At 42.7% G+C, this 71,617-nt stretch overlaps 3 protein-coding genes across 5 annotated transcripts; 2 read left to right on the top strand and 1 right to left on the bottom strand.

Moving 5' to 3' along the window:
• Positions 1-2,871: 2,871 nt before the first annotated feature.
• Positions 2,872-15,020, top strand: LOC117724588 (uncharacterized). Of its 3 annotated transcripts, none has more exons than XM_076917138.1 (5): positions 2,872-3,243; positions 5,477-5,590; positions 11,413-11,539; positions 11,740-11,800; positions 12,935-15,020. In XM_076917138.1, exons 2-5 carry the CDS (start codon positions 5,576-5,578, stop codon positions 13,986-13,988), a joined length of 1,257 nt encoding a protein of 418 aa, XP_076773253.1. In that variant the 5' UTR covers positions 2,872-3,243; positions 5,477-5,575; the 3' UTR covers positions 13,989-15,020. The 3 variants fall into 3 exon arrangements, with proteins under 3 accessions (XP_076773253.1, XP_076773252.1, XP_076773254.1); XM_076917137.1 differs by having other exon boundaries at positions 2,872-3,162; XM_076917139.1 differs by lacking the exon at positions 5,477-5,590 and having other exon boundaries at positions 2,872-3,162.
• A 1,248-nt stretch (positions 15,021-16,268) lies between these two features.
• Positions 16,269-34,626, top strand: LOC143435315 (uncharacterized). The gene is made up of 5 exons (XM_076917225.1): positions 16,269-16,318; positions 18,567-18,780; positions 26,505-26,631; positions 26,831-26,891; positions 28,207-34,626. Exons 1-5 carry the CDS (start codon positions 16,269-16,271, stop codon positions 28,994-28,996), a joined length of 1,242 nt encoding a protein of 413 aa, XP_076773340.1. The 3' UTR covers positions 28,997-34,626.
• Positions 34,627-51,850: 17,224 nt separating this feature from the next.
• Positions 51,851-54,020, bottom strand: LOC117724724 (uncharacterized). The gene has a single exon (XM_076916928.1). It carries the CDS (start codon positions 53,269-53,271, stop codon positions 52,144-52,146), a length of 1,128 nt encoding a protein of 375 aa, XP_076773043.1. The 5' UTR covers positions 53,272-54,020; the 3' UTR covers positions 51,851-52,143.
• Positions 54,021-71,617: the final 17,597 nt, after the last annotated feature.

Raw genomic sequence — 71,617 nt, forward strand, 5'->3', positions numbered from 1 at the left:
TTCTGAGTTCGAGGCCAGCCTGGTCTACCGAGTGAGTTCCAGGTAGCCAGTGCTATACAGAGAAATCCTGTCTCAAAAAAAAAAAAAAAAAAAACAAAAAAACAAAAAAACAAAAAAACAAAAAAAAAAAGATATGAAATAGATAGCTTGTAGGCCTGATATTTAGTCTTTGTGTAATAGGGATAATATTGACTCAGTGGGACCATCAAGAATAATGGTACTCACCTTAACCTTAACCCTGAGCCTAACCCTATCCTAACCCTCACCTCTGAATTTCCTAACCTCCTAAACCTCATTCTAAAAACCCTTATCCTAATCCTAACCATGACTGTCTAATCCCCTAACCCTAACTCAAATCCAGCTTGCTGTGGGGCATGTTTCTTAATTACAACTTTTGACATGAGAAACCATTTATTAATATTGCTCTTTTGAGATGTTCAGATCCACCTTTAATCTGGGCTACAGATTCTTTTGAAAGCCTACATATATAAAGGAAATTGAACAGGGTGGTGTTTTTGTTTTTTGTACTTGCCCTACTTTTTTGTTTTACAAAAGAAAGGTGATTTGTTTGTTTATTTGTGTTTTAAAACTGGTATTAGTAAGCCCTTATCTCTTCAGAATTCTGGTATTCACTGAATATCAGCTGTAATATCCTGTAGCATGAAATCAACCAGTCCTTGTTTTTCTAATTTCCCTTGTACAACAGCCTTTATTGTGGCATTATATTAAATTATATTAAATCCCCTTTGTACATATATAGATTCATTCTCTCTATGATTTGAGATATGTTTATCTACAGAACCTGTACTAATACAACTGTTGTTTTTCTCCACTTTTCCACTAATGAAGATGTGCTGCCTACCAATAGTGCTCAACTGTGTTTCCCTTAAGTTTCTGGCTTTTCTTTAGGGTTGATTCATACCTGTCATCTGGTGAAAGGGAACTGCAGTTTCCCTGAGCCCAGCATGAAGCCACAAAACAAGACTCTTGTTTCCTAAAATCTGACTTTAATGTTAATGGTATTAGCATTCAGTTTAAAACTCTACCTTATGGTTATCTGGTGACAGCCAGCTATGCTCCTTCCCATAGCTACCTTTCTATAAAGACAGATGGAATATGTTCTTTTGGTCTGTGGGAAGCTGTGGGGGAAGGGGATATCTCAGCAGGCTCATGCCTCCTGCTGAGATATTTCTTCCTCAGAGGGACCATGCCTGATGCTGAGACAGCTCTTCCCCAGGAGCAACCCACAACAAGACAGTATAGTATAAAATATAGTTTATTTAGGACATGGAGAGGGTAGTTAAAAGGGTAGTAGAGGTAGAGAAAGGCAGTGAGAGGAAGAGAGTAGAGAAGTAGAGGCCAGGCATAAGCATGTGGGTGGGGGGGAAGGGAAGAGCCCAAGTGGGCAAGAGAAAGAGAGAACAAGAAAGCAAGAGATCAAAAGAGAGGAAGGGGCAAGCAGCCACCTTTACAGGGGCTCAGGCCTACCTAGCTGTTGCCAGGTAATTGTGGGGAGGAGCATACCTGGCTGTTGCCAGATAACTGGGGTGGAGTTTAGACAGAATGCTAAGAAATAACCAGGGTATCCTTCCACTTGTGGTTCAAATTGATACCTCCACTGCACACTGAGTACTGGGCTATGGGAGCTGTTCACCTTGATTACAGGAAGAAGAAGCAAGTGCTGTGAGGAAAGCTCAGGTAAGGTCTGGAGTCAGGTACCTGGAAGGTGCAGGATCATTGTTCTCAGAGGGGAGGAGCAGGCAGCTGAACAGCCAGAGCTGGAATGGTGGGTTCTTCCCCAGGGCTGGGTGGAGTGAGATTCCTCTTTGAAGACAGAAGCAAAAGCTAATGGAGTGCAAACCACTCCTGAGCTCTGGAAAAGGTCTGACCCTGGTCTTTAACCTTGAGGAGTGATAAGACTCACTGGCCAATCAAGGATTCCAGGCAGACCTGCCAATCAGACAAGGAGGCAGGTTCTTCCCAGCGTTATTTTGCAAGTTTGCTATGCCTGTGCAGGCTTGAATGGTCATCTGTGCCATTCTCTGAGCTCTGCTGTGGGTGCTGTGTGGAGACCTCAGGGAAGCTCTGAAATCTAGTCATGGTGAGCACAGGATCACTGCCCACAATGGGTAGGAGCAGGCGGCTGAGCAGTGGGAGCTGGGGTGCTGGGTCCTCTCTGGGGCTGCATGGGAAGCATCAGCCAGATGTGACCACCTGTGAGATCCCTGGTGATGCTCTTCATGTGTTAGATCAGGAGGTGACCTCTGAGTAACTTCACTATCGTGACTGATTCTGAATCTGCACAAAACATTTGGACCACTTGCTTTCTTATAGAAATAAGGGTGGTTTCTCTGACTCTGCAGCACATGTGTCCAAACCATTTTGTCTTTTATAGTATACATTAAGAAGACAGGCATAGCTGGGCAGTGGTGGCACAAGCCTTTAATCCCGGCACTTGGAAGGGAGAGGCAGGGGGATGACAGTGATGGAATAATGATCAATAATCATGCTAATCAATAATCAATACTAATCAATGACCAATAATCAATACTAATCAATAACCAAAAGTGATCAATTATCATGGTAATTAATAATCAATAACCAGCAGGCAATGCTGATCACTAATCAATAACCAATGCTAATCAATAGCCATAATGATCAATAATTGATGGCACACGCCTTTAATACCAACACTTGGCAGGCAGAGGCAGGCAGATTTCTGAGTTCAAGGCCAGCTTGGTATACAGAGTGAGGATAGCCAGGGCTATGCAGAAATGACGGCCGGCCCGAGACTACATTTCCCATCAGGACGCATGCCAAGATGGCGACTGGCCTTCAAACTACATATCCCATGATGCCTCGAGGAAAAGTAAGATGGCAGCCGGCCAGAGACTACATTTCTCGTGAAGGCGTGGGCCTGGCTCATGTTCGTGGTGTTTGGAAATTCCCGCCAGAGCCGATTGACTTCACCGAGAGATGAGAGACTGCCTGGAGACCTCTCTGCCGCCTCTGCTGCCGCCGCTGCTGCCACCATCACTACAATCTGAGAGGAGCACTGCGCTCCCGGTGGCATCGGAGGTCTCCTTCTGACGTCACAGACCGCGCGATCCGATCGCCTGCTGCCTGGCCACCACAGACCGGGGAGATGACTGGAGCCTCCAGGTACCACGGTGGGCGGGTGGAAGCCGAGGCCCCGGGTTGCCCATGAATCTGAGGCAGGGGCATGACTGGAGCTGCTTACAGGTACTGGCTGGCAGACCTATGGACACACCCCCAGATTTGTATAAAGGAGAACTGTACCATGTTGGGCATTATTATTGAAAGACCTCCAGAAGGGGAGACCCTCACTCTAGTCTTGGGAGATGGAGGCCAGCAAACAGAAAGAGGCTTTATTTCAGGAATCAGCCAGGCTGAGGTCGAGACTCATAATGAGGGGTGTCGACCTCGAGGCCAGGGGGAGAAGGGAATTTAAATGAAAAAAAAAAAAAAAAAAACCAACAACAAAAAAAAAAAAACAAGGGGTTGAGGGGGAAACCAAGGAAGGATATCATAATAATAGTGGACAGTCCCAGCCCATCATTCAGTCGGCATGTGGGAAACATCTTGTACATGTTTTTCTCAGGAATTGAATCTTGCCCAACCATCTACTTTGTGGTCAGCCAGTTCCTGGAACCTGGAGCTAGTGAACCGGCTGGCCTACATTCTTGGTTCAGCTCTAGAGGGTCATAAAAACTTTCCATACCCTTTATAAATTTTTATATCTTTCAATTGTCACCTGGTCATTGTTTTCATGAGGACACAAAGGTCACCAGTATGTTTGAAACTGACCATCAATGGACTGTGATTACTATTCTGGGCTTTCATTTTAAGATCTAAAATAAAATACTTAAGTAGAGGTGCGGTGGTACATGCCTTAAATCCCAGGAGATGAGCTTCAAGCAGATCTCTGATTCAAGTCATCCTGGTACAGAACAAGTTTTAGGTAAAGAAAAGCTTAGATACACGCAAAGTGTTACACACATATTACCCAGCATTCATGAGACAGAGCCATGTAGATCTGAGTTCAAGGTTCATCTACAGAGCAAGTTCAAGGACAGCTGAGCTTAGCCTGTGAAGTTGTTGAAAAATAGAAAGCTAGTGATGGTGTAATAGAAGGGGCCATGTTCCAGCCCACGCAAGCAGAGGAACTCAGCAGCTTTGTCCATGTGGCTCTGGGAGGAAAGAATAGAAGGGACGACTGAGACTATTGATGTTGGTTGGCTGTAGTTAAAAATTAGTGGGGATGAAGAAGAAACCAGCACCACTGAGGTGACATCTTCTCGGAAGTGTTTTCTGAGAGGACAAAGAAGTTGTATTCCAGAGGTTGCCAAGGTTGTCCCTTGTGGTGCACCTGGGGTTGATCATGTGTGTGAAACACCCAGGTGGTATTGGTTTCAAAGGCATAAATGAACCTGTCATGCAGAGCAGCTAAGGCTTGGCACAGTAAAGGGAATGTATGAGAGGAACGCAGTGAATCCTAGTTGCAGGGGAAGAACCCAGCATATTGAAGATGTCAGTCCCATGAGATGAGCAGAGAGAACAGCAGCAGCAGTAAAGTGGAGTGAAGCAGAACCTAGTGTAGTATAGAGGGAAGAGCTGGTGACGGGACCCAATCTCTTGTGTGGATCCCAAATACTGGAACAAGAAGCTGTAATATTGAAATCACCTTTGAATCCCTAATATTTTGAGATTGCAGATCTCTGGGGTACCTGCTCAGGAAAACAGTTCCAGACAGTGCAGTAACAGATAGTGAGGTAGGTCTTTGGATGAAGTACGTTTACGACTGCCATGCATGGCTTGTAGTTGAACAGGAGCATCTTTCAATAATAAGGACCTCAGGCACAAAGATGAGTTTGTAAAGCCCAATCAATTCTGTTTCTGAGAGTGCACAAAGTCCACTTCAGGAAACATCCTATGACAAAGCCCCATTGTCAACAGCCAGTCAAGGTACAACTGCAGGGTTAAGCTTCATATAGATAAATAATACACCTTACAGAGAAAAATTTAGTCTACCCATCATGGTTGTCAGATGATTTTGCCCCTTTCATTGGTTCCTGCAGATTATGCCAGACATGCAGCTTTTAAAACATTAAGTTGCTGACCTGCATGTTAATGTCCCAATCTTGCTGTAGCTGCAATAAATACCCAGCACCCCTAGACTTGGTCTCTCAGATTCAATCTCATGTGAGGCTGACTGGTGAGAATCCTTATTACAGAGCTCATAATAAAGACCTCCATGGGTTTGCATTGCAATGGGCTCCTTGTTGGTTGTTGGGGTCTCTCTGACTTGGACATAACATCTTAGTGCATTGACTGGAACTCCAAGACCCTCAGGACTCCCAACTAAAGGATTGAAAGGCCAGTGTTTAAGATGCACCACTGTTTCTATGTCAGTGGCTTGTCTGCCAGATTTGTGTCTGTGTGCCTTGGTTTTCAGGTTTTTCTTGAGGATATGTGGAGGGAGATGACTAAATTGAACGTGGAATTTTGCTGCGGTGGATACGCTGGAGAGTCATAGCCCTGAAGTGCTTCAAAGATGTTCCAGCGCCTGGTATAGTGGATGGTGTTTTTCTGGTCTTAATTTCTGGGAAGGTTAGAGCAGAGCAGACTTGGAACCCTGACAGGGCTCACAGCTACCTGCCTGTCTTCATATTCTCCTCTGTCCAACTGGAGGAATCTGCTGGGTAGCCTTTACCGCCCCCCTTGTGGCTGTCTATTTTGTGTGTGGAACTTTGTCATTCTCTCCCTGAGGAAATGAGACAGATTCCACCCTAATCGATTTAGTTACCAGCCCCACACCTTGGGTTAAATCCTTCTTAACAACAGGACCTAGACCTCATTGACTAGTCCATGACAGAGAGTGTTGCGGCCCAAGCAAAATGTTGAGGCCCGGGCTGCCCTGTGTTTGGAGGCCACTGTATCCCGGTCCGCAGGTCGGGGTTCAGCAAGAGAGAGAGTGAGGATGGACTCGAAGAATGGAGACCAGACAGAGTGTGTTTCAATCCCGTTTATTCTTTAGTCTCTCTTCCTCTAAGTGTCTGCTTCTCTGTCTCCTCTGTCTGATTCTCTGATCTCTGTCTGATTCTCTCCATCTGCCTCTGCCTTTTATATGTCTCACTTCTAAGCCATGTCTTTTGGTCACACCTTTAATCATGCCCTTAGGTCTTGTCTCTAAATCTGATCTCTAGGTCACACTCTTAAGTTACACACCTTTAATCTCACACATCCAAGGTATCTAAACCAAGATTATCAGAGTGTGCTCAGCTGTTGTAGACTATTGTAATCCAAGTCTCATGTCAGGGTATATTGCTCAAGATGGCTGCAAAGCTGATAGCCACTTTCTTCTAAAAGTCGGCCCCCAACAAGAGAGCTCTTCGAGACAGCATCCAGGGCAAAGTCAGTCTCTGCTTATCTTGTTTTACAGGGTAGAAAGACAAAGACCTCATTTCCCACCTCCTGAACTACCCTCTGCCCAGTTCATATGTGACTCTATAGTTTTGAACTTGAAGCTACCATGAGATGGAAGGTCATTCTTCATCGATTCTAACAAATTTAGCATATCTTTCTTGGACCAGAGATCCTGTCCTTTGTGGTAATCATTTCTGGGTCTGTGAGACAATCTGCTTTTCTGTCCACCTTCCAGCTGTTTTAGCCACATCTTTGGTAGCACTGGCCTGGGAACCCAGGGTTAAAGACGCTCACCCCAGGTCAGCACAGCCTCTGAGCTCCCCATTCCAGTGTATCCTTCCCTGATCTGAGCCAGGTGCCCTCCCTATTTTGTCCTTGCTCAGCCACAACTCCAAGTTCCTCATGGGGTGGCAGGAGCTTCTGTATTGATATGGTTAAATCATTGGCTTTGGATTTTTACAACTTCCTCATTTATTATTGTATCTGTGTCATACTTGTTTTCGGTTCTCAGCGTTTCAGAGCTACAGTCATGTGAAGGCACATGATCAAGGGCGTGCCCTCATCAGAATGGCTGGTTGCTATGTCTGTGAGAGATAGTGTTGATGATTAATTAGGAAGGATCTTCCACTGAGGGTGGCAATATCCCTACGCAAGTGGTACTGGGCTGGATGAGAGAGCTATCTGAGCTTGAGACAGTGAACAAGCAAGAGAGCAAGCCAAGAGACAGTGTTTGTCCATGTTTTTTGCTTTCAGTTTCTAATCTAAGCTCCCAAAATGATGGACTGTGATCTGACAGAACCATGTACTACAACCATTTATTACCTGAGATGCTTTTGCTCAGAGCATTCAGTCACAGCACCAGGGTAGCAAGTTAGAACAAGAGCAACAACAAAATGGTATCAAAATGTGATTATGCTGCTGGACAGACTCTATTTTCTCTTTTGAAGAAATGTGGAGAATATCAGAAACTAAGATGGCAAAAGTCATAGAAAGCTGTACATGGATCTTAACTGGTTGTTCTCATAGGACATGGAAGCTTGGGGTGTTGACAGTAGTGCAGCCAAAGGTAGTTGCGGTCATGCTAATTCCATGGAAAATAGACTCTGTGAAAACTTTAGTTAGAGGTCATTTGTGTGATATTTTGGCCAATTTTTTTTTTTACTTGGTTTATGCCCTCAGATATTGAGTAGGTCAAAATTTAAAAGTATGATGCTGATGAGTATATTTTTATTTTATTTATATGTATTGTTTGTTCTTCCCATTTATTTATATATTCAATTATATCTTAATTACTATCCATTCCCCATTTCATCTTCTACAGTATCTCATCCCTGACACCTATGGTGGGTGGCTCAGTCTCTGAGAGTCTCCTAGGGTCCCGGTTAGTTAACTCTGACGGTCTTCTCATGCACTTCCTGTTCCTTCAGAGGCCATCAATCAATTTCCCAAGTCTTCTACAAGACTCCTTGAGCTCTCTCCAATGTTAGGCTGTGGGTCTCTGCATCTGTTTCAGTCAGGTGCTAGATGGAGACTCTCAGAGGACAATTATGCTAAACTACTGTCTGCAAGTATAACAAAGTATGTTCACTAATGTCAGGGACTAGTGCTTCCCTTTGGGATGGGTCTCAAGTTGGACAGGGTATAATTTTGTCATTCTCTCAGTCTCTACTCCATCTTTGTGCCTGAATTTCTTATAGACAAGACCAATTTTAGGTGGCATAGTTTTTGGTTTAGTTGGTGTCCTTAACTCTGCACTGGGGATCCTGCCTGGCTGCAGGATGTGGCCTCTTCAGGGTTCATATCTCACTGCTATGCGTCTCAGCTAAAATCACCCCCATAGACTCCTTGGTGCCCTCCAATTTGTGGTCTCTGGCACATCTATAGATGCCTCCACCCTTCCACCCCTGCCAGCTGCAGATTTCAATTCAATATTCTGTCCCTCTGGCCCTCTCTTGTCTCTCACCACACCTGTTCCTGACCCTCCTTTCCGTTTCTTATCTGCTCTCCCATGGAGTTCTCTCTCTTCCATCTGCTTCCTATGACTGTTTCATTCCCACTTCTGAGTGAGAGTCAACCATGCTCGTTTGGGCCTCCCTTCTTATTTTGTTTCTTTGGGTCTATAGAGTGTAGTGTGGGTTTCCTGTATTTTATAATTATTACTCACTTGTGAGTACATACATGCATGTGCTTTTAGGTTTGGGTTACCTCATTTGGGATTATAGCTTCTAGTTGTATTCATTTGCCTACCAAATTCATGATGTCCTTGTATTTAATAGCAAAATAATATTTCATGTTTAAAAATAAACCACATTTTCTATATCCATATTTTGGTTGAGGGACATGTGGATTCTTCCAGTTTCAAGCTGTTATAAATAAGATGGCTATGAACTTTTTGAAGTTCCTACTCTAGATCTGCCTGCACAGAATTCCTCTCTCCAATATCCTCAGTTTCTCCTTTAAGAAGGTGTTGAGCCCCTGGGTATCTCCACACCATGGTGCATCTAGTTTCTGCTGGGTTAAGTGCATCCTCTCCCCCTGTGTTGGGGACCGCACTAGTCCCACGTTGGGGAGGCTAAAAAATGTCTCGGCCTGAGCAAAATGTTGAGGCCCGGGCCAACCCACGTTTGGGCGGCCACTGTATCCCGGCCCAAGCTGCTGCTCCGGTCTGCGGGTCGGGGTTCCAGCAAGATCGAGGGTGACGGGAGATTCTAATGTCTGAGATTCGTCTCTGATGATCCCTCTATAGTCTCTGATCTCCGTCTATATTCTCTGATCTCTGGTTCTGTCTTCTATAGTCTGACTAATGTCTTCTATCGTCTCAATTCTGATCTGTTCTGTCTCTGCCTTTTATATGTCTTACTTCTAAGCCACGCCTCTAAGTTACACCTTTAATCATGCCCTTAGGTCTTGTCTCTAACTTTGATCTCTATACTTCTAAGTCACTATTAAGTCACACACCTTTAATCTCACACACCTTTAATCTCAAGGTATCTAAACCAAGATTATTGGAGTGTTCTCAGCTGTTGTAGGCTATTGTAATTTAAATCTCATGTCAGGGTATATGGCTCAGGATGGCTGCAAAGCTGATAGCCGCTTTCTGCTAAAAGTCGGCCCCCAACACCCTGAGGCCAGACCTGGCAGCCCACTTAAGGAAACAGATTCCAGAAATAGGCAGCATCTTTAGGTACAGCCCCTGCTACAATTGTTGAAGGACCCTCATGAAGACTGAACTGCATATCTGCTACATATGTTTGAGGGACGTTAGTCCAGACTGTGTGTGCTATTTAATTTGTGGATCAGTCTGTGAGTGTCCTCAAGGGTCCAGGTCAGTTGAGACTGTTGGTCTTTTTGTGGAGAAGTTCCTATCCACTTCAGGGCCATCAATCCTTCCCCCAACTCTTTCATAACAGTCTCCAAGGACCATTCAACATTTGACTGTTTTTTCACATCTATTTCAATCAGCTGCTGGGTGGAGCCTCTTAATGGACAATTATGCAGGGCTCCTGTGTGGGAGCATAACAGAATATCTCTAATAATGTCATGGATTGTGCTTGTCCATAAGGTGGGTCTCCAGATGGGCAAGTTTTCATTAACAATTCCCTCAGTCTCTGCTCCAGCTTTACTCCTGCATTTCTTTTAGTCAGGACATATTATGTTCTGTGTCTACTGTGTTGTGGTTGAAACTGATTCTTCCACTTTCTTCTCACACTCTCATACATTCCCCATTTGTTCTCAGTCCCTAAATCACGTAAGATACAGTATAAACATTTGCTATTCACTGCTAAGCTATTTTGCAAGCCTGGTAGTTTTATATTTTTAACTTTATATATTTTGTTTTTTGTTTTCAAGACAAAATTTTTCTGTGAACCCATTCCTGTGCTGATAGTAGATACAGAAACTACAGAAGCCACCTGACATGTTTTTTGTAAAATAAACACATGCTTTTTTTGCAGCTCTTCATTCACATCTTTAATTTTAAAATTTGGTGACATATATTTCTCTGGATGGCATATATTCATGATATCAATACTGCCTGAGGCTTCAGATTCATTGGATTCCAGGTGTATGTCATTCTGCCTAACTCTTGTGTTTGTTCTGAAATTTTTGAATAAATAAGAGTATTATGCCTGTGTGCATGAATATGAATATCACGTGTGCCTCATCTTTACTGTTGTCAGAAGATGGCCTCAGAACTCCTGATTTTGAAGAAATGGGTAGTTGTTGATCCCCATGTAAATACTAGAAATTGACTACCATTATGTGGAAGACAAGCAGGAGCTTTCCACTCCTGAGCTATCTTTCCTGTCCTATGTTCCTTATTTCTGATCAGCATATACATTACTAATATTTTCATCTGTCCATTTTTAACTGTTTAAACATGCATTCCCTTCTAGTAAAATTTATTAATGTTGCTGTTTAAACTGGTTCACTTCATGTTTTGCAAGATGAATACAGAACTGCAGTGAATGTATAATCTTAACAGGCACTTCAGTAAAGAGCTGTGAGTTCAATCATTTTTGATTCCTGGTTTATTTTTGTAGCAGAGTGAGGTTCTAAACATGGAACTTTTGCTGTCCTGAAACTCAGTGACATACACCTGCCTGTACTTGTGTGATTAAAGACATGAGCCAATACACACAGTTTTCCTATCATTTCTGTAGTTAGTAATTGTTCATATAGCTTTTCAGATGTTTGCTCAGTACAGTTGGTCTGTTTACCCCTGCATATCTCTCTCAGTTGCAATTTTTGTTGCAAGGCTAAATCCTATTCAAAGGGATCAGAAGCAACACAGGTGAAATTATAATTCAATTTCCTTTTAAAATGATTTAGATTATAACTTATGTTTCAGGAAGTAAGTGGAGGAAGCACCAGAATTACATTATTACGTTGGCTAGAAAGTATCCATTTATTTACAGTGGTGTCATGATCATGCTTTCTGTTGTACACATGTGTGTGATATTTTAGGATGCAGTGACTCACGATGATGTGCATGTGAACTTCACTGCAGAAGAGTGGAATTTGCTGGATCCTTCCCAGAAGAATCTCTACAAAGATGTGATGCTGGAGACCTACTGGAACCTCACTGCTATAGGTAATACTGTGAATTTTGTTTTGCTTTCCAAAATAATGGAACAAGTGATTCTTGGTTATTGATGATCCTCTGTTATTTCAATTGAGAACAAGAAAGATTGAGCTGAATAAATCAGGTTCAGTGCTGTCAAAATTCACAGTAACTTGAATTTTACCTAATTTCCAATACTATATCATTCATTTTCTGGTACTGTGTTTTAGGTTACAGTTGGGAAGATCATCATATTGAAGAACAGTCTCAAAGTTCTAGAAGGTGTGAAAGGTAGATTTCATGTGCAAGCTGTTACAAATATGCCTGTGAGGAAAATTTAATGTGTTCTGGACGCTCTAAAGAAAAGCAAGTGTGTAAAAAAAATCAGTCCTTTAAGTATTGCTATGATTATAATATTCTCACAAAGCTATGTTCGTCAATGACAGTTATCTGATGTATGTTTGTAAGGCATTCCTCTAAGGAAGAAGACATGGAAACAATGCCTTAAGAGATACCTTTAATTGATTTGTAGCTCCATTAGAGCTTTGCTGTGGGACTACCAATCTGAATAGTCTCATAATATTTAGATGTTGCACATTGAATAGTGATAAATATATATCCAAAGCCATCCAATAAGCAAATAGTCCAAAGTAAATTTGGTGATACTCATATTCTTGTAGTGACATTTCTAGGTTTATTGAGTGGTCAGTTAGTGAGAGTGAAGAAAGTCGTGGAGAAACCTTAATCTATATAGCACATATCTACAAAGAACAAAATGTCAAATAGTGTGAATTCAGTCTGGAAACCTTTCACTTGTTCTTCTTTTAATGGGTATACCAATTGTCAGAATGGATAAAACCTTGTGAGCATAGGGATATTGAAAGAAGCAACGTACCTCTTTCTACTCCAAAAAAATGAGAAGATATGTAGTATTCTCCCTTTGGTAGACTTTCTGAATATGATAGACATTTGCAATTAATTGGTTTTCTGACATTACGGGGGAAAAGCCCAAGTTACACTGCAGAAAACTCTATGGGTACCAGAATTTTGGAAATTCTTCTGTTTGTCCTGGCTGACAGTGCTCCTGTGGTGTTTTTCACAATACAGGAAAAACTGAGAAAGCAATCAGTGTTTTAATGCCCTGATAACTCAAACATGTGAAATACATCATGTAGAAATCCTATATAGAAAAAGGAGGCTATAAATGTGAGCCATGTAATAAGTGCTGTTACCATCACAGGTATTTTCAAAGAGGGAAAGCAACCCACAGTGAGCAAGTACAACCATGAACATCAAAGGGATAAAACCTTATGATTTGAGCATTCTTTATTATTAGACCAACTGCAAAATTTATGCATATTGGTAAAATGATTGATCAGGTAATGAATGTGGTAAAGCTTTCACATGTGTCCATTATTGTTGCAGGCATGAAAGAAGTCATACTGGAGAGAAACCTTATGAATGTAATCAATGTGGTATAGCCTTTTCATGTCACAGTGCTCTCAAATATCATAAAAGGGCACATACCGGAGAGAAACCTTATGAATGTAACCAATGTGGTAAAGCCTTTTCACGTCACAGTACTCTCAAAATGCATAAAAGGATACATACTGGAGAGAAACCTTATGAATGTAATCAATGTGGTAAAGCCTTTTCATATCACAGTGGTCTCAAATATCATAAAAGAACACATACTGGAGAGAAACTTTATGAATGTAATCAATGTTGTAAAGTCTTTTTATGTCACAGTACTCTCCAAGTCCATAAAAGGACACATTCCGGAGATAAACCTTATGAATGTAATCAATGTGGTAAAGCCTTTTCAAGTCACAGTGGTTTCAAATATCATAAAAGAACACATACTGGAGAGAAACCTTATGAATGTAATCAATGTGGAAAAGCCTTTTCATGTCACAGTGCTCTCAAATATCATAAAAGGGCACATACTGGAGAGAAACCTTATGAATGTAATCAATGTGGTAAAACCTTTTCATGTCACAGTGCTCTCCAATGTCATAAAAGAACACATACCGGAGATAAACCTTATGTATGTAATCAATGTGCTAAAGACTTTTTATGTCACAGTCATCTCCAAAGACATAAAAGAACACATACTGGAGAGAAACCTTATGAATGTAACCAATGTGGTAAAGCCTTTTCACAGCACAGTAGTCTCCAAGTCCATAAAAGGACACATACCGGAGATAAACCTTATGTATGTAATCAATGTGGTAAAGCCTTTTCACGTCACAGTGGTCTCAAATATCATAAAAGAACACATACTGGAGAGAAACCTTATGAATGTAATCAATGTGGAAAAGCCTTTTCATGTCACAGTGCTCTCAAATATCATAAAAGGGCACATACTGGAGAGAAACCTTATGAATGTAATCAATGTGGTAAAACCTTTTCGACTCACAGTGGTCTCAAATATCATAAAAGAACACATACTGGAGGGAAACCTTATCAATGTAAATGAATGTGGTAAAGCATTTGCAAGTTCAGTCATCTGAAGTGACAGGAATGATTACGTGCAAGAGAGAAACCTGCTTGAATATTAACACAACAGAAATCACAGTGGAGAGAACCCTTATTAACGTAATCACTGTGGTCAAACCTTGGCAATTCTCTTTTATCTGCGACTACATAATAGCACACATTCAAGAGAGTCACTCAATGTAATCAAGGTGCTAAGCCCTTACACAACACAGTCATCATCCAATACATAATAGAACACATACTATAGAGAAACTGAATGTCATGAATGAGGTAAAGCCTTTCCAGCACACAGTCATCCCTGAATACACAAAAGAAAATGTGCAGAGTGAAACTTTATGAATGTAGTCAATGCGATAAAGCCTTTGCGTGTCACTGTACTCGCCAAACACTTAAACACAGGATTTAGAGAAACCTTAACAAATGTAATGAATGTGGTAAAGCCTGTGCATATCTCTGTAAAGTTTGAAATGATTGTTGATGCTTGTCACATTTTTTCTCATAATAAATAACCTCGAGAAACTCAATGTCAGTGTGTTGGGTAAGATCATACAACTTATTTGCAGTCACAGATTACTTTTAATATCATTGAAGGTGCTCAAAGACTACTGTGATACACAAAGGCCTTAATAGATAGATTACTTACTAAAGACTTTAGTCTTCTATAAAGATACCAGAAAGTATAGTAGAAATAAACTGTGGTGATTTAAATATGCTTAACCCTAAGAAGTGACAATATTAAGAGAAGTGCCTTGTGGGAGATGTTACCTTTTTGAAGAAATTGAATTACTATGGTGGTGATCTTTGGAGCTCAGGCCAGTACAAAACAGACCCTCCTACCACTTGGCTGGAAGACAGTCTCTTCCTGGATGCCTTCACCTGAGGATGCAAAACTCTCAGCTCCTTCTCCAGCATCATGGCTGCCTGCATGCTGACATTCTTCCTGCTATGATGGCAATGGACTAAACATTTGAAAGTGTAAGCCAGGCCCAATTAAATATTTGCCTTTAACACAGTTGCCTTGGTTACAATGTCTCTTCTTAGCAATGAAAATTCTATCTAAGACAGAAGTTGGTACCCCAGACTTAAGCATTGCTATGATAGGCCTGACCCTGGTTTTTTTTGTTTTGTTTTATGGAGCAATGTGCCTTTTTAGACTTTGGATCTGTACATGCATTAAGTGGAACTTACTGGGCCGTCTTAGTAGGAATATGAAACACGTACGTACTGAGGGTGTTTTGAACTTCTTGTATAGTTTTTATGTTTTGCAACCCCAGAGAGGGTTGGGACAACTTATATATCCCCCAGCCATGGCATGTCAATTCTCTGCATGGTTAAGCACATCCTCTCCTACTGTCATCAGACAAGGTAGCCAATTATAGGGAACAGTTTGGACAGGCAGACAACACCTTAAGGGACATCCCCTGCTCCAGTTGTTGAGGACCCACATGAAGACTGAGTATCACATGTACTACATATGTGGTGGGGTCCTCCATCCATCCTATGAATGTTCTTTGTTGGTGACTCAGTCTCTGAGAGTCTCCCAGGGCCCAGTTTAGTTGACCCTGATGGTGTTCTTATGAACTTTCTGTTTCTTCAGAAGCCCTAAATTATTTCCTCAAGTCTTCAAAAAGACTCCCTGAGCCATTTCCGATATTTGGCTGTGGGTCTCTGCATCTGTTTCAGTCAGTTTCTGGTGAAGACTCTCAGAGGACAATTATGCTAAGATACTGTCTGCAAGTATAACAGAGTATCTTCACTGATGTCAGGGGTTGGTGGTTGCCCATGGAATGGGTCTCAATATGGGCAGGGTATCATTTGTCCAATCCCTCAGTCTCTGCTCCATCTTTGTGCCTGCATTTCTTGTAAACAGGACAAATTTTGGGTGAAGAGGTGTTTGGCTCAGTTGGTATCCTTAACTCTCCACTGGGTGCAGGATCCAAATCTCACTGCTATGCATTTCAGCTAAGATCACCCCCATAGACTCCTTGGTGCTCTCTCATTCAAGGTCTCTGGCACATCCTAAAGATGCCTCCACCTTTCCCCTCTCGCCAACTATAGATTTTGATTTCTATTCCTTACCCTCTGGCCCTCTTTTGTCTCTCTCCACACCTGTTCCTGACCCTCCTTTCCCTTTCTTATCTGCTCTTCCATCCAGTTCTCTTTCTTCCATCTGCCTCCTATGACTGTTATAGTCCCCCTTCCTTGGGAAATTCAACCATGCTCATTCAGGCCTTCCTTCTAATTTAGCTTCTTTGGGCCTATGGAGTGTAACATGTATATTCTGGACTATATGGTTAATATTCACTTAATGTGAGTACATTCTTGCATGTCCTTTTGAGTCTGGGTTACCTCACTCAGGATGATAGTTTCTAGTTGTATCCATTTTTTTGCAAAATTCATGATGTCCTTGTTTTTATAAGTGAATAGTCTTCCATTTTGTAAATGAATCACGTTTTCTGTATCTGTATTTTGGTTTAGAAACATTTGTATTCTTTCCAGTCTCTAGCTGTTATAAATAAAATGGTTATGAACTTACTGGAGCATGTGCCCTTTTGGGTATATTACTAAAAAGGTACCCTAAGTGTGACACTTCCTCCTGCTAAGACTTAAATTAATGGAAGGAGTAGGCAAAGTGTTTCCTTTTCTCAGAAAAAAAAAAAAAAAAACTAAATAAAACCTGCTGCAACTGTTGTCCAAAGAAATGCAGGGTCCATCAACTTAGAAGCAAGACTTGAGAGGATCATCTAAATTGGGCTGCTTTGCAAAAATAAAAACTGAAAATTTCAATGTCATGCAGACTTCCTCTGTGGTTCCAGTTCAGCACTATTCAGCCATCTTTTGGCAGAGCCAGTGCCGCAGTGAGGATTCAGTGACAGTTCATTGCATTGAAGTTGTCAGGATGATGCTTGAGTTGCATTTTGTGACCACAACTTGTTGAGATGTCTAAGGCATTGATACATATGCTATGAAGAGACGCATACAAGGAGAAGATGTACCCAAGCTGAGAGATGTATGAGAAGTTATAGGAATAGAGCCATCTAAGCCTTTAGAAAGTGAAGTCCAGTGTGTCTGAGACAAAGCTATAGGATTTGGTGTTTACCCTCTTGTGTTTCTTGCCTTGGCCCAATCTTCTTTCCCTATGTGCACATTCCTATCCATTGGAATGAGAAGGGGAATTCTGAGTCATTGTATGTTGGAAAGATATAACTTGCTTTCTGATTTTACAAGTTGAGGTTCTCAGGATATTGCCTTGAGTTTCAGAAGAGACTTTACACATTGTACAGTGTCTGAGCTCCTACAGACTCTTAGGATCACTGAAGACTGAGTGCATTTTTATAACAGGATAAAAATGAGCAAAAGCTGTCCAGGGTCGGAATGCAGTTGAGTGAAACAAAATGCTTCTAGATAGGATTATGTTATTTAACACTTTTCTGCTCTGTCTGGCTTTCTTTGTGGAGCTTGTGGAAGCTCTTGTAGGAGGGATCTTTACAGATTCCTTTAGGGGGAGATGATAGTGGGTACAGACTCAACATTTTTCTTTTTTCTTTCTTTCATTTTTTGTTTCTAGAATAATTTATATATTCATTATTACCCTGATCACTGTCCCTATGAGAGGTCCCCTGCCCACACAGAGTCCCTCCCCGAAACTCTTTTTTTCTCCTTTGAGATGGTGTGGGCCTTGTGGTTCCAGGCCAACCTGATCTACAGAGTGAGTTCCAGGACAGCCATTGCTACACAGAGAAACACTGTCTCAAAAACCCAAAACCAAAACAAAACAGAAAAAACCCCTCTAAATATTTAAATAAAATATCCAGTAAATAAAAAGATATTTATTGAATATAAATATCTTTTAAATTCTTAACATGTTTATGGCTGCATAAAATTTTAAATATGGCCAGGCAGTGGTGGCACACACCTTTAATCTCAGCACTTGAGAGGCAGAGGCAGGTGGATTTCTGAGTTCGAGGCCAGCCTGATCTACAGAGTGAGCTCCAGGACAGCCAGGGCTATGCAGAGAAACCTTGTCTCAAACAACCAAACCAAAAAAAAAAAAATTACTCTTTAGGGCCAGTTGTGGTGGTGCGTGAAGAGGAATTCCAATGCTTGGGAGGAGAAGGCAGGAGAGCTTGAGGTCAAGGTCAGTGAGCTTTAGGTCAGCCTGGGCTCATAATTATTTTTAGGGTAACTTACACTTCAGCAGTCAATGCTAACCAATAATCAATACTCAATTCTAATCAATAGCCAATAATGATTAATAATTGATGGCACATGCCTTTAATCCCAGCACTTAAGAGGCAGAGTCAGGCAGATTTCTGAGTTCAAGGCCTGCCTGGTCTACACAGTGTGTTCTAAGACAGCTAGGGCTATGCAGAGATGGCAGCCAGCCTGAGACTACATTTCCCATGAGAACTAGTGCCAAGATGGCTGATGGAGAACTAACTGCATATGTGTAGCAAACTCAATCCAAGATGGCGGCCGGCCTTCAAACTACATATCCCATAATGTCATGAGGAAAAAGCAAGATGGCGTCCGGCCGGAGACTACATTTCCCATGAAGGCTTGGGGCCGGCACACATGCCAAGTGTTTGGAGATCCCCTCGGAGCCCATTGCCTTCACCACCAGCCCGGAGACCTTTGATACAGCTGCTGCTGTGATCTGGGAGGAGCACTGCAGTCCTGGTGGCATCAGCAAGGTCCTTCTGACATCACAAACCACGCGACGCGATCCAATCGCCGCTGCCAAAAAATGGGGAGATGACCGGAGCTTCCAGGTACAGTGTCAGGCGGGTGGAAGCAGAGGTTCCTGGCTACCTGTGAGCAAGCAGAGGCACCTGTGAATCTGAGGCAGGGTCGTGACTGGAGCTGCCTCCAGTTACTGGCTAGCGGACCTATCGACATGCCCCCAAACTTGTACAAAGGAGAACTGTATCGTGTTGGGCGTTATTATTTAAAGACCCCCCCAGGAGGGGAGATCCTCACTCTAGTCTTGGGAGATCGAGGCCAGCAAACAGAAAGAGGCTTTATTTCAGGAATCAGCCGGGCTGAGGTCGAGACTCATAATGAGGGGTGTTGATATCAAGGCTAGGGGGAGAAGGGTATTCAAAGCAAACAAAAACACAAACCAGGGAGGTGAATGGAAAACCAAGGAAGAACATCAAAAAATTGTTCAAAGTCCCAGCCCATTATTCAGTCGGTCATGTGGGAACCATCCTGTACATATTTTTCTCAAGAATGTAATCTTGCTCAACCATCTACTTTGTGGTCAGCCAGTTCCCAGAATGACCCAGCTGACCTGTAGTTTTAGTTTTGCTTTCTTTGTGGTCAGCTGGTTCCTGGAACCTGGAGCTAGTGAACCAGTTGGACTACATTCTTGGCTCAGCTCTAGAGGGTCATAAAAACTTTCCATACCCTTTATAAAATTTTATATCTTTCAACTGTCACCTGGTCAGCGTATTCATGAGGACACAAGGGTCACCAGTATGTGTGAAACTGACCATCGATGGACTGTGATTACTATTCTGGGCTTTCATTTTAAGATCTAAAATAAAGTACTTAAGTACAAGCATGAAGGTACATGCCTTAAATCCCAGGAGATAAGCTTCAAGCAGTTCTCTGATTCAAATCTTCCTGGTACACAACATGTTTTAGGTAAAGAAAAGCTTAGATACAGGCAAAGTGATACACATGTATTACCCAGCATTCAGGAGACAGAGCCATGCAGATCTCTGAGTTCAAGGTTCATCTACTGAGTAAGATCCAGGACAACCGAGCTTAGGCAGTGAAGTTGTTGAAAAATATAAAGTGGTGATGATGTAATAGAAGGAGCCATGTTCCAGCTCCAGCAAGCAGAGGAACTCAGCGACTTTCTCCATGTGGCTTTGGAAGGAAAGAATAGAGGAAATGACTGAGGCAATTGATGCTGGTTAGCTGTAGTTAAAAAATTAGTGGGGATGAAGAAGAAACCAGGGTCACTTAGGTGAAATCTTCTGGTGAGTGTTTTCTGAGAGGACAAAGAAGCTGTGTTCCAGAGATAGCCAAGGTTGTACCTTGTTGTGCACCTAGAGTTAATCATGTGTGAGAATCACCCAGGTGGTATTGGTTTTTAGGCATAAATGAATCTCATGCAGAGCAGCTAAGGCTTGGCACGGTGAAGAGGGTGTATGACAGAAACACAATGAATCGTAGTCGCAGGGGAAGAACCCAGCATATTGAAGATGTCAGTTCCATGGAATGAGCAGAAAGAACAGCAGCAACAGTAAAGTGGAGTCAGCCAGAAGCTAGAGTGGTATAGATGAAAGAGCTGGTGAAGTGACCCAAGCTGTTTTGAGGAGCACAGATGATCATGTGTGGATCCCAGATACTAGAACAAGAAGCTGTAATATTGAAGTTACCTTTGAAACCTTAATATTTTAAGATTCCAGAGCTGTGGGGTACCTGCTCAGGAAAGCATTTCCAGACAGTGCAGTAACAGATAGTGAGGTAGGTCTTTAGATCAAGTACCTTTTCTACTGCCATGCATGGCTTGTGGCTGAACAGGAGCATCTTTCAATAATAAGGACTGCAGGCACAAAGATGAGTTTGTAAAGCCCAATCAATTCTGTTTTAGAGAGTGCACAAAGTCCACTTGAGCAAACATCCTATCACAAACCTCCCTTGTCAACAACTAGTGAAGTTACAACTGCAGGGTTAAGCTACATATCGATAACTAATACACCTTACAGAGAAAAAGTTAGCCTACCCATCATGGTTGTCAGATGATTTTGCCCCTTTGATTGGTTCCTGCAGATTATGCCAGACATGCAGCCTTTAAAATATTAAGTTGCTGGCCTGCATGTTAATGTCCAAATCTTGCTGTAACTGCAATAAATACCCAGCACCCCTAGACTTGGTCTCTCAGTTTCGATCTCATGTGAGGCTGACTGGCAAGAATCCTTATTACAGAGCTCATAATAAAGACCTCCATGTGTTTGCATTGCAATAGGCTCCTTGTTGGTTGTTGGGGTCTCTCTGACTTGGACATAACATCTTAATGCATTGACTGCAACCCCAAGACCCTCAGGACTCCCAACTAAAGGATTGAAAGGCCGGTTGTTAAGATGAACCATTGTTTCTATGTCAGTGGCTTGTCTGCCAGATTTGTGTCTGTGTGCCTTGGTTTTCAGGTTTTTCTTGAGTATATGTGGAGGGAGATGACTAAATTGAACGTGGAAGCCTGCTACAGTAGATGCACTGGAGAGTCATAGCCCCGAAGTGCTTCGAAGATGTTCCAGAGCCTGGTATAGTGGACAGTGTTTTTCTGGTCTAAATTTCTGGGAAGGTTAGAGCAGACTTGGAGCCCTGCTCACAGCTGCCATCCTGTCTTCATTTTCTCCTTTGTCCAAGTGGAGGAATCTGCTGGGTAGCCTTTACTGCCCCCTTGTGGCTGTCTATTTTGGGTTTGGAACTTTGTCATCTTCTCCCTGAGGAAATGAGACAGATTCCACCCTAATCAATTTAGTTTCTAGTCCCACACCTTGGGATAAATCCTTCTTAACAACAGGACCTAGACCCATTGACTAGTCCATGACAGAGAGCTCTTCGAGACAGCATCCAGGGCAAAATCATTCTCTGCCTACCTTGTTTTACAGGGTAGAAAGACAAAGACCACATTTCCCACCTCCTGAACTACCCTCTGCCCAGTTCCTATGTGACTCTGTAGTTTTGAACTTGGAGCTGTCAAGATATGGAAGGTCATTCTTCATCGATTCTAACAAATTTAGCATATCTTCCTTGGACCAGAGGTCTTGTCCTTTGTGGTGGTCATTTCCAGGTCTGTGAGACAATCTGCTTTTCTGTCCACCTTCCAGCTGTTTTAGCCACATCTTTGGTAGCACTCCCTGGGAACCCAGGGTTAAAGATGCTCACCCCAGGGCAGCACAGTCTCTGAGGTCCCCATTCCAATGTATACTTCCCTGCTCTGAGCCAGGTGCCCTCCCTATTTTGTCCTTGCTCAGCCACAATTCTAACTCCCTCTTTTGGTGGCAGGGGCTCCTGTAATTGATATGGTTAAATCATTGGTTTTGTGTTGTAACAACTTCCTCATTTATTATTGTGTCTGTGTTATTGTTCTTTTCAGTTCTCAACATTTTAAAGCTACAGTCATCTGAAGGAACCTCAATCGAGGGCATGCCCTCATCAGAATGGCTGGTTGCTATGTCTGTGAGAGATAGTGTTGATGGTTGATTAGGTGATCCAACCCATGGGCCTTGGTTATTTGGGGGGAACGACGAGGACCACAACCTGAAAGAAGAATGGGGGAGAGAGAGAAAGGACTCAAGGAAGCAATTGCTTGTCAAGAGCCGTGTATTGGAGCACAAAGCGCATTTTTATACCACAGTTTATAAAAGGAGGGGTAAGAGGGATCCAGGTGGTGGGAAAGTACAGAATCTTCTCGGCCTGTGCCCTGAAACAATGTGCAGTCTAACTGTATTCTTCAGAAGACACGGTACACTGCTTATAGAACTCTCTGTAGCTGCCAAGCCAGGTCTTGTGGTCGCCAAGCAGGATATGGCTGTTAGGGAATATAGTGGGAGGTGGTCTAAGAAAGGCAAGGAGTAAGGTAGGTAGGGGGCTGTGATCCTGGCTTCTGACAATTAGGAAGGCTCTTCTACTGAGTGTTGCAATATCCCTAAGCAAGTGGTCCTGGGCTGGATGAGAGAGCAGGCTGAGCATGAGACAGTGACCAAGCAAGAGAGCAAGCAAGGAGACAGTGTTTGTTCATGTTTTTTGCCTTCAGTTTCTAATCTAAGCTCCCAAAATGGACTGATCTGACCAAACCATGTACAACAACCATTTATTACCTGAGAGGCTTTTGCTTAGAGGATTCAATCACAGCAACAGAGTATCAAGATAGAACAACAACATGGTATCAAAGCGTTATTTTGCTGCTGGACAGAATCTATGTTGTAGATTGCATTCTTGTGGACAAGAACAAATTTTGGGTATAAAGGTTTTTGGATTGGTTGGTGTCTTTAACTCTCCACTGGGGGTCCTGCCTGAATGCAGATGTGCCCCCTTCAGCATCCATATCTCACGGCTATGCATCTCAGCTAAGATCAACTCCATAGTCTCCTAGTCGCCCTCCAATTTATGGTCTCTGGCACATCCTAAATATAACCCCTCCCTTCCCCAGGCAGCTGCAGATTTTGATTCATTTTCCCCATCTGGCCCTCTCTTGTCTCTCGCCACACCTGTTGCTGGTTCTACCCAATCCCCCTTTCTTATCTGCTCTCCAATCCAGTTCTCTCTCTTCCCTCTGCCTCCTATGATTGCTTATTCCCCATTCTGAGTGGGATTCAACCATGCTCATTTGGGCCTTCCTTCTTATTTAGTTTCTTTGTATCTATGGAGTGTAGTGTGAGTTTTCTGTATTTTATGATTATTATTCACTTGTGAGTACATACATGCACGTGCTTTTAAATCTAGGTTACCTCACGGAGATGATAGTATTTAGCTGTATTCATTTGCCTGCAAAATTCATGATGTCATTGTATTTAATAGCTGAATAATGTTTCATTTTGTAAATGAACCACATTTTCCATATCCATATTTTGGTTGAGCGGCATCTGGATTCTTTCCAGATTTAAGTTGTTATAATTAAAATGGCTAGGAACTTAGTGGAGTCCCTACTCTAGGTCACCTGGCTTCACAGAGTCCCTCCTGAATCTTCTGTTTATCCTTTGAGAGGATGTGGGCCCCTGGGTATCCATGATGGTGTATCAAGTCTCTATTGGGTTAGGTGCATCCTCTTCACTGAGGCCAGACATGGCAGCCCAGTTAAGGGAACAGATTCCAATGATAGACAGCAGCTTTAGGGACAGCTCCTGCTACAGTAGTTGGAGGACCATCATGTAGACTGAGCTGGACATCTGCTACTTATGGGCCAGGGTCCTTTGTCCAGCCTGTGTGTGTTATGTTTGTGGCTCAGTCTCTGAATGTCCCCAAGGATCAAGGTTAGTTGAGTCTGTTGGTCTTCCTGTGGAGTTCCTATCCTCTTCAGGGCCTTCAATCCTTCCCCCAACTCTTCCATCAGAGTTACCAATGTCCATGCAATTTTTGACTGTGGATCTCCACTTCTGCTTCAGTCAGCTGCTAAGTGGAGCCTCTCAATGGACAATTATGCAAGGCTCCTGTGTGGGATCATAACAGAGTATCCTTAATAATGTCATGGATTTGAGCTTGTCCATGTGTATCTCCAATTTAATGAGTTTTTATTGGCCATTCCTTCAGTCTCTGCTCCACCTTTACTTCTGCATTTCTTTCAGACAGGATAAATTTTGTTCTGGGTGTCTCCAGTGTTGTGGTTGAATCTGATCCTTCAGCTTTCTTCTCAGGCTCCCATACATTCCCCATTTGGACTCTGTCCCTCAATCACATACGATGCTGTGCACACATTTGCTGTTCAATGCTATGCTATTTTGCAAATCTGGTGGTTTTATATTTTTAACTTTATTCATTCTGTTTTTGTTTTTCTAGACCAAATTTTTCTATGAAGCCCTTTCTGTCCTGATTATAGATATAGAAATCACATAAGCCACCTGACATGATTTTGTTCAATAAGCACATGCTTTTGTGCTGCTCTTCATCCACATCTTTCATTTTGAAATTCAGCCTAATATGTAGATTATGTTCTATTTCTCTGGATGGCTTAAGCTCATGTCATCAATATTATCTGATGCTTCATATTCATTGAATTGCAGGTGTATGATGTTCTGCCTAACTCTTACATTTGCTTGAAATTTTTGAATAAATAAGTGTATTATGGCTGGGTGCATGAATATGAATATCATGTGTGCCTCATCTTTACTGTTGTCAGAAGGTGGCCACAGAACTCCTGATCTTGAGGAAATAAACAGGTGTTGGTCCATGTGTGTATGCTAGAAATTGACCACCACTATGTGGAAGACCAGCAAGAGCTTTCAACTCCTAAGCTATGTCTCCTGAACTACATTCTTTATTTCTGACCAGCATATACATTACTGCCACTAGTGGTGGCACATGCCTTTAATCCCAGCACTTGGGAGGCAAAGGCAGGCAGATTTCTGAGTTCGAGGCCAGCCTGGTCTACAGAGTGAGTTCCAGGACAGCCAGGGTTACACAGAAAAAATCTGTCTCAAAAAAAAAAAAAAAAAAAAAAATGTCGAGGCCCGAGCAAAATGTTGAAGCCCAGGCTGTCCCGAGTTTGAGCGGCCACTGTATCCCAGCCCAATCTGCTGCTCCAGTCTGTGGGTCAGGTTCAGCAAGAGAGAGAGTGAGGATGGACTCGAAGAATGGAGGGAGACCAGACAGAGTGTGATTCAATCTCGTTTATTCTTCAGTCTCTCTTCTTCTCTCCAAGTCCCAAGTCCTAAATTCCTAGTCCCTAGTTCCTAGTCCCTAGTGCCTCCAAGTTTCAAGTTACTTCTTCCAAGTTCTCTTCCAAGTGCCTGCTACCTAATGCCTAATTCCTACTCCAAGTTGTACTCCAAGTTGTACTCTGAAGTGTCTCCTAAAAGTGTCTCATTCTCTCTAAAGTGTCTGATTCTCTCTCATCCTCTGATCTCTAAGTCACACTCTTAAGTTACACACCTTTAATCTCACACACCCAAGGAAAGTCCTGGGTATCTGAAGCAAGATGTTATCAGAGTGTGCTCAGCTTTTCTGGCTATTGTAATACAAATCTCATGTCAAGGTATATGGCTCAAGATGGCTGCAACGCTGATAGCCGCTTTCTGCTAAAAGTCAGTCCCCAACAAACAAAAAATCCAAAAAACAAAAAATATACATTACTAATATATTCATTTGTCCATTTTTAACTCTTTAAACATGCATTCCTTTTTAGTAAAATTTAATTAATGTTGGGGTTTAAACTGTTTCACTTTATGTTTATGCAAGATAATACAGAACTGCAGTGAATGTATAATTCTTTGCAGTGACTTCAGTAAAGAACTGTGAGTTCATTCTATCATTTTTGTTTCCTGCTTTATTTTTGTAGCAGAGTGAGGTTCTTCACATGTAACATTTGCTTTCCTGAAACTCATTACATAGACCGTGCTGGGATCCAGCTCAATGACATACACCTGCCTGTACCTCTGTGATTAAAGACATGAGCAAATACAGGCAGCTTGCCCATCACTTTTGTAGTTAGTAATTGTTCATACAGCTTTTTAGATGTGTGCTCAGTACAGTTGATTTGTTTCCCCCTGCATATCTCTCTCAATTGCCATTTGTGTTGCAAGGCTATATCCTATTCTAAGGGTTCAGAAGTGACACAGGTGAACTCTGTGTCAAGGGTTCAAGTGTCAATATTTCAAATATCTTCTAAACTAACATGGTGATTATATTATAATTCGTGGGTCAGCAAATAAGTGGAGGAATCATGTGAATTATAAGATTATATTATCTAGGAAGCATACCTTTACTTTGTAGTAATGTCAGTATCAGGCTTTGTGTTGTACACATATATGTGATATTTTAGGAAGCAGTGAGTTTTGATGATGTGCATGTAAACTTCACTGCAGAAGAGTGGAATTTGCTGGATCCTTCCCAGAAGAATCTCTACAAAGAGGTAATGCTTGAGACCTACTGGAACCTCATTACTATAGGTAAGACTGAATTTTCTTTTGCTTCTCAAAATAAGGGAAAAAAATGTTTCTGGGTTACTGATGATCATCTCTTATTTCAATAGAGAAAAAGTAATATTGAGTTGAATAAATCAGGTTCATTGCTGTGAAAATTTAGAGTAACTTGAATTTTGCCTAATTCCAATATCATATCATTCATTTTCTGCTACCTTGGTTTCAGGCTCTAATTTGGAAGACCATCATACTGAAGAACAACATCAAACTTCTAGAAGTCAAGAAAGGTAATTTTAATGTTTAAGCTAATACAAATATGCCTGTGAGGAAAGTTTAATATGATCTAGAAGCTCTAAAAAAAGCAAGTGTGTAAAATATCAGTCCTTTTATTGTAACTATGATTATAATATTCTCCCCAAACTATGTACCACAATGTCAGTCATCTGATTGGTGTTTCCAAGGAAATTCTATGAGAAAGAAAAGAAGGAAACAATGCCTTAAGAGATTCCTTTAATTGATTTGTATCTCCATTAGAGCTATGTTGTGGAAATACCAATTTGTATAGTCTCATAATACTTAGATATTGCACATTGAATAGTAATAAACATGTATCCATAACCTTCTAATAAGCAAATAGTCCATGATAAAGTTGGTGATGCTCATATTCTTGTAGTGAAATTTTTAAGTTTATTGTGAGGTCAGTTTATGATAGTCAAGAATGTTGTGGAGAAACATTGATCATGTCTACAATGAACAAAAAGTCAATGTGTGTGCCTTCAATGTGGAAACCTTTCATTTGTTCTTCTTTTTAAATGGGTGTATCAATTGCCAGAATGGATGAAACCATGCGAGCATAGAGATACTAAAAGGAACAATGTACCTCTATCTACTTCAGAACAATGAGAAGATATGTAGCATTCTTTGGTAGACTTTCTGAATATGATAGATGTTTGCAATTAATTAGTTTTCTGATTTTACTGGGAACATCCGCAAATTCACACTGCAGAAAATCTCTATGGGTACTAGAAGTTTGGAAATTCTTTTATTCATCCTGGTTCACAGATCTGCTGTGGTGTGATGCACACTACAGGAAAATCTAAGAATGCAATCAGAGTTTTAATGCTCTGAGTTGTCCCATATTTCTTATGACATGTTAAAAACATCATATAGAAATCTCATATAGAGCAGTGGTGGCACACACCTTCAATCCCAGCACTTGGGAGGCAGAGGCAGAAGGATTTCTGAGTTCAAGGCCAGCCTGGTCTACAGAGTGAGTTTGAGGACAGCCAGGGCTACACAGAGAAACACTGTCTCAAAAAAAAAACCAGAAAACAAACAAACAAACAAACAAAAATCTCGTATAGAAAAAGGAGGCTATAAATGTGAGCCATGTAATAGATGCTCTTACCATCACAGGTATTTTCAAAGAGGGAAAGCAACCCACAGTGAGCAAGTACAACCATGAACATCAAAGTGATAAAACCTTAAGATCTGAGTGCGCTTTACTATTACACCAACTATAAAATTTATTCATATTGGTAAAATGATTGATCAGACTAATGAATGTGGTAAAGCTTTCACGTGTGCCCATTATTGTTGTAGGCATGAAAGAAGTCAAACTGGAGAGAAACTTTATGAATGTAACCAATGTGGTAAAGCCTTTGCAAGACCCCATCATCTCCAATATCATAAAAGAACACATACTGGAGAGAAGCCTTATGAATGTAACCAATGTGGTAAAGCCTTTTCACGTCACAGTCATCTTCAATCTCATAAAAGAATACATACTGGAGAGAGACCTTATGAATGTAATCAATGTGGTAAAGCCTTTGCAATATCCAGTCATCTCCAATATCATAAAAGAATACATACCGGAGAGAGACCTTATGAATGTAATCAATGTGGTAAAGCCTTTTCATGTCACAGTGGTCTCCGATATCATAAAAAGACACATACTGGAGAGAAACCCTATGAATGTAATCAATGTGGTAAAGCCTTTTCATGTCACAGTAGTCTCAATTGTCATATGAGAACACATACTGGAGAGAAACCTTATGAATGTAATCAATGTGGTAAAGGCTTTACACAACAAAGTCATCTCCAAATCCATAAAAGGACACATACTGGAGAGAAACCTTATAAATGTAATCAATGTGGTAAAGCCTTTTCATGTAACAGTAGTCTCCAATGTCATAAGATAACACATACCAGAGAGAAACCTTATGAATGTAATCAATGTGGCAAAGCCTTTTCATGTCACAGTGGTCTCCAAAAACATAAAAGAACACATACTGGAGAGAAACCTTATCAATGTAATCAATGTGGTAAAGGCTTTACACAAAAAAATCATCTCCAATATCATAAAAGAACCCATACCAGAGAGAAACCTTAGTAATGTAATCAATGTAGAAAAATCCATTTATAAGTGAACAGGTCCCAAAGACATAAATGATCACATACTGGGGAGAAACTTTATGAATGTAATTAATATAGTAAAAGCCTTTTCACTAAGTTTTTGTCTTCAAAACCATAAAAGGACCCATATTGGAAAGAAACCTATGAATGTGATCATTTTGGTAAAAGCCTTTCCATAAGGATATTTCCCAAAAACATAAAACAACCCATATTGTACAGAACTATGAATGTAATCATTGTGCTAAAGCCTTTGCATGTCCCACTAGTCTCACAAAAATAAAATATCCCATATTGGAAGAAACTTCATGAATGTGATCAATGTGGTAAAGACTTTTCACAACTTTAGCATCTCCATTATTATAAAAGAACAGGTACAGGAGAGAAACCTTATGAATGTAATCAGTGTTGTGGCGCATTTACAAGTCACACCCATCTTAAGTGATAGAAGAGATCACATACAAGAGAAAAACCTGCTTGAATATTAACAATGTGGTAAAGCCTTTGCATGTCATAGTTCTTTACACATACACAAAGAAATCACACTGGAGAGAAGCCTCATTAATATAATCACTGTGGAAAAACTGACAATTCACTTTTATCTGCGACTACATAATAGAACACATTCAAAAGAGTGACTCAGTGTCATCAAAGTGCTAAGCCCTTGCATGTCACAGGCATCGCCGGATACATAAAAAAAAAAAAAATACATACTGTAGAGAAACTCCATGAATGCCATGAATGAGGTAAAGTCTTTGCATGACAATGTACTCTCCAAATACTTCAAGTAACACACTTTTTAGAGAAACCTTATGAATGTAACAAATGTGGAGAAGCCTGTGCCTATCACTGTAGTTTCCAAAGACATAAAAGACCACAAATTGGATAGAAATCTTCTGAATGTAATCAAGTTGGAAAATCCTTTACATGCCACAGTATTGTCTGAATACAAACATCAACACACACTAGAGAGAAACCTTCTGAGAGTAATCAGTGTGGTAAAGCGTCTGCATGTCCTAATCATATTTAAATGCATAAAAGAATTTATAGTAGAAATAAACTGTGGTGATTTGAATATGCTTGTCCCTAAGAAGTGACAATATTAGTATGTTTGGCCTTGTGGGAGTAGATATTACTGCTTTGAAGGAAGTGAACTCCTAGTGCGGTGGTCTTTGGAGCTCCGGCCAGTAAAAAACAGACTCTCCTACCACTCAGCTAGAAGACAGTAGTCTCTTCCTGACTGCCTTCTCATGAAAATGCAAAACTCTCAGCTCCTTCTCCAGCATCATGGCTGCCGGCATGCTGACATTCTTCCTACTATGTTGGTCATGAACTAAACACTTGAAAGTGTAAGACAGACCCAATTAACTATTTGCTTTAACACAGTTGCCTTTGTCACAGTATCTCTTCTTAGCAATGGAAATTCTATCTAAGACAGAAGTTGGTACCTCAGATTTAAGTATTCTTATTGATAGGCCTGATTGTTGGAAGCAATGTGGATTTTTAGACTTTGGATTTGTACATGCATTAAGTGGGACTTCATGGGCCATGCTAGTAGAACACATATGTACTAAGGGTAATTTCAACGTTGTATATAGTTTTTATAATGTTTTGTTGAAGAATATTGCTGTGTTTTGCTCTCATCTGAAGGTAAAGAGGTTTATTTTGTTAATCGCATTGACAAAGGAAGTCTCCGGGAACCAAGAATAGCCTTTAGCTTATGTTTACTCTCATGGTGATTGTTTTGGTCATGCTTAGTAGTCTTAGAAAGAAAAAATATGAAATGTTAGCTTCAAAGTGAAAAATCTCACCAGGAAGTTGAATGAAGGTATATCTTGTGATTAAAGATACACAGTGTTATTAAAGAAATGATGATGATATGGCAAGATTCCATCCACCTAAATATATGGATGTAATGTTGCATGGATGAGAACTGTATAATGTTAGGCATTATTATTATTAACTGGTTATTGTTTTTATGTGGACATGAAGAGATACAAGTATGTGTCAAATTGACAATTGATGGATTGTGATTACTATGCTGAGTTTTCAATTAAAAATCTAAAAGGATATAGGATATACTTAGGTCCAGGCATGGTGGTACACACCTTAAATCCCAGGAGATGAACATCAAGCAGATCTCTAAATCAAGGCATCCTGGTACAGAACAAGTTTTAGGTAATAAAAAGCTTAGGTATGGGCAAAGTGTTACATGGGTATTATTCAACATTCAGAAGACAGAGCCATGCAGATCTCTGAGTTCAAGTTTAATCTACAGAGCAAGTTCAAGGACAGCCGAGCTTAGGCAGTGAAGTTGTTGAAAAATAGAAAGCTGGTGATGATGTAATAGAAGGGGCAATGTTTGGGCCCCAGCAGGCAGAGGAACTCAGGAACTTTGTTCATGTGGCTCTTCTTTTAGAGGAAAGAATAAAAGGGACTACTGAGAAAATTGATGCTGGTTGGTTGTAGTTAGAAAATTAGTGGTGACGAAGAAGAAACCAGCATCACTGAGGTGAAATCTTCTGGTAAGTGTTTTCTGAGAGGAGAAAGAAGTTGTATTCCAAAGGTAGCCAAGGTTGTCCCTTGTGGTGCAGCTTGACTCAGTCCTGTGTAAGACTCACCCAGGTGGCACTGGTTTTAAGGCATGAATGTTTCATGCAGTGCAGCTGAGGCTTGGCACCATGAAGGGAGCATTAGAGGAATGCAGTAAAGACTGTTTGTCACAGAAGAACCCAGCATGTTGATGATGTCAGTCCCATGGGATGAGCAGAAAGAACAGCAGCAGCAGTTGAGTGGAGTCAAGCAAAACCTAGTATACTATAGAGGGCAGAGCTGGAGAAGTGACCCAGCTTCTTTTGAGGAGCGCAGAAGATCATCTGTGGATCCCAGATACTGGAACAAGAAGCTGTAATTTTGAAATTACTTTGCATACCCCAAGAGTTTTAGATTCCTGAGTTGTGGAATACCTTCTCAGGAAAACTACTTTCAGGAAATATAATCAGTCAACGAGAAAGAATTGTGCTGCAGTGAGCAAAGAAGGAAGGAGTTGGAGATCTGAAGAACACTTTGACGTCAGACATGGAGATGCAAAGTTTGGAGATTCCCTTGCTGGCTTTTGGTCTTCTTTTGTCCCAGTATTTCCTTACATTAGGAATGGTGAACTATATCCTGTGAATTTGGATGGATATGATGTGCTATTTGTTTTGGAAAGTATAGGGGATTACAATTACATGATTGAAATGATCTCAGAAGAGACTTTGAACTTTGGACTTTTAACATTTATGGGACTTCTTTAGATGATGAAGACTTTTTAATTTGAACCTCACATATTTTTTATTATGCTATTTTTAAATATGGTCTCGCCGGGAGGTGGTGGTGCACACCTTTAATCCCAGCACTTGGGAGGCAGAGGCAGGCAGATTTCTGAGTTCGAGGCCAGCCTAGTCTACAGAGTGAGTTTAGGACAGCCAGGGCTACACAGAGAAACCCAGTCTCGAAAAACCAATATATATATATATATATATATATTCATATTCTCCATACACTCATGTGTTTGCACAATCATATGGGGGCCAGGCAGTGGAATGTGGTAGTATAAATATGCTTGGCTCAGGGAGTGGGAGGAAATTATTATGAGATGTGACCTTGGAGGAAATGCATCACTGTGGGGGTAGGTTTTGAAGTTCTACACGGTGCAGAATGGGCCCTCCTACTAGCTCCCTGGCAGACAGTCTCTTCCTGGCTGCCTTTAGATCAAGATGCAGAACTCTCAGCATCATGTTTTCTTGCATACCTGCCTTGCTTCCTGCTGTGACAAATAAAGGTCTAAATCTCTGAAACTGTAAGCCAGTCCCAATAGAACTGTTGCTTTTATAGGAGTTGTCTTGGACATGATTTTTCTTCATAGCAATGGAAATACAAAGACAGAAGCCCGGTGAGTGTATTTAATACAGTCAAGCCTTTGCACAATTCTCTAGTCTTCATTATCAAGAAAGAATACATGCTAGAGTTTAATCATGCCCCCTGTGACTCAGGACACACACCCTGAGTCTTAAACATGCCCTCTGTGACTCAGGACACACCCACAGAGTCCTAATGGATATGTTTAGTATAATGAAGCATTTGCACACCTCTGTGGTCTTCATCATTATGAAACTATTCATACTGGACAGTGGTTACATACTGTGCTAAAGCTTTTATGGTATGTGGTCCAAAGAGATCCAACACAACTCAACCACAGGACAAGGCAAATGATAAGAATTTATTGTAATCAAGTCACTGCTGATAAATCAGGGCCACAAAATTACACTCAGAAGCTCAGCTGCAACAACCCAGGCTCAGTCCCACCCTGAATCAGAAAGTTATATAGCTTCCAAAAGTCAAAACCACAAAGTCCTGTGCCACATTAGTTACATTTTTCTCCCAATCACAATTTTTTGTTGTTGTTTTACTCTATGTCAAATGATACAGAATGTAGGTTGTATGGTCTACACTATCATAGCCATTTGTTCTTTTGTGGTTAGGAACATGCATTATATTTTGAGAAATAAAACATGAATAACAGAAATTATGGTTAGGAACAGTTATGTTTTAGGGAACAAACCATGAATAATAAAAGCTGATCAGATATTATTACGTACACAGGTCCCCTGTGACCTGGAACTTAAACTTTCAGTTTAAGTTTAAGTTTCAGTTTATGATTAAATGGAAGTTTGTAACAAAAAGGCAGTCCTTAGGGCAAATTTCTTTTGCTTCTTCCCAACATTTGTATATTATAGACATATTTGAATATATAACAGAGCACATATTGAAGACATATCTTACAAATTTTATCAATGACATAAAACCTTTTCACAACACAGTCATCTATGAACATAAAAGAACACATCCTGGAGAGAAATGCTATGAATAAGCAATGTGGTAAAGCCTATGCATGTGGCAGTTGTCCTAGAAACCATGAGATAAAGTCATAATGCAGAGAAACTCCATAAACGTAGTCAATGCGTTAAAGTTGTGTACTTTCTGGTATCTTTGTATAAGAGTAAACTCTTCAGCATGAAATCAATCTATTAAACCATTCCTGGATCTCTTTAATGAAACCTACCTCATTGATCATGGAGGATGATCTTTTTCTATTTTATTTATTTTATTTTATTAAATAATTTTGCATCTGTGGTTTTAAGGAAAAATGGTCTGTAATTCTTTTTTGTAGCGGAGTCTTTATATTGATTGGATATTTTAAAGCCTTTGTGTATCACAGTAGTCTTTGAAAACCCTCAAGAATACCAAAAGTAATCTGTAACTAAAAAGAATTTGGTAAGATCTTACCCAACACACTTACATAGAGTTACTCAAGGTTATTTATTATGAGAAAAAAAAAAAAAAACATGTGACAAGCATCAACAATGAATTGAAACTTTATGTTGTCTCTTGTTTGCACTTGAAAACTCATTTGTACATATGAAGGTCACTGCATTTTCCTTGTAATTTTTAGTTAATCATGTATCCAACAACTTTGCTGAAAGTTATCAGCTCTAGGAATTGCATTTGGGAAGTTTTGGTCCACTTGTATCATCTGCAAATAAAGATAATTTTGATTCCTCTTTCTAATCTGTATTACCTTTATCTTCTTCAGTATTGTTTTTGCTAAACTTTTGGATAGTATTTTAAATAGATGTGGAGAGAATGGATCACCTCATCTTGTTTGTGAATTAGTGGAATTAATATGAATGTCTCTCCATTTAATTTAATGTTGGCTATAGGTTTGCAGTAAAGTGACATTATGTTTAGGTATGTCCCTTGTAACCTTAATCACTCTAAGAACTTTATCATAAAGTGAAATTAAATATTGTCACAGAATTATTCATCATCTAATGAGATGACCACTTATTTTATTTTCTTACATATTAAGCACATTATATTAAACCATTCCTGGATCTCTTTAATGAAGCCTACCTCATTGATCATGGAGGATGATCTTTTGAAGTGTTTTCTATTTTATTTAATTTATTTTATTTCATTAAATATTTTTGCATCTGTAGTTTTAAGGGAAAATGGTCTGTAATTCTTTTTTGTAGCTGAGTCTTTATATTGATTGGATATTTGAGTAACCATGGGTTCACAAAATAAAATCAGCTAAGGTTTCTTCTTTTTCTATATTGTTGAATACTTTGAGGAGTATTCTCAGGAACTCCTCTTTGGAAGTCTGGGAGGATTCTACCCTAAAACTCATGGCCCTGGTCTCTATTTGTTGGCAGACTTGTAATGACTTCTCTTTTTCTAGGTGTTTAGGTCTGTTTAAGTTTTTACCTTAGTTTGATTTAACTTTGGTAAGTGGAACCTATTGAGGAGATTAGCCTTTTCTTTTAGAATTTCTAATTTGGTGAAGTACAGGCATTTTAAAAGTATGTCTTTACCATTCTCTGGCTTTCTTACTTGTCTGTTATTTTGTCACCATTTTTATTTCAGATTTCATTAATTTGGATATTCTCTATCTTTAATAAGTGTTTCTTTTTGTGCTAACAAAGGGCTCAAAAGACCAACTCCATGTTTCATTAACTCTTTGTATTCTTCTCTTTCTATTTTATGGATTTTGATCACAATTTGACAAACCTTGATGTCTACTTCTTTCCTTCATTGCTCACTCACTTCCTTCTGTTCTAGACTTTAAAGAATGCTCTTAAATTGCCAGTGTGAGAGCTCTCCACTTTTTTCATGTAGGAATTTTGTGCTTTCATCTTAGAGACAGTTTCATTTTCTTTGTATTCTGTAAGATTCTGCATGTTGCATATTCATTTGCATTGACTTCTGTAAGGTCACTAATTTCTTCCTTTATTTCTGTCTTAACCTAGTTTTCACTCAGTAGTGAGGTGTGCAGTTTCCATGGGTTTATAACGTTGTGTTCTTTCTGGCTTTGTGGATATCCAGCTGTAATCCATGGTAGTCTGATAAGATACATGGTGTTTTTCTTGTATGTATTGAGACCTGCAATGTGTCTGGATATGCTTGCAGTTTACAAGTGGGTTTCATGAGGTGCTCAGCAGAAGGTATATTCTCTTATATTTCAGTAGAATGTTCTCCAAATTTCAGCTGGATTCATGTTGATGCTATCAGTTAGCTGGAGTATTTGTCTGTTTAATTTGGTCTGGAGAATTTTTTCATTAGTGAGAATGGAGTATTGAAATTTGGGAGTATAATGTATGAAGGTTATCAGCCTGGACCAGACCTCTGCCAGATCTGCTGTTGTGTGGACCCCAGATTCCGCTTGAGACATTCTGGAGGCTCCACGGACCCCACAGCCAGCATTAGGTAGGAAGACCCACATACTGCCCTAAGCCCATAGCTGGGTGCTGTGAGTACTCAGATTTCAGCGGATACCCCCCTCCCCACCCCTGAGGAGTAGCACTCCCCTTCCACCCCTCCCCTGGATCTGAGGCCTGGACCAGACCTCTCCCGGGTCTGCTGTTATGTGGACCCCGGATTCTGATGGAGACATACTGGAAGATCCACTCAACCCAGAGCCACAGAGGAACAACTGAACTCAGAGCTTCAGACAACATATCCTGAGATATCCTAGAGGAGACACTGCACCCAGAACAGCAGACACCTAGCTGGACTGCTACCTTGGAGGCACCAAATCCTGAGGCATCCTAGAGGTACCATTGTAATCAGAACAGCTGGAAAAGATCACAGAGATATCTGGATCCCTAGGAGATCAGACACAAGCTAGATAACTGGAAAGGCAGGCTTCAGTCAGAGTCAGCAAGTACAGGTAGCACTAGAGTTAACCAGACGGCAAAAGGCAAGCGCAGGAATGTAAGCAACAGAAACCAAAGTTACATGGCATCATCAGAACCCAGTTTCCCCATCATAGCAAGCCCTGAACACCCATTCACATCAGAAAAACCAGGATTCAGAATTAAAATCACTTCTCATGATGATGATAGAGGACTTTAAGAAAGACATAAATAACACTCTCAGAGAACTTAAGGAGAACAATGGTAGACAGATAGAAACCCTTAAAGAAGAAACACGAAAATCCCTTAAGGAATTACAAGAAAATGCAACCAAATGGGAAAGTAATTAAACAAAACCATGCAGGATCTAAAAATGGAAGTAGAAACAATAAAGAAATCATAAAGGGAGACTACCCTGGAGATAGAAAACCTAAAAAAATGGTCAGGAGTCATAGACACAAGTATCACCAACAGAATACGAGAGATGGAAGAGAGAATCTCATGTGCAGAAGATACCTTGGAAAACATTGACACAACTGTCAAAGAAAATGCAAAATACAAAAAGCTACTAACCCAAAATATACAAGAAATCCAAGACACAATGAGAAGGCCAAACCTAAGGATAATAGGTATAGATGAGGGGGAAGACTCCCAACTTAAAGGACCAGTAAATATCCTCAACAAAATTATAGAGAAAAACTTCCCTAACCTAAAGAAAGAGATGTCCATAAATATACAAGAAGCCTACAGAACTCCAAATAGTTTAGACCAGAAAAGAAATACTTCCCGCCACATAATAGTCAAAACATCAAAGGTACAAAACAAAGAAAGAATACTAAAAGCAGTGAGGGAAAAAGGCAAAGTAACATATAAAGGCAGACCTATAAGAATTACACCAGATTTCTCACCAGAGACCATAAAAGCCAGAAGATCCTGGACCGACATCATACAGACCCTAAGAGAACACAAATGCCACCTGAGACTACTATATCCAGCAAAACTGTCAATTATTATTGATGAAGAAACCAAAATATTCCATGACAAATCCAAATTAACACAGTATCTCAACACAAATCCAGCACTTCAAAGGATAATGGATGGAAAACTCCAACACAAAGAGGGAAACTACAACCTAGAAAAAGCAAGAAAGTAATCTTCCAAAAACCATAAAAGAAGGTAGCTACACAAACATATCTCCACTGCCAATAACAAAAATGACAGGAAACAAGATTCATTTCTCCTTAATATCTCTTAATATCAATGGACTCAATTCTCCAATAAAAAGACATAGACTATCAGACTGGATACGTAAGCAGGACCCAACATTTTGCTGCATTCAGGAAACGCACCTTTGTGAAAAAGACAGACACTACCTCAGAGTAAAAGGTTAGAAAACAATCTTCCAAGCAAATGGTCCCAAGAAACAAGCTGGAGTAGTGATTCTAATATCAAATAAAATCAGTTTTCAAGCAGAAGTAATCAAAAAAGATAAAGAAGGACACTTCATATTCATCAAAGGAAAAATGTACCAAGAGGAATTCAAAATTCTGAACATCTGTGCCCCAAATGCAAGGGCACCCACATACATAAAAGAAACTTTACTAAAGCTTAAAGCATACATTGCACCCTACACAATAATAGTGGGAGATTTCAACACCCCACTCTCAGCTATGGACAGATCATGGAAACAGAAATTAAACCGAGACACAATGAAACTAACAGAAGTTATGAACCAATTGGTCTTAACTGACATCTATAGAACATTTCATCCTAAAACAAAAGAATATACCTTCTTCTCAGCACCTCATGGTACCTTTTCCAAAATAGATCTATAATTGGTCACAAAACAGGCCTCAACAGATACAAAAAGATTGAAATAATCCCTAGTACCTTATCAGACCACCATGGAATAAGACTCCTCTTTGACATGGACAAAAACAGCAGAAAGCCCACATACACTTGGAAACTGAACAATGCTCTACTCAATGATAACTTGGTCAAGGAAGAAATAAAGAAAGAAATTAAAGACTTTTTAGATTTAAATGAAAATGAGGACACATCATATCAAAACTTGTGGGACTCACTGAAAGCAGTACTAAGAGGAAAAATCATAGCTCTAAGTGCTCACAAAAAGAATTGGAAAGAGCATACATTAACAACTTGACAGCAAACCTGAAAGCCTTAGAACAAAAAGAAGCTAATATACCCAAGAGGAGGAGCCGGCAGGAAATAATCAAACTCAGAGCTGAAATCAACCAAGCTGAAACAACAACAAAAAAAAACTATACAAAATATCAACAAAACCAGGAGCTGGTTCTTTGAGAAAATCAACAAGATAGTCAAACCCTTAGCCAGACTAACCAAAGGGTGCAGAGACAGTATTCAAATTAATAAAATCAGGACTGAAAAGGGAGACATAACAACAGAAACAGAGGAAATTAAAAAAAATTATCAGATCCTACTACAAAGGCCTATACTCAACAAAATTGGAAAATCTGGATGAAATGGACAATTTTCTAGATAGATACCAGGTACCAAAGTTAAAGGAGGAGCAGATAAACCATCTAAACAGTCACATAACTCCTAAAGAAAGAGAAACAGTCATTAAAAATCTTCCCACCAAAAAATGTCTGGGGCCAGATGGTTTCAGTGCAGAATTTTTTCAGACCTTCAAGGAAGACCTAATACCAATCCTCTTCAAGCTATTCCATCAAATAGAAACAGAAGGAACACTACCCAATTCGTTCTATGAAGCTACCATTACACTCATACCTAAACCACAGAAAGACCCAACAAAGAAAGAGAACTACAGACCAATCTCCCTTTTGAATATTGATGCAAAAATACTCAATAAAATTCTCGCAAACCGATTCCAACAACACATCAAAACAATTATCCATCAAGATCAAGTAGGCTTTATCCCAGGAATGCAGGGATGGTTCAATATTCGGAAATCCATCAATGTAATCCACTACATAAATAAACTCAAAGAAAAAAACCACATGGTCATCTCACTAGATGCTGAGAAAGCATTTGACAAAATTCAACATCCCTTCATGGTAAAAGTCTTGGAAAGATCATGAATTCAAGGCCCATACCTAAACATAGTAAAAGCAATATACAGCAAGCCAGTAGGCAACATCAAGCTAAATGGAGAGAAACTTGAAGCAATCCCACTAAGATCAGGGACTAGACAAGGCTGCCCACTCTCACCTTACCTATTCAATATAGTACTGGAAGTCCTAGCTAGAGCAATTAGACAACAAAAGGAAGTCAAAGGGATACAGATAGGGAAGGAAGAAGTCAAAATTTCACTATTTGCAGATGATATGATAGTATACTTAAGTGACCCAAAACTTCCACCAGAAAACTCCTAAACCTGATAAACAACTTTACCAAAGTGACTGGATATAAAATCAACTCAAACAAATCAGTAGCCTTCCTCTATTCAGGCTGAGAAAGAAATCAGGGAAATGACACCCTTCACAATAGCCACAAATAAAATAAAATATCTTGGAGTGAATATAACCAAGCAAGTGAAAGAACTGTATGACAAGAACTTCAAGTCTCTGAAGAAAGAAATAGAAGAAGATCTCAGAAGATGGAAAGATCTCCCATGCTCCTGGATTGGCAGGATTAACTTAGTAAAAATGGCCATCCTGCCAAAGCAATCTACAGATTCAATGCAATACCCATCAAAATTCCAACTCAATTCTTCATAGAGATAGAAAGAGAAAATTGCAAATTCATTGGGAATAACAAAAAACCCAGGATAGTGTTGGGAAAAGGGGCTGGGGATCCCACGGTTCCTCCCGCCATGCTGTGGGTCCTCAGCTGGGAACGCTCTGGGTTCCTCCAGCTGGGAGTCAGGCCCAGCTGCTCATTAACTAAAAGCCTCTCCCTGGCTCCTCACAGTTCCTCATAGCATCGCAGCCCCAACACACGAGGAAGCCCTTGGGTTTCCAAAACTGGTTTATTCACATGGCGGATGGTGGATGGATCTGGATGCATATCCCCATAAACCCAGGATCGACCTGAGTTAAAAGGGAAGAGGATGAAGGGGGGAGGGGCTGGGGAGGAATGTTTAATGGCTCCACCTCTGGCCTTCGGGTACCTCATTAGTATGTAAATCTCTCTAGGGCCTGTTCCTGCCCTCCACCTGTGTACCTGACTGAAGGGTGAAGGTGGAATGGAGATTAGACCTCGTGTTAGGCCCAACATCCCACCCTCTTTTCTTTCATAAAAGGAGGGGCAACTCTATGTTAATGAGAGATGTGGACCACATGGAAGTAGTCTGGAATCCGGGAGCGCGGGGAGATAATGTGCTATCCCTGACAGGCAATGTCCTGTTGGGTCCCCTGGCTATCTCAAACCCAGCGCTCTATCAAGGGGGCCTAGGAACAGAGCTGAATATCCTACCATCCCTTAAAGGTTCTCCAGGGTTCAAAGCTCGTTCAACCAGGCTATGTCCAAACCATGTCTTCCAGGCCCAACATCTCACTGTTTTTTAGTGAAAATTTTGGATGAGGTGGTCAAAATAAAACACTATGAAGGCCATAGGGTGTGGCACAATTAAGACAAAGGGTGAGGGGAGCTGGGAATGGGGGTTAGGAAGGCAATGGATAATTGAAACAATTGAACACAGGTGGTACAGTTTGAGGGTAATAACATCTGATTAATCTAAATAGACATTGTGCTTTCCTCACTAACATGTAACTTTAGCTATGTGACGTTGGCAAAAGAGTTCATTTGTAGCTGGAAGGTCTGGATATGTCTTCTGTAGTGAGAGTCTCTGGGTTCTGGCGTGCATCTCTGGAGCCTGGTGTGGGTCTCTGGATCTCAGCCTGTTTTGGGGTCTTCAGTCAGATGAGATGGCTGGAAGAGGGCAGCTTGGCAGGTTCCAGGAGGTGGCGCTGTCACTGGATCTCAGCGTGTCTCTGGAGTCTGCAGTCAGATGAGGTGGCTGGGAGAAAGCAGCTTGGCATCTCAGGCAGGTTCCAGAGGATGGCTGGACTATGTTGGATCTGTGGGTATACCTGTAGGATAATCACAGCAGGGAAGCAGCATCTCTGGCAGGGAGATGTCTGTAGGCTGGATATGGAGTATTAAATTGTTTGGGAACAAGCACCTTATGGCCTGTCGTTAAGATCCTGGAAAAGCAAAGGTGTTTGAGGAAAGTTTAGTCCTGGAAGGTATCTTTGAGTCTGTTTTTGGATGGCTGAGGGAGAAAAACAATGTTAATTTTGTATCTGGGATTGGCAGCAACAGTTTGCCTGTAAAAGAAATTAGTTGTTAATTAGGACTCAAGAAATGGTGATCAGCACGCTGACTTGAACTGTGGAAGGAAATTAGATGGCTTTTAAACCTTGAAGAAATTATAAAGGTTGAAAAAAAAATAATGTTGGACATATATCATGAATATTAGAGAGAAAAGGCAGCATTAAAATAAAAAAATAACAAAAATTTTGGTTGAAAAACACAAGCATTGTTGCTCTAGGTGTTCCTGTTAGAAAGAAAAGGAAAATTTTTTGGTTGAAAAACAGGAACTTTTGTTGCAGGCCCTCCTGTTGGGGAAAAGCAGTATGTTGGGTTTAGAAGCAGTGGGGAGGGGCCTTGCTCTGCCATGTGGCATCTGGGTGCTCTGGCAGAGAGGACCTGTATTCCACCTTTCTTTTTATTAGAAATTTTAATTGTAGAGAAGGATCAAAAGGCTAACTTGAAGAAAGTTTATAGGGAGAGACACATAGGCTTGATAGGAGAGCCAAGAGTCAGAGAGTGAAAGGCTATACAAATCTCTCACCTAAGGAAAGAATCTTAGGAGGGTCACAGCAGGCACTGTGACTTGAAAGACAGCTGTTGTCTGTGAAGGAGCCCTCTCTGTGGAGCTGGGGGATGGGCAAAGTGGAGGCTAGGGGGTCGCTGCCATCTTGCCCTTGAGCTGGAGAGCACCTGGAGAGGGAGAGACAGACAGAGAGAAAGAGGAGGAGGAGTTAAAGTAGAGAAGTTGACCAGGAACACATGGAGAAAGAGAGGGGGGAGACAGAAAGAAGCCCGCCTAGTCTTGTGAACTAGGCTGGGGATTACTCACTGTCCTGGAGTTTCTCGGAGAGGTTTTCTGTGGGCAATAACTGGGGGGACACTCTTGGAGCTGGCTCTTTCCATGTCCTCTACCACTTGTAGGGAACGATATGGGCTCGTGCATGGGTGAGCGGGTCCCCTGTGGAACCTCTGGCGGTAGGTTGGATTCCGATGGACCAGGAGTTGTGTTCCCTCGGGGCCTCCATCTTTCATCTGTCTAATCTCACCAACATTATGGGGAAGTCCACAATCAGCAGCATAGCGGCTCCCTTCTACTGGAACTCCATCTGGGCCAGTTACATTTGTTGCTTTAGGACCCCCTTTTCCTGTAACCACATCAAACTCTACAGTTTCTCACTCCCCCACACTATGCAGATACTTGTGTGGATTATTCTTCTTGATGGCAGTCTGGTGTACAAACACATCTTCTTTGGTGTCATTTCAGTTTATAAATCCATACCCGTTGCTGACATTGAACCATTTTACAGTGCCAAGGACTTTGGTGTCGAGAACCCTTTTCTCTGCGTCCTGCTGCCTGTGGGAGGTGATGAGGCCTGGGCGGGCCTGGGGGCTGCGTCTCCTTCGGGGCTCCCTGCAAGCAGCCTGGCGGGCGCTGGGGCCTGAGGCACACCGCTGGCCAGTGGTGCCACTGTTGGTGGCCCCGCCAGCCTCGCTCTTGTAGCTCGAGGGCAGGGGACCCGAGCATTCACAGTCTCGCTGTGTCTCCCAGCCCCAGGGATGGCAGGTTGTAGGGCATTCATCCTCCCAATGTCCTGCCTCTCCACATTTGAGGCAGATTTTTTCTGTTTTTATTGCTGCCACAAATGCCTGAGCTATGGATGCGACCTGATTTGATGGGGTTCCTATTTCTCTGGTTGCTACAATCCACCTATCATGATGCTCCTCCCAGAGACCCTGGCAAGCTAGCCTAGACTCAGAAGTCATGCCTTCCCAAACAATGGTTTTAAGAAGAAGATCTCTAGCTGTGGGGTTGGAGATTTTTCTTTCTAAGCTCATTTTAGTTCTGAGGATAAAATCAGATAGGGATTCTCCAGGCTTCTGATGAAGGGAGAGCAGGGAGTGGGCAGGGTCTTGTGACCCTGAAGGTGGAGTAAGCCTATTCCAGGCTTGAATGGCACAGAGGTGGACCTGGTCATAGTAGCCTGCTGGCTGACTTGCCTGTTGTGCCCCAGTAGAGAAATCTTCCTGGCCAAAGAGTTCTTTAAAACCCCATGGAGTGTCATCTTCCCTTCCCTGGTTTTGCCTGACTCGATGAAGACACTCATCACGATAGTAGGCCTCCCATTCTAGAAACATTGGATCAGGAAGGGCAGAACGGCAAATATCTCTCCAATCTTGGAGGGTGTTTAAGTTGACAATATGGCTCTGTAGGAGGGATTTTGTCCACGGTGCGTGAATGCCATCTTCCTTCACTGCCTGCCTGAGTTCTTTTAGGTCGGAGGCTTGGATAGGGTACCAGTTAAGTGGTTTAGCTCGAGTGGGATGGATATTAACTGGGAATGTTTGTGCAGTTTGGGTTTTATCTGCGGATTTTGAAGGACTGCTACTTTTGTGGCTAAGAGGAGGGGGAGGGGACTTATCTTTCTTTGGTTGGGAGGTAAGAGGGGAGGCAGGGGAAAGCTCCTTTGGTATTTTAATGGAGCCTTGCCTTTGGATGGGGGAGGGAGGGAGGGACAGGAGGAGCACATGGTTTCATTTCCTCCAAGGCATAAGGGGGGAGGAGTGGGTATATGGATTTTATCTCTCTTATTAACTGGGTAAGGGCTGTGAGGTCTGAAAAGGGGTGATTTTGGGGACCTTGATCTTTGGGTTCATTTGACTGAGGGGCCCCAGGAGCTGTGTTGTTTTCAGTCTGTCCTATTTTCAATGGTCCTATACATTGCCGAATTGCAGCTAAGATCGGCAAAAACTCATGAGGGGGTTTTTTATCTCTGTTTTTGATAAGGGAAGCTACTTTGCTCCAAGAGTCTGGACTGTAAATATTATCCTCTGCCATGCATGGTGCTATCTGAAGAACTTCCTCCCAAAACAAGGAGGCTTGCTTTTTGCCTATTCTTATCCCGTGGGTCTTTAGTAGGGAATATATTTGCCTAGCCTGAGGTGAACACTTACTTGAGGTGGAATTTCCCATGATAGAAAAAGAGGAGAAATGCCTTGTCCAATAGGAATGTTCCCTTAACCTATTGGCTTTGGGGGATTCCACACTGGTCCAAGAGCGCCAAGTCTTCCCGCAGATTTAAGAACTGGCAGCTGCCCTTATGGCTTTTAAATGGCTGCTGCATTACCAGTTTTCTTTTTTGTTTTAAAGAGCATCTAGATAAAGAGTCTGCCAACGCCCGTTGCAGACTGTCGGGATTTAAGCAGAGGCCAGGGAACCCTTCAACCAACACCAGAGTGGCTCTGGCCAGGAGGTAGCAAAAGCTCCTTTGGCTTATTTAAATCCACGCTATGGCTTCAGACTGAAACACAGGAGGAAAAAACAGATTGCTTATTTCAAGAGTTGGGTGGCTTACCTTTCCCCCGGTATCAGTGGCTGCGTGGCTGTGTGGCTTACAAGGCCCCACATTTGAGGCACCAGATGTTGGGAAAAGGGGCTGGGGATCCCACGGTTCCTCCCGCCATGCTGTGGGTCCTCAGCTAGGAATGCTCTGGGTTCCTCCAGCTGGAAGTCAGGCCCGGCTGCTCATTAACTAAAAGCCTCTCCCTGGCTCCTCATGGTTCCTCATAGCAGCCCTGTCCCAACACAGAAGGAAGCCCTTGGGGTTCCAAAACAGGTTTATTCACGTGGCTGATGGTGGATGGATCTGGATGAATATCCCCATAAACCCAGGATCAACCTGAGTTAAAAGGAGAGTGGAGAAGGGAGAGGGGTTGGGGAGGAATGTTTAATGGCTCCAGCTATGGCCTTCAGGTACGTCATTAGTGTGTAAATCTCTCTAGGGCCTGTTCCTGCCCTCCACCTGTGTACCTGACTGAAGGGTGAAGATGGAATGGGGATTAGACCTCTTGTTACGTCCAACACACAACCTCCAGAAAATAGCAGCAGTCTCGGGCTGGCACCACTCACTGCCTCTTAAATACCCCTACCTCTGCCTCTGCTCCGCTAGCCCCGCCTACTCCACACGCGCCTTGGGCTACAGCCAACACCAGGACCTTCCCTTCGGGGTCAGGTTTCCAAGCGCCACACCTGCCACGCCTTTGCACCTGAGAACAGGGAACCCGGAAGAGGACCTCAAGCATCCTCTGAAACTCACAAAGTCTCCCCAAAAGCTCCTCATCCATTGCACACCGCGGGGTCGCCATGCTAGACCCATACCCAGGAAGCAGACAAAAGTCATAGGACTCACCATTCCCATCAGACATAGCATCCAATGACTGAGGACAATAGGTCCTGACACGAAGCAGAGGCACAGTTACCGACATGTTGGACAAAGTCAGCAGGCTTCACAAAAGGATGGGGAATTGGAGTCGGCCTTCTAGGCATCCCTAGCCAGATGGAATCCATGATGGTTTGCTCACAACCGGATTCACACAGGTTACAAAGACAAGACTCCCCCAGGAGTCCTGAGATCCAAAGACATCAACACATCCTGCCTAGCTCTAGAATGTTTCACACCCCTTACATGGCTTCCCAAATCTGGATTTGCTATGAGGACAAACTTGGAAATTTACCTGTCCTTGGATCAAAATTCAACACCAAACACCCCAAGCACCTAGCAGCACAAAAACCTGTTTGGTAACAAGCACACCCTTAGACCAAGCACACCCTCAGACATAAAACACACACACAACACTGAGGAAAAAGGATTTCAGGACAGGGGACAGGTTTGGGGGCAGAGACAGACAGAGAGAGAGAGGGGAGTGAGAGAGAGAGAGAGAGAGAGAGAGAGAGAGAGAGAGAGAGAGAGAGAGAGAGAAAGAGAGAGAGAGAGAGATGGGGACAGGGAAGAAGAATGTAGGAAGTAATAAATGAGGACCATCAGAGGCAGGGGAGTGTATCTGTGTGTTTGTGTGTGTGTGTGTCTCTGTGTGTGTGTGTCTGAGAGAGAGAGAGAGGGAATGAGAGTGAGGGAGAGATATTAATTTCCAGGTGTTTCTTTCACAGACTGTATGAGAATGAGCCTGAGAGCTTGAGATATCAATAAATTGTTCATTTGGTAGGTAGCAGAGTGTAGAAAAGGGTTGAACATCTTCTCTCACAGTGCTAAGTTTCTAAGGATGTTTTCTGTGCTGTAAGATCTCTAGAGCTAACCTTGAAGAGTGAAGAGTCTTCAGGTGTGTTTTCTTGAGGTGATGAGCAGCAAAGGAGAGATTGCTTTGTCCTGCTGCCACGCCCTAAGGCACACTGTATAACTGAAGGTCACTGCAGAATGGAAAACATGCATGTCCTTCCACTGTGGGTCAAGGTCGAATTTGGACCTCCATGTGAGCAACATGCCCTTCAAGTGCTGGCACTGCATGCCCCGACTGGCCCACTGCCTGCTTTTAGGCTATTACAGCCAGGCAGACCCACAGGTCAGGGACCTCACACTTGGGAATGCAGGCATGTGCTAAGCTTGGGGAGCTCAAGATACAAAGAGGAACAAGGGAGTGTGCTGGGGACTAATAGCAGTGCGGGGAGCAAGAGTCTCTATGGACTGTGTGTCAAACTTGGAATAAGGTGTTCAGGAATGGTTGCACTATACTTCCAGGGTGACCTTTATTTACAAGATGATGGCCTTACACACATTCTTCTTTCAGTTGACATTCCACCTGCTTGTTTCTTTATCTACCAACCCCATCGATCCATTGTACACAGCCCAGCTTCCCTTCTTCTCTCCCCTTCCTATCCCACATCCCTGCATCCTCCCTCCAGACTCACTTCCCCACAATGGTCTTGCATCCATTTGGATTGGAAAGCACATGCCCAACATCCCCTTAGAACAAAAGAGCCGATTCAACTCCCCACCCCACAAAACAACACACACACACACACACACAATTCAAACAGTGTAAAACTTTATTGAATCAATGGGGATAAAAAGCAAAACCAATCAAAGCAAAACAAAACCGAACAAAGGCCTAGGAGTTGATATAGAATGACTGGCTGGTAATTCATCTCACAGGTCAACACAAGGCCTTGGTAAGAAAAGCAGCAGTTCCTCAAACTCAGGGAAGAAGTCTTCTCTCCTCTTTCCCCTGGGCTAGTGTCCTGTGAAGAGTAGCCTAAACCTGGTGCCCCTGAGATTTCCTGGGGTCCATCTGTCGGAGTTTTCTTTAGGCCTCCTTGTTGTTGGGCAGTCACTAGGGACAACATCTTCTATTCATGTAGCAGAGTCACCATTTTCTCAGGTCGGATGTCCTAATCCTGGGGCCCTGAAGAAGACACTCCACTAGTAAAAACACAGCTGAAAGCCTTCTTCTCATAAGGGAGACATCTCCATTCCCTACATCCTAGTTGGGAGATGGGTTTAGGGTTGGGGGGCAGATCCTTCCTGCTCTGGGTACCTTCTCCAGTGTGGAATCCGGGTCTCTTCTAGATTTGGGTGTCTTGTGCTTCCAAAATCAAGGAAGCCAGGTTGGGAGTCAGAGCATATCCAGCAGAGCCTGGTAATCCTCTTGAGTAAGAGACAGCTCAGCTACTGTGTCTATTGGCTCCAGATCCAGAGGAGCTGACCCATGCTCCTCCACTTGGACCTCGGTCAGCAGTTGATCAAGGAAGAAGTCCAGAGGGTTTGTGTTGCTTGCTTGAGTGGGGGCCTGTGCTTGGCCTGGTCCGGAGGGCTCTTCCACTTGGGATGGCTGGGATTCTGTGCAGAAGGTCGGGAGGTCGCTGGGACTCGATGGATCCATGGCCACACCGCCAGTGGGAGGCAGTGGCAACAAGCTGTCGTGGGCACCTTCCAGCTCCCTGCCATCCAGAACTCCATCCAAATCCAGAGGGGCTGGCACAAGCTCCTCCGCTTGGGCTTGGTCTAGCCATTGAGGAAGGAACAGCTCGAGAGGGCCTGTGTTCCTTGCTTGAGCGGGGGCCTCTTCTTGGACTGGTCCACAGGGCTCTTCCGATTGGCACAGCTGGGACTCTGTGCAGAAGTTTGGCAGGTCGCTGGGACTGGAGGAATCTGTAAGCCCTGCAGCAGCCAGGGGCAACAAGCTGTCCCGGGCACCTTCATGCTCCCTGGCACCCGCACCTCCGCGGGCCTCATCTGCCCCACTTGAGGCCAGCAAGTCTTGATCTTGAGCTGTGGGCCTGCCCCTGCTGAGGCACCGCGCTCTTCTGTTCTGAAACCAGATGTAGACCGTGTCCTCGAGCAAACCTGTCCTCTGTGCCAGCTCCTCCCGAGTAGCAAAGCCTGGCCGCGGGTTCCTCTCGAAGGCTTGCAGTAGGATCCTGCGCTGGGCTGAAGTGATTCGAGTGCGAGGCCGCCTGTGGTCTGACGGCATGCCTCCACCCTGTGCCCTGGAACCAAGCTCCTGCCCCACGGCTCCAGTGCGACTTCTGCGGTTCTGAAACCACACGCGGATGCAGGAATCGGGGACCCCCATTTGACTGGCCAGGTTCTGCCTCTGTGCAAAGCTCACGTAAGGACTCTTGCTGAAAGCTGATAGCAGGGCCTCCTTTTGAGAGGCTTGCCAAACCACCCTGCTGCGCTGGGATTTGCGCCCCACGCTGCTGCCCCCCACATTGCTGCCAGCTTCCATGCTGCCAACCATGGTCTGCAAGAAATGCTCACCCAGGAGTGTCTACTCTGGACAGCTCCAGAACAAGCACAACCTCCAGCAAGCAGCAGCAGTCTCGGGCTGGCACCACTCACTGCCTCTTAAATACCCCTACCTCTGCCTCTGCTCCGCTAGCCCCGCCTACTCCACACGCGCCTTGGGCTACAGCCAACACCAGGACCTTCCCTTCGGGGTCAGGTTTCCAAGCGCCACACCTGCCACGCCTTTGCACCTGAGAACAGGGAACCCGGAAGAGGACCTCAAGCATCCTCTGAAACTCACAAAGTCTCCCCTTTTAAAAGCTCCTCATCCATTGCACGCCGCGGGGTCGCCATGCTAGACCCATACCCAGGAAGCAGACAAAAGTCATAGGACTCACCATTCCCATCAGACATAGCATCCAATGACTGAGGACAATAGGTCCTGACACGAAGCAGAGGCACAGTTACCGCGACATGTTGGACAAAGTCAGCAGGCTTCACAAAAGGATGGGGAATTGGAGTCGGCCTTCTAGGCATCCCTAGCCAGATGGAATCCATGATGGTTTGCTCACAACCGGATTCACACAGGTTACAAAGACAAGACTCCCCCAGGAGTCCTGAGATCCAAAGACATCAACACATCCTGCCTAGCTCTAGAATGTTTCACACCCCTTACATGGCTTCCCAAATCTGGATTTGCTATGAGGACAAACTTGGAAATTTACCTGTCCTTGGATCAAAATTCAACACCAAACACCCCAAGCACCTAGCAGCACAAAAACCTGTTTGGTAACAAGCACACCCTTAGACCAAGCACACCCTCAGACATAAAACACACACACAACACTGAGGAAAAAGGATTTCAGGACAGGGGACAGGTTTGGGGGCAGAGACAGACAGAGAGAGAGGGGGGAGTGAGAGAGAGAGAGAGAGAGAGAGAGAGAGAGAGAGAGAGAGAGAGAGAGAGAGAGAGATGGGGACAGGGAAGAAGAATGTAGGAAGTAATAAATGAGGACCATCAGAGGCAGGGGAGTGTATCTGTGTGTTTGTGTGTGTGTGTGTGTCTGAGAGAGAGAGAGAGGGAATGAGAGTGAGGGAGAGATATTAATTTCCAGGTGTTTCTTTCACAGACTGTATGAGAATGAGCCTGAGAGCTTGAGATATCAATAAATTGTTCATTTGGTAGGTAGCAGAGTGTAGGAAAGGGTTGAACATCTTCTCTCACAGTGCTAAGTTTCTAAGGATGTCTTCTGTGCTGTAAGATCTCTAGAGCTAACCTTGAAGAGTGAAGAGTCTTCAGGTGTGTTTTCTTGAGGTGATGAGCAGCAAAGGAGAGATTGCTTTGTCCTGCTGCCACGCCCTAAGGCACACTGTATAACTGAAGGTCACTGTAGAATGGAAAACATGCATGTCCTTCCACTGTGGGTCAAGGTCGAATTTGGACCTCCATGTGAGCAACATGCCCTTCAAGTGTGGGCACTGCATGCCCCGACCGGCCCACTGCCTGCTTTTAGGCTATTACAGCCAGGCAGACCCACAGGTCAGGGACCTCACACTTGGGAATGCAGGCATGTGCTAAGCTTGGGGAGCTCAAGATACAAAGAGGAACAAGGGAGTGTGCTGGGGACTAATAGCAGTGCGGGGAGCAAGAGTCTCTATGGACTGTGTGTCAAACTTGGAATAAGGTGTTCAGGAATGGTTGCACTATACTTCCAGGGTGACCTTTATTTACAAGATGATGGCCTTACACACATTCTTCTTTCAGTTGACATTCCACCTGCTTGTTTCTTTATCTACCAACCCCATCGATCCATTGTACACAGCCCAGCTTCCCTTCTTCTCTCCCCTTCCTATCCCACATCCCTGCATCCCCCCTCCAGACTCACTTCCCCACAATGGTCTTGCATCCATTTGGATTGGAAAGCTCATGCCCAACATCCCCTTAGAACAAAAGAGCCGATTCAACTCCCCACCCCACAAAACAACACACACACACACACACACACACACACACACACACACACACAATTCAAACAGTGTAAAACTTTATTGAATCAATGGGGATAAAAAGCAAAACCAATCAAAGCAAAACAAAACCGAACAAAGGCCTAGGAGTTGATATAGAATGACTGGCTGGTAATTCATCTCACAGGTCAACACAAGGCCTTGGTAAGAAAAGCAGCAGTTCCTCAAACTCAGGGAAGAAGTCTTCTCTCCTCTTTCCCCTGGGCTAGTGTCCTGTGAAGAGTAGCCTAAACCTGGTGCCCCTGAGATTTCCTGGGGTCCATCTGTCGGAGTTTTCTTTAGGCCTCCTTGTTGTTGGGCAGTCACTAGGGACAACATCTTCTATTCATGTAGCAGAGTCACCATTTTCTCAGGTCGGATGTCCTAATCCTGGGGCCCTGAAGAAGACACTCCACTAGTAAAAACACAGCTGAAAGCCTTCTTCTCATAAGGGAGACATCTCCATTCCCTACATCCTAGTTGGGAGATGGGTTTAGGGTTGGGGGGCAGATCCTTCCTGCTCTGGGTACCTTCTCCAGTGTGGAATCCGGGTCTCTTCTAGATTTGGGTGTCTTGTGCTTCCAAAATCAAGGAAGCCAGGTTGGGAGTCAGAGCATATCCAGCAGAGCCTGGTAATCCTCTTGAGTAAGAGACAGCTCAGCTACTGTGTCTATTGGCTCCAGATCCAGAGGAGCTGACCCATGCTCCTCCACTTGGACCTCGGTCAGCAGTTGATCAAGGAAGAAGTCCAGAGGGTTTGTGTTGCTTGCTTGAGTGGGGGCCTGTGCTTGGCCTGGTCCGGAGGGCTCTTCCACTTGGGATGGCTGGGATTCTGTGCAGAAGGTCGGGAGGTCGCTGGGACTCGATGGATCCATGGCCACACCGCCAGTGGGAGGCAGTGGCAACAAGCTGTCGTGGGCACCTTCCAGCTCCCTGCCATCCAGAACTCCATCCAAATCCAGAGGGGCTGGCACAAGCTCCTCCGCTTGGGCTTGGTCTAGCCATTGAGGAAGGAACAGCTCGAGAGGGCCTGTGTTCCTTGCTTGAGCGGGGGCCTCTTCTTGGACTGGTCCACAGGGCTCTTCCGATTGGCACAGCTGGGACTCTGTGCAGAAGGTTGGCAGGTCGCTGGGACTGGAGGAATCTGTAAGCCCTGCAGCAGCCAGGGGCAACAAGCTGTCCCGGGCACCTTCATGCTCCCTGGCACCCGCACCTCCGCGGGCCTCATCTGCCCCACTTGAGGCCAGCAAGTCTTGATCTTGAGCTGTGGGCCTGCCCCTGCTGAGGCACCGCGCTCTTCTGTTCTGAAACCAGATGTAGACCGTGTCCTCGAGCAAACCTGTCCTCTGTGCCAGCTCCTCCCGAGTAGCAAAGCCTGGCCGCGGGTTCCTCTCGAAGGCTTGCAGTAGGATCCTGCGCTGGGCTGAAGTGATTCGAGTGCGAGGCCGCCGGTGGTCTGACGGCATGCCTCCACCCTGTGCCCTGGAACCAAGCTCCTGCCCCACGGCTCCAGTGCGACTTCTGCGGTTCTGAAACCACACGCGGATGCAGGAATCGGGGACCCCCATTTGACTGGCCAGGTTCTGCCTCTGTGCAAAGCTCACGTAAGGACTCTTGCTGAAAGCTGATAGCAGGGCCTCCTTTTGAGAGGCTTGCCAAACCACCCTGCTGCGCTGGGATTTGCGCCCCACGCTGCTGCCCCCCACATTGCTGCCAGCTTCCATGCTGCCAACCATGGTCTGCAAGAAATGCTCACCCAGGAGTGTCTACTCTGGACAGCTCCAGAACAAGCACAACCTCCAGCAAGCAGCAGCAGTCTCGGGCTGGCACCACTCACTGCCTCTTAAATACCCCTACCTCTGCCTCTGCTCCGCTAGCCCCGCCTACTCCACACGCGCCTTGGGCTACAGCCAACACCAGGACCTTCCCTTCGGGGTCAGGTTTCCAAGCGCCACACCTGCCACGCCTTTGCACCTGAGAACAGGGAACCCGGAAGAGGACCTCAAGCATCCTCTGAAACTCACAAAGTCTCCCCTTTTAAAAGCTCCTCATCCATTGCACGCCGCGGGGTCGCCATGCTAGACCCATACCCAGGAAGCAGACAAAAGTCATAGGACTCACCATTCCCATCAGACATAGCATCCAATGACTGAGGACAATAGGTCCTGACACGAAGCAGAGGCACAGTTACCGCGACATGTTGGACAAAGTCAGCAGGCTTCACAAAAGGATGGGGAATTGGAGTCGGCCTTCTAGGCATCCCTAGCCAGATGGAATCCATGATGGTTTGCTCACAACCGGATTCACACAGGTTACAAAGACAAGACTCCCCCAGGAGTCCTGAGATCCAAAGACATCAACACATCCTGCCTAGCTCTAGAATGTTTCACACCCCTTACATGGCTTCCCAAATCTGGATTTGCTATGAGGACAAACTTGGAAATTTACCTGTCCTTGGATCAAAATTCAACACCAAACACCCCAAGCACCTAGCAGCACAAAAACCTGTTTGATAACAAGCACACCTTCAGACCAAGCACACCCTCAGACATAAAACACACACACAACACTGAGGAAAAAGGATTTCAGGACAGGGGACAGGTTTGGGGGCAGAGACAGACAAACAGACAGAGAGAATGAGAGAGAGAGAGAGAGAGAGAGAGAGAGAGAGAGAGAGAGAGAGAGAGAGAGAAAGAGAGAGAGAGAGGTGGGGACAGGGAAGAAGAATGTAGGAAGTAATAAATGAGGACCATCAGAGGCAGGGGAGTGTATCTGTGTGTTTGTGTGTGTGTGTGTGTCTGTGTCTGTGTGTGTGTGTCTGAGAGAGAGAGAGAGGGAATGAGAGTGAGGGAGAGATATTAATTTCCAGGTGTTTCTTTCACAGACTGTATGAGAATGAGCCTGAGAGCTTGAGATATCAATAAATTGTTCATTTGGTAGGTAGCAGAGTGTAGGAAAGGGTTGAACATCTTCTCTCACAGTGCTAAGTTTCTAAGGATGTTTTCTGTGCTGTAAGATCTCTAGAGCTAACCTTGAAGAGTGAAGAGTCTTCAGGTGTGTTTTCTTGAGGTGATGAGCAGCAAAGGAGAGATTGCTTTGTCCTGCTGCCACGCCCTAAGGCACACTGTATAACTGAAGGTCACTGTAGAATGGAAAACATGCATGTCCTTCCACTGTGGGTCAAGGTCGAATTTGGACCTCCATGTGAGCAACATGCCCTTCAAGTGTGGGCACTGCATGCCCCGACCGGCCCACTGCCTGCTTTTAGGCTATTACAGCCAGGCAGACCCACAGGTCAGGGACCTCACACTTGGGAATGCAGGCATGTGCTAAGCTTGGGGAGCTCAAGATACAAAGAGGAACAAGGGAGTGTGCTGGGGACTAATAGCAGTGTGGGGAGCAAGAGTCTCTATGGACTGTGTGTCAAACTTGGAATAAGGTGTTCAGGAATGGTTGCACTGTACTTCCAGGGTGACCTTTATTTACAAGATGATGGCCTTACACACATTCTTCTTTCAGTTGACATTCCACCTGCTTGTTTCTTTATCTACCAACCCCATCGATCCATTGTACACAGCCCAGCTTCCCTTCTTTTCTCCCCTTCCTATCCCACATCCCTGCATCCCCCCTCCAGACTCACTTCCCCACAATGGTCTTGCATCCATTTGGATTGGAAAGCTCATGCCCAACATCCTTTTAGAACAAAAGAGCCGATTCAACTCCCCACCCCATGAAACAACACACACACACACACACACACACACACACACACACACACACACAATTCAAACAGTGTAAAACTTTATTGAATCAATGGGGATAAAAAGCAAAACCAATCAAAGCAAAACAAGACTGAACAAAGGCCTAGGAGTTGATATAGAATGACTGGCTGGTAATTCATCTCACAGGTCAACACAAGGCCTTGGTAAGAAAAGCAGCAGTTCCTCAAACTCAGGGAAGAAGTCTTCTCTCCTCTTTCCCCTGGGCTAGTGTCCTGTGAAGAGTAGCCTAAACCTGGTGCCCCTGAGATTTCCTGGGGTCCATCTGTCGGAGTTTTCTTTAGGCCTCCTTGTTGTTGGGCAGTCACTAGGGACAACATCTTCTATTCATGTAGCAGAGTCACCATTTTCTCAGGTCGGATGTCCTAATCCTGGGGCCCTGAAGAAGACACTCCACTAGTAAAAACACAGCTGAAAGCCTTCTTCTCATAAGGGAGACATCTCCATTCCCTACATCCTAGTTGGGAGATGGGTTTAGGGTTGGGGGGGCAGATCCTTCCTGCTCTGGGTACCTTCTCCAGTGTGGAATCCGAGTCTCTTCTAGATTTGGGCGTCTTGTGCTTCCAAAATCAAGGAAGCCAGACTGGGAGTCAGAGCATATCCAGCAGAGCCTGGTAATCCTCTTGAGTAAGAGACAGCTCAGCTACTGTGTCTATTGGCTCCAGATCCAGAGGAGCTGACCCATGCTCCTCCACTTGGACTTTGGTCATCAGTTGGTCAAAGATGAACTCCAGAGTGCCTGTTTTGCTTTCTTGAGTTGGACCTGGGCTTACATGAGATGCCTCTTCAAATTGGGATGGCAGTGACTCTCTACATAAGGTTTCCAGGACTCAAGGTATTTTTTGCCATACCTCCTGCACAGAGCCACTGGCAACACACTGCCCTAGGCACTGTCATGTTCCCTATCACCCAGACTTCCAAGGCCTTCATCCAGCCCTCTCGAGGTGAGCAAGTCTTGAGCTTGAGCTGTGGGCCTCCCCTTGCGGAGGTGCAGAGCCCTTCTGTTCTGAAACCAGATGTGGATCGTGTCCTCGAGCAAACCTGACCTCTGTGCCAGCTCCTCCCCAGTAGCAAAGCTTGGCCGTGGGTTCCTCTCAAAGGCTTGCAGTAGGATCCTGAGCTGGGCAGAGGTGATTCGAGTGCAAGGCTGTTTGTGGTCTGATGGTATACTTCCACCTTGTGCCCTGGGACCATGCACTTTGGGAGCTGTTGGGAGGCTGGTTGGCTGGAGCTTTGAGTGAACCGCTTTGTAACTTGCCGCACGGCTCCCGTGCGACTTCTGCGGTTCTGAAACCACACGCTGATTGGAGATCCAAGGACCCCCAGTTGCCTGGCCAAGTTCTGCCTCTTCTCGAAGCTCAGGTAAGTGCTCTTGCTGAACGCTGACAGCAGGGCCTTCTCTTGCCAGGCCTGCCAAACCGCCCTGCTGCGCTAGGATTCGCATACCACGCTGCTGCCCCCCACATTGCTGCCAGCTTCCATGCTGCCAAGGATGGTCTGCGAGGAGTCCTCACCCTGAAGAACTTACTCAGGACAGCCCCAGAACAAGCACAAGCTACAGCAAGCACCAGCAGTCAAGCTGTTGCCCCTGCCCCTTAAATACTTCTGCCTCTGTTCTGCTAGCCCCACGCAATTGATAGGTACCTTAGGCTATAGACAAGACCAAGACTCCTCCTTCTGTATCAGCCCAAAATCGCCAACACCTGCCATGCCTGGCACCTGAGAACAAGGAACCTGGAAGCAGATCTCAAGCATCCTCTGAAATTCAGTAAAGTCTCCCCAAAGGGATGATGTGTTGGATCCCAGACATTGGATGGTTGGAGTTTGATTTTACTTTTGATTGTGACTGTGCCCTGATATTTTCCCTCTTGAAGGAAGAGAGTGTTTTAGTGGAGCCCACAGTTAAGAGACTTTGAATTGTAAAAAAAAAAAAAAAAAAAAAAAACAAACAAAAAAAAAACCACTTTGAATTTTAAAAGAGATTGGATATTTTAATTGGGATTGAAATTTTAATGTGTAAGAATTTGCAAAGACTGTGGTATTTTAAAGTTATATAGATCTCAGAGATAAGTAAGAAAGTAAGGGTTAAGGCTTAATAGTAATGTGTTTGTGTGTCACATTAACAAGGGTTCAATTGTACTGGCTGGTTTTGTGTCACCTTCACACAAGCTGGAGTTATCACAGAGATAGGAGCTTCAGTTGAGAAAATCCTTCCATGATCCAGCTGTAAGGCACTTTCTCAATTAGTGATCAAGGAGCGAGGGCCCCTTGTGGGTGGAGCCATCCCTAGGCTGGTAGTCTTGAGTTCTATAAGAAAGCAAGCTGAGCAAGCCAGGGGAAGCAAGCCAGTAAGTAACATCCCTCCATGGCATCTGAATCATCTCCTGCTTCCTGACTTGCTTAAGGTCCAATCCTGACTTCCTTTGATGATGAACAGCAACCTGGAAGTGTAAACTGAATAAACCCTTTACTATCCAAATTGATTCTTGCTCATGATGTTTGTGCAGGAATAGAAAGCCTGACTAGCACAGCCAGGAAGCCAAATAGGACAGACATCCAGATACAGGAAATCCACTTGCCTCCAGCCTCTCCTCCTGGTCCAAGATCCTACCTCATCTGGCATTCAGTGAAGTGATGATGCAGCTTTTCTGCCAAGTCCTTTTGCTGGATGACCAGATTCTTCTGTCTTAGCAGGTATTTCAGCCTTTCCTCCAGTCTTTCCAGATTGTGATGTTAGTGGAATGTTGTATACTCTGGACCACATGCACACATACACACACAAACTCAGTACATTCCTTCCCATGTTTACTTTCCCAGATAATGTTAATGTAGGAAGATATAAGGGAGGTTACTTGAGAAGTAACTGAAATTTCCTTGATTGGAAAAAGAACACACTTGGCAGGAGAGACACACAGATCAATAGAGTACCTGCCTTTTAAATACAGTACACAAACAAGTAGATCCCCTGAGGTCCATGGCAGTAAATCGAGCCTGTTTATGAAGTACTCCAGCTGTGCAGTTAATGGTTCTCAAGGAAGCTGCATGATGTTTCCAGTTGCTCCAAAATAAGAAACTTCCCTCTAAAACGAGCTCCCTAACCAGAGCCTGCCTTGTTTTGTACCCACCACCACCAAGAACAAAATAATAAGAATTAACAGGTACTGATTACTGATATCTTTCAAGGTCAATGGTCGAAATTCCCCAGCTATAAGACCCAGACTAATTTGATGGATGTGAATAGACAATCAATTTTTCTTTTATTTTACTTTAATTTATTTACATTTTACTGGAAAGTCCAGGCTTTATCTCCATCTCTATTCACACTCTGACTGCTCCACATCCCATACTTTCTCCCCCATCTCCAAGAGGATATCCCCACTTCCCACTCCCACCCCACCAGACATCCCCACTCCCTGTCTCCTCAAGTCTCTTGGGGGTTAGGTACATCATCCCTCACTGAGTCCTGACCCTGCAGCCTTCTGCTGTATATGCATTGGGGGCATCATATCAGCTGGTGTATGCTGCCTGCTTGGTGGTTCAGTGTCTGAGAGACCTCAGGGGTCCAGGTTAGTTGAGAATGCTGGTTTTCCTATATGCCCACCCAACTCCTCAACTTCTTCCAGCTTTTCCATAATTCAACCACAGGGACCAGCAGCTTCTGTCCATTGCTTTGATTGAATAGCTGCCTCTGACTGGCTGCTTGTTGGGCCCCTCAGAGGACAGTCATGATAGGACCCTGTGTGTATGCACACCATAGCATCAGTGATAGTGTCAGGCCTTGAGGCCTCCACCTTGAGCTGGATCCCAATTTGCTCCTGTCACTGGACCTCCTTTTCCTCAGGCTCTTCTCCATTTTTGACCCTGAAGTTCAGTCAGACAGGAACAATTCTGGGTCAGAGTTTTTGACTGTGGAACAGCAACCTCATCCCTCTACTTGATGCCCTGTCATTCTAGTGGAGGTGGACTCTACAAGTTCCCTCTCCCCACTCTAGGGAATTTTATCTAAGGTCCTTCCTTTTGAGTCCTGAGAGTCTTTCACCTCCCAGGTCTCTGGTACATTCTAAAAGGTCCCCCAACCTCCTGCCTCCTGAGGTTGCTTGTTTCTACTCTTCCTGCTTGCCCTCAGGGCTTTAGTCCTGTCTCTTACACCCAATACCTGATCATGTTCCTCTCTTCCCCTCTCTGTCCCCTTTCCCACCAAGGTTCCACCTCCTGAAACCTCCTGTAATTGTTTTCTTCTCCCTCCCATGCAGGATTGAGGCATCTTCATTTGGGCCCTTCACCTGTTACCATTCATGAGTACTGTGGGTTGTATCCTGGGTATTCTGTATGTTTTGTCTAATATCCACTTATTAGTGAGTACATGCCATGCATGTCCTTCTGGATCTGAGTTACCTCACTCATTATAATATTTTATCTTTACAACCATTTGCATGCAAAATTTGTGATGTCCTTTTTTTTAATATCTGAATAGTATTCCATTTTGTAAAGGATTACTGATTACTGTAAGGAGGTATTTCTGGGTAATTTTGATTTGCACTTTCTTGATGACTAAGGACTTTGAACATTTCTTTACGTGTTTCTCAGCCATTTGAGATTTATATGTTGTGAACTCTCTGTTTAGTCCATTTTGTGATTGGGTTGTTTGGTTTCTTGCTGGTTTGCTTCTTGAGTTCTTTATATATTTTAGATATTAGCCCTGTATTCAATGTGGGGTTAGTAAAGATTTTTCCCAGTCTTCAAGTTGCCAGTCTGTCCTATTGGCTATGTCCTTTGCCTTACAGAAGCTTTCCAGTTTCATGAGGTCTCATTTATCAGTTCTTGTCTTAGAGCCTGAGACATTGGAGTTCTGTTTAGGAAATTTCCCTTTGCCAATGAGTTTGAGGCTCTATTCCACTTTCTTTTTTTTTCTTTTTTTTTCTTTTCTTTTTTTTTAAATTTTATTTTATATTTTATTTACATTTAAGATGCCATCCCCTTTCCACATTTCCCCTCCCGAGAACACCCCTGTCCCATGTCCCCCCTTTCCTTTTTGCTTTTATACAATTTTTTTAAAAATGTTAATCAAAGGATTTATAAGTTTGGTAATGCTCAATTAGAAGCATAACCCAATACCCAACCTAGATATAAAAACTATCTTTGACTGGTGGAGACATGTGAACATCTGCCTCCATGCCCCCTGTCTCTTTCTCTCTCTCATCACCTAGCTTCTCCTCTTCTTCATCTTCTCTCCTTGTTCCATCTCTTCCTTTCAGTACTCCTTCCCACTTAGCTCCTCCTACATATCACTCTTCCTGTTAAAGTAAAACTTTGCTCTCAAAATACAATTAGAGCATACTTATTCCTAATTGTCCCAGTGAGGTACAAGATAGTCCTAATACCCAGTCCATCATTTTGTTGACTAACCAGAACCTCCGTTATCTCTTCTAAGTAAAATACATACTTTGATCCTGGCTTTTTTGGCTTTAGAATGAATGTCAGCTGAAAACCATCTACTCAGATCTTTTCTCCCAAAGTAAATAGCCAGGATTGGCTATGAGACTATAGGTCTTCAACCCTGTCAGAAATCCAGAATGACTGAGTTAACTGAAGCTATGAGAAGCACTAAACATAGCTTCTAAAACTTAGCCAATTTATAGAGACCGCTGAACACCTGAAAAGCCCCTATACATTGGAGCATCAAATCTTCAGCCTTCTGGCCCAGAATCATCTGACAGACCTCAGTGATGCAGGATTATTAAGGGCTGATTACTCTGTCTAGGCAGATATAATCAGTCAACTACTCTGCATGTGTGTCCTTTTCTGGACAGTAATTTGTCTGTAGATGGAGAGGGGCAATTCTTGCCTATTGGCTGTCACCACACAACTGGAGTAACTCCAAAGATGCTCAATTTCTTCTTAGAATCCATGACAGGAAGCTGCCAGGAGCAGACAGGTCTCTAATCAAAATGAACATTAATATATAAATATTTGTAGCATCAGTTCTATGGACTTCTGATGTTTTGAAAACCAACTATCCATGTAAGGTAACCTGGACTGTTGTCTGTTCACTCCTCTCATCTATTTCTAAATAAAATACGGGAAACACCCTAACAATAAACTCAAAACCTTGAATTTGCTATAGTCACTTAACTCATAGATTAACCATCCCAAATCAGTTTTAAAAAGTTAAAAAAGGGCTGGGTCTAGGCCTTGTATTCCTAAATGTGTTATACAGGCACAATGCCCATGAGAGTATCAATATTCATCTCATTTTTATATTAATAAGAGGCTCATACCAATGAAAACCTTAAATTTGAAATCAAAGTAAATTTTGTACCATTTAAGAAATTATAACTTCATCTTGATAATAATTATACTGATTTCTACCAATAGGTTATGGCTATGCAATAAGTCCTAGCTAATCCCCCCTGTTCCAACAAAACCATTACTTTTCCCTAGAAAGACAGACCATTATTAACCACCTTAGTCCCCAAGCCCAGGGAATAGGGGCATTAACTCTTCTTTAACTTCTTCAAGCTGATTAAGGGCATTGAGATTTTAGAAGAGGGGTGGGGGGAAGAGTAAGTTGATAAGCCTCTGAAGCTGTGTCTTCACTCAATCCAGATGGAATTCCAGGACATCAGAGGTTTGGGCAGGTCTGCTCAGTATGCTTGAGGAGTAGATACACCAAGGCTGTGTATTCTGCAATATAAAATTCTCAGAACAAGTTTTAGTATCAAGAAAAAAAAGAAAAAATATTCCCCCCACCTGGGGACTGACATTTTTTTTTAAAGATGTTGGTTCTGACAACTTTTTTTTCCACTTGTTAAAATTGGTTGTAGTATTTACGTTTCAGATTTTATCCCCTTACCCTACTTCCTCCCACCACCCAGGAACCTCCTATCCCATCCACCTCCTCATGCTTCTATGAGGCAGTGACTGCACCTACCCCCCCACTATCCCCTCCCCACCCTCACATTCCTCCCCACTCTGTGTTCATTTTTTTTAATGGGACCAAGAAACTCCTCTCCCACCTATGTGACCGACAAGGTCATCCTCCCCTACATATACCTCTGGAGTCTTGGGTCCCGCCCTATGTGTTTCCAGGCTGGTGGTTTAGACCCTGGGGGGCTCTGGTTGTTCCGTATTGTTGCTTTCCTCCTGGGGTCACTAACCCTTTCTGCTCCTTCAGTCCTCTCACTACTTTCTCCATTGGGAAATCCCTGATCATATCAGTGGTTAACTGTGAGAATCGTCCTCTGAGTGTGTTAGTCTTTGGCAAACCTCTAAGGAGACAGCTATATCATGTTCCTCACATTATGCACTTCCAGCCATCCACAACAGTGTTTATCTTAGGAGGCTATATATGGGATGAATACCCAGGTGGAATGGTCTCCTGATGTCCCCTCCTTCAGTTTCTGTTCCATGTTTTGTTTCCCTACTTGCTCCCTTGAGCATTTTTGTTACTCGTTCTAAGTAGAACTGAGGCATCCCCTCTTGGTCTTCCTTCTTCATGAGCTTCATGTGTTCTGTGAGTTGAGTCTTCGATAATCCAAGCTTTTGTGGCTAAAATCCGTGGAGATATGTTTGTGTAGCTACCTTCTTTTACGGTTTTTGGAAGATTACTTTCTTGCTTTTTCTAGGTTGTAGTTTCCCTCCTTGTGTTGGAGTTTTCCACCAATTATTCTTTGAAGTGCTGGATTTGTGGTGAGATACTGTGTAAATTTGGATTTGTCATGGAATATTTTGTTTTCTCCATCAATAATGATTGAGAGTTTTGCTGGGTATAGTAGTCTGGGCTGGCATTTGTGTTCTCTTAGGGTCTGTATGATATTGGTCCAGGATCTTCTGGCTTTTATGGTCCCTGGTGAGAAGTCTGGTGTAATTCTTATAGGTCTGCCTTTATATGTTACTTTGCTTTTTTCCCTTACTGCTTTTAGTATTTTTTCTTTGTTTTGTACATTTGATGTTTTGACTATTATTTGATGGGAAGTATTTCTTTTCTGGTCTAGGCTATTTGGAGTTCTGTAGGCTTCTTGTGTATTTATGGACATCTGTTTCTGTAGGTTAAGAAAGTTTTCCTCTATAATTTTGTTGAGGATAATTACTGGTCCTTTAAGTTGGGAGTCTTCCCCCTCATCTATACCTATTATCCTTAGGTTTGGCCTTCTCATTGTGTCTTGGGTTTCTTGTATATTTTGGGTTAGTAGCTTTTTGTATTTTGCATTTTCTTTGACAGTTGTGTCAATGTTTTCCATGGTATCTTCTGCACATGAGATTCTCTCTTCCATCTCTTGTATTCTGTTGGTGATACTTGTGTCTATGACTCCTGATCTTTTTTTTTAGGTTTTCTATCTTCAGGGTATTGTCCCTTTGTGATTTCTTTATTGTTTCTACTTCCATTTTTAGATCCTGCATGGTTTTGTTTAATTCCTTTTCCCGTTTGGTTGCATTTTCTTGAAATTCCTTAAGGGATTTTTGTGTTTCCTCTTTAAGGGTTTCTATCTGTCTACCAGTGCTCTCCTTAAGTTATTTGAGAGTGTTATTTATGTCTTTCTTAAAGCCCTCTATCATCATCATGAGAAGTGATTTTAATTCTGATTCCTGCTTTTCTGGTGTGATGGGGTGTTCAGGGCTTGCTCTGATGGGGGAGCTGGGTTCTGATGATGCCATGTAACTTTGGTTTCTGTTGCTTACATTCTTGCTCTTGCCTTTTGCCATCTGGTTAACTCTAGTGCTGCCTGTACTTGCTGTCTCTGACTGAAGCCTGCCTTTCCAGTTATCTAGCTTGTGTCTGATCTCCTAGGGGTCCAGATGTCTCTGTGATCTTTTCCAGCTGCACTGATTACAGTGGTACCTCTAGGATGCCTCAGGATATGGTGCCTCCAAGGTAGCAGTCCAGCTAGGTGTCTGCTGTTCTGGGTGCAGTGTCTCCTCTAGAATATCTCACAATATGTTGTCTGATGCTCTGAGTTCAGTTGTTCCTCTGTGGCTCTGGGTTGAGTGGACCTTCCAGTATGTCTCAGGTGGAATCCGGGGTCCACACAACAGCAGACCTGGCAGAGGTCTGATCCAGGCCTCAGATCCGAGAACTAGTTTCTAAGACACTGTCCAAGTTAGAGCACCTGGGATCCCCGTTTCCTCTGGGTTCTTGGAGGTTGGGGACAGAGCTGCCACCCAAGATCTGCTCAGTGCTCTGGCCCAGACCAGAAGGGTCTATTCCACTTTCTCTTCTACTAGATTCAGTATATCAGGTTCTATGTTGAGGTCCTTAATCCACTTAGACTTGAGCTTTGTGCAAGGTGACAAATATGGATCTATTTTCATTTTTCTACATACTGACTGTCAGTTAGACCAGCACAATTTACTGAAGATGCTTTCCTTTTTCCATTGTATATTTTTGTCATCTCTGTCAAAGATCAAGTGTCCATAAGTGTGTGGCTTTATTTCTGGGTCTTCAAGTCTATTCCACTGGTCAACAAGTCTGTCTCTGTACTAAAACCATGCAGTTTTTATCACTATTGCTCTGGAGTAAAACTTGAGTTCAGGGATGGTGATTCCCCAAGAAGTTCTTTTATTATTAAGAATTGGTTTCACTATTCTTGGTTTTTGCTTTCCCTGGTGAATTTGAGAATTGCTCTTTCCATGTCTTCGAAGAATTGTATTGGGATTTTGATAGGGATTGCATTGAATCTGTAGATTGCTTTGGTAGGATGGCCAGTTTTTCTATGTTCATTCTACCAATCCATGAGCATGGAAGGTCTCTCCATTTTCTGAGATGCTCTTCGTTTTCATTCTTGAGAGACTGACTTAAAGTTATTGTCATACTGATCTTTTACTTGTTTGGTTAAATTTACCCCCAATATTTTGTATTATTTGTGACTGTTGTGAAGGGTGTTGTTTCCCTAATTTCTTTTTCAGCCCATTTATATTTGTATAAAGAAAGTCTAGTGATTTGTTTCCATTTATTTTATATCCAGCTACTTTGCTGAAGTAGTTTATAGGCTGTAGAAGTTTGCTGGTACAATTTTTGGGGTCCTTTTCCTATACTTTCATATCATCTGCAAATAGTGTTATCTTTACTTCTTTGACAATCTCTATACACTTCAACTGCTTTTCTTCTCTTATTGTTCTACCTAGAAATTTGAGAACAATATAGAATAGATATGGGGAGAGTGGGAATTCTTGACATGTCCCTATTTTTAATGGTATTGCTTCAAGAATCTCTCCATTTAATTTAATACTGTTACTTTGCTGTAAATTGATTTTATTATGTTAAGGTACAGGCCTTGAATTTCTGATCTCTCCAATGCTTTTAAAATGAAGCGCTATTATATTTTGTCAGATAATTTTTCAGAATCTAAGAAGATAATCATGTGATTTTTTTTCTTCAGTTTAATTATATAGTGGATTATTTTAATAGATTTTTGTATCTTAAAACAACCTTGCATCCATGGAATCAAGCTTACTTCATGGTGGTGAATGATGATTTTGATGTGTTCTTGGATTCAGTTTGCTAACATTTTATTGAGAATTTTTACATCAATATTCATAAGTGAAACTGGTCTGAAGTTCTCTGATGTTATTAGGTCCAGGTATGGTTGAGGTATGTATCAGAGTAATTGTGGCTTCATAGAATAAATTAGTTAGTGTTTCTGCTGTTTACATTTTATGAAGTATTTTGAGAAATATTAGTATTAGCTCTTCTTTAAAGATCTGGTAGAATTCTGCACTAAAGCCATCTGGCCTTGAGCTTTTTTTGGTTGGGAGATTTTTAATGACTTAATCCTTAGAAGATATTGACCTGTTTAGATAGTTTACCTTCTCTCGATTTAACTTAGTTATGTGGTATCTGTCTAGAAAATCATCTATTTCATCTAGATTTTGCAGTTTTGTTGAGTATAGACTTTTGTAGTAAGATCTGATGATGTTTTGAATTTCCTCAGTTTCTGTTGTTATGTCTCCCCTTTGACTACTGATTTTGTTAATTTAGGTACTGTCTCTGGGTCAGTTAATTAATTTGGCTAGGAGTTTATCTATCTTGTTGATTCTCTCAGAGAGCCAGCTTCAATTTCTTGCCCTCTACTGCTCTCAGTTGTGTTTCCTTCTCTTTGTTCTAGAGCTCTTAGGTGTGCTCCTAAGGTGCTAGTGTAGGATCTCTGCAATTTCTTTACCAGATCACTTCATGCTGTGAATTTTCCTCTGAGTACTGCTTTCATTGTGTCCCATAAGTTTGGGTATGCTGTCTCATCATTTTCATTGAATTCCAGAAAGTCTTTAATTTGTTTCTTGATTTCTTCCCTGACCAAGTTACCATTGAGTAGAGAGCTGTTCAGTTTCCAAAGGTATGTGGGTTTTCTGTTGTTCTTGTTGTTACTGAAGACCAGCCACAGGCCATGGTTATCTGATAGGACAAATGGGATTACTTCAATCTTCTTGTATTGGTTTTGAGACTTGTTTTGTGACTGATTATATGATCACTTTTGGAGAAGGTACCATGAGGTGCAGAGAAGAAGGTGCATTGTTTTGTTTTAGGGTGAAATGTCCTGTATGTATCTGTTAAATCCATTTAGTTCATAACCTCTATTAGTTTCAGTGAGTCTCCCTTTAGTTTCTCTTTCAATAAACTGTCCATTTGTGAAAGTGGGGTGTTGAAGTCTCTCAGTATTATTGTGTGGGGTCCAATGTCTGTCTTCAGCTTTAGTAAAGTTTCTTTTATGAATGTGGTTGCCATTGCATTGGGGCATAGATGTTCAGAATTGAGACTTTCTCTTCCTAGATTTTTCCTTTGATGAATATCAGGTGTCCTTTCTCATCTCACTTGACAGCTTTGGGCTGAAACTCTATTTTGTTGAATATTAGGATGACAACTTCAGCTTGTTACTAGGGACCATGTGCTTGGGAGACTTTTACTCTGATGTAGTGTCTGTCTTTGTTATTGAGGTGTGCTTTTTGTATGCACCAAAATGCTGGATCCTGTTTGAGTATCCAATCTGTTATCTTACAATTTTTATAGATGAATTGAGTCCATTAATATTGAGAGATATTAAAAATAGATTCTTGTTAGTTCCTGTTATGTTTGTTTTTGTTGGTGGCATTCTATGCACATGATTCTCTCTCCTTTTCATTTGTTGTGAAATGATTAATACCTTGTCTTTTCTTTGGTGTAGGTACCCTCCTTGTGTTGGAATTCTAGAATCTTCAGTAGGGTTGGTTGGAAGACAGATATTGTTTCAATTTGGGTTTGTCCTGGAATATTTTCGTTTCTCCATCTATACTGATTGACAGTTTTTCTGGGTATAGTAGTCTGGGCTGACATTTGTGTTATTTTAGAGTCTGAATGACCTCTCTCCAGGCTCTTCTTTTAGTTTCTTTTAGTGTCTTTTAGTGTCTCTGTTGAAAAATCTGGTGTAATCCTGATGGTCTTCCTTTATTTCATAAATAGCCCTTTTCACTTGCATCTTTTAATATTTTTTATTTGTTCTGTGTATTAAATGTTTTATTATGTGACAAGAAGATTTTTTGTTTCTGGTCCAATTTATTTGTTGTTCTACAGGCTTCTTGGACATTTACAGACATCTCTTTCTTTAGGTCAGAAAAGTGTTCTTCTATGACTTTGTTGAAGACATTTTTAGGTCCTTTGAGCTGAGGACTGTCACTATGCTCTATTCGTATATTCTTACATTTGATCTTTTCATTGTGTCCTGGATTTCCTGCATGTTTTAGTTTAGGAAAATTTTTTCTTTGAATTTTATTTGACAGATGTACCAATATCTTCTAAGGTATCTTCTACACCTGAGATTCTCACTTCTATCTCTTATATTCTGTTGCTGATGCTTACATCTGTAATTCCTGACCTCTTTCTTGATTTTCCATTTCAATGCTTGCCTCCACTTGTGTTTTCTTTATTGTTTCTACTGCCACTTTTAGGTCTTGTACTGCTTTGTTCAATTCCTGCACCTGTTTGATTGTATTTCCTGTGTTTCTTTAAGGGATTTATTTGTTTCCTCTTTAAGAGCTCCTATCTCTTTAACCAGTGTTTTCCTGTATTTCTTTCAATGAGTTTTTTATATCCTCCTTAAAAGACTCTACTATCTTTATGAGATAGGAATTTTTATCACCTTCCCGATTTTTAGGTGTATTGGTGTATCTGGGGCTTGCTGTGGTGGGAGAACTGCGTTCTGTTGATGTCAAATGTACAGGATTCTGTTCTTATGGTCTTGTACTTGCCTCTGCCCATCTGGTTATCCCTGGTGTTTGTTGGTCTTGGTGTGTCTGTCTGGAGCCTGACTTCTTGTGTGCCTGGGTTGCTTCAGGGCTCCTGATAGGCCAGTGGCCCTGGCTGGGGCCTTCAGACTTTGGAGGGTAATGTACACTGGTGACCTGCTGATCAGGCTGCAGTGGCTCTTCTGGGAGGTCTTCTGGGAGGCCTTTAGATTGTTGGGTCTTCAGAAAAGCAGTCAAGCTGTTGCCCTGTGTCTAATGATTCTCCAGCCAGGCTTTCAGACTATGGTCAGTTGCTCCATTGAGTTTCCTGCAGCAGAACTCCTGGGATGTGTTCAGGCTGTGTTGTCTTCAAGGGAGCAGATAAGCTGGCAATTTTCCACAAGCAGAAGTCACAGACCAGAAGAGGAATGGAATTCAGGGGGCTGAAGTTTGGGGGTGGGAGAAAGGTCCTGACTCTACTGAAGTGAGAAAGGTCATGTTTGTATGTGTGTGAACAGAACAGTGGAGAAATTGAGTGAGGTGAATTGTGGGTGTGTGGGAACATTGTGGAAATAATCTGCAGAGAAAATTACTTAGAAAAAGCCACACAACTCATTGAACCTAGAGAGGTCAAAGTGGTTTCTGTATGGAGTCTTTACTCTTATATTCTAGTCCTTTCAACACAGGAAGGTACTTTGCAAATTATGGAAAGAGAAACATGAACACCAATCCAACACAAAAATTTCAACTACAATCAGTCTTGATATAAGACATGCTAGAGCAATGTTATAACAGATATTGAGAGAGTAGCCAACCAATGTCTGGTTTAACTTGAGGTTCATGTGAAGAGAAGAAGTCCATGCCCTACACTGCCTGAAGGTTATAAACTGGAAACCAAATAGCCCAGATACCTAGGCTAGAATCAAATAAGACTGACAAAAATAAAACCAAAACAACAACAAAAACCAATGAAATGATGCTTAATGAAATGACGCTATACTCAGACTAGTGCTCATCCAGTTGTCATCAGATGTGTTTCCTCTAGCAGCAGATGACAGGGAGTTTAGAGACCCACAACTAGATATTATATTCAGAAAGGGTCTAAAGTGGATCTCTCCATCAGATGGGATGTTGGTGAACTGCTGGATAAGCAGATAGATGGTTATAAAGGTGCATGTATAGGACTCCTCCCAGTGCCTCTCTGACTCCTCACAGGACTCTTGCTGCATACTCTTATCCCCCCACCAAGGTTTCCATTCCCTTGTCTCAATATCTTCACATTTTTCCTAAAATAAATCCACTTACTCAGAAGCCTGTTATGTAGGATGATGAATACCACAAGGAAAAGGTAAGCCTAAACAAGACTCCAACCAGTATCCCCAATGCCAAGTCCCACAGTCCTTTCAAGGTCACAGGTTCACAGAGAGCCTCAGACCAGAGCCACAGTAGCCATGCAAGCTTCACAGAGGCAGAAAACACCAGAGAACAAACAAATTCCAAAATGTCTCAAAGTACTTCTGAAATCCTTTACATCAAAAAGGGATACAAGAACATTCAAGAACCAGGATATAGCCCTTGCCTGTGCTTAACTGTCCATGATATTTGGAAAACATTCTCTGAGTGAGGACAGAAGACCCAGAAGGAATAACATTCCATCTATGAGGCCTATGGAAACCAGCTCCATGAAGCCTCTGCCAGAGCCTAAGAAGCTCATGGATTCTCAACACCTCCAATAATGGTACAAACAAGTTTTTATCTAGTGGTTCCTGAGACTACCAGGAAAATGTTCAAGGTTGGGTGTAAGAGGGGTTCATAGATTTCACTCTAAACAACATTGCTCCCAGAGGCCCAAGTCTACAGTCCAGACTGCAAGCTGCTTGCTAAAAGGCAGCCAGGCTACAAGAATCCTAACATTGGTTTAAAAACAAAAAAAAAAAAAAAAAAAAAAAAAAACCGTAAACACTGTCATTCCCAAGTACTACTATGGTCATCTCTAGATCAGTCACTCAGCAGCTTGGAAAAACTTTTTTCAGCCAGCTCCTTGCACTTGTAAAAAAAAGCTGACCAATGGCCTTGGAAATTTTCTACAGATCAGACATCATCTACTTATGTTCTATCATCAGTATCTCAAGGTCAAAATTCAGCCTGTGGTAGGGCGTGACCCGAGGAGTGAAGAACCCCATGAACAGAAGCCTCAAGGATCACAAGATTTCAGTTTGTGCACTGAACTACTCCAACACAATCAATGACCCATTCTGGAACCTATGAAATAGGACATCTTGGTATTTATTGAACTTGCTATCCTGTCTTCAGATTAGCAGAGGCAAAGGGTCCAAGGGCAGGGAGCAATGGCTACATGAGTTCTAACAGTGAACCTGGAGAATGTTGAAAGCAGTCTGTTGAGTACTGAGATCTGAGCCACTAGACTCTCTAAGAAGTTCCCAGGAGTGTGAGCCACAGATCTGGATCCTACAGGAACCTATAATAATGTTGCTCCTGTCTTCAGAATAGGGATTTTTGATCCTAGCTTCCTATTTTTGCACAAGCTCAGAGCACAAAATCAATATATTTAGGGAAGATACACAATTTTAAGATAGATTTATAAACTCTCCAGAGGACTCCAGTAGGCTTCCAAGGTAAGCTCATACTGGAGTTTCCTGACCTTAGAACTTCACCTGGAAACTGAGACAGAAAAACACTCAGATTTGCCACAGACAGCCAACTCCCAGTATTTGGAAACACACACACAATGAGAAAGACAGAGAGAGGCAGAGAGACACAGAGACACAGAGAGAAACACAGAGAGAGACACAGAGAGAGACTGAGAGAGACAGACAGAATGACAAATTATTCAGAGAGGAGGTATTGTTTCAGAGTATAAATAAGAAGTCCAGAGAGGAGCAATAATGAGGCCCAGCCTTCCAGTCACACACTGAGAGCCACCAAGTAGGACCAGGTTGTTCCCAATCCTGCCAAGGGCCGCAAACACCCAAGCACCTACTGATCAAATACAAACACTCACCATAATCTCACAGCACCTGACTTCTAAGTCACCGTCTCTCAAGACCTCTTGGAATGCATGAGAGCTCACATATTTCTGCCCCATCCTCACACT

Source organism: Arvicanthis niloticus, chromosome 20, assembly GCF_011762505.2.
Source record: "Arvicanthis niloticus isolate mArvNil1 chromosome 20, mArvNil1.pat.X, whole genome shotgun sequence".
In the NCBI taxonomy this organism is placed as follows: Eukaryota; Metazoa; Chordata; class Mammalia; order Rodentia; family Muridae; genus Arvicanthis; species Arvicanthis niloticus.

Bases quoted from the DNA above. Each gene is read 5' to 3' on its own strand.
- LOC117724588 (XM_076917138.1), top strand. The intron at 11,540-11,739 runs GTAATACTGTGA...ACTGTGTTTTAG, and splicing joins CTGGAACCTCACTGCTATAG to GTTACAGTTGGGAAGATCAT. The intron at 11,801-12,934 runs GTAGATTTCATG...TTATTGTTGCAG, and splicing joins AGTTCTAGAAGGTGTGAAAG to GCATGAAAGAAGTCATACTG.
- LOC143435315 (XM_076917225.1), top strand. From the start codon at position 16,269: ATGGAGTGTAACATGTATATTCTGGACTATATGGTTAATATTCACTTA. The intron at 18,781-26,504 runs GTACAGTGTCAG...GTGATATTTTAG, and splicing joins GAGATGACCGGAGCTTCCAG to GAAGCAGTGAGTTTTGATGA. The intron at 26,892-28,206 runs GTAATTTTAATG...TTATTGTTGTAG, and splicing joins ACTTCTAGAAGTCAAGAAAG to GCATGAAAGAAGTCAAACTG.
- LOC117724724 (XM_076916928.1), bottom strand. From the start codon at position 53,271: ATGGTTGGCAGCATGGAAGCTGGCAGCAATGTGGGGGGCAGCAGCGTG.